Genomic DNA, 72,089 nt, shown 5'->3' with positions numbered 1-72,089 from the left:
TTTCGTTGGTCGTTTGTTGGAGGATATATATTCGACCTGAAAATTTTCGTTTATATTTAAATATCATCAGTAAATTGAGAGAAAATGCGCATACTTTAAAGAAATAGGCATATCGGCACCGTCGATTACCACGCATTGAACAGGATTATGACTCCAAGATGAGAGGTGGGCCACAGCACATTTTCAAACCATAAAATGGGCCACAGCCAAGAAAGGGCTGAGAACCCCTGATCTAGCCATTACGATTCGCAAATTTCTTCATCTTCAAGTCATATAAAATAAGCCGAGTCAATGACTTGGGTCGAGTCATGCGTAATGACTCGAGTACAAGTCGAGTCAATCCAAATATTGACTCGAGTCGAGTCGAGTCATTTTCCCATTTCAAGAAAATGACTCGAGTCAAGTCGAGTCATTAAAAAATCGTGACTCGAGTCTGACTCGAGTCGAGTCATGACTCGAGTCATTACAACCCTGCCGCTGATATAATATGATTAAAGGTCTTGTCAATGATCTGTAAATGATCCTCGCCTCTGACGTATCATGCACTCTGAATTTATTATGGTGTCATGCGCTCTTGGAAAGCTTTGCAATTTGCAAATTGTTGAGTACTGAGGTTAGTGTTTTTGATCTCTATTGGAAATCGTGGATAATCCATATTTCGTCGATATCCTATATAAATCGATTTGTCAAATATATTTTTTGAGGAATGATCACTAGAAACAGTAGTATTTCGTAAATTTTGTTTTTAACCTCTTCCTTTTTCATTATATCGGGTATCACTGGCGTAGCCAGAGAGGGGCGAATAAGGGGCGATCGCTCCCCCAAAACTTTTGGAAACTTTTCGTAAAATCAATAAATATAACACTATTTTTGGGCGGATGAATGCAACCTGAAAAATTTCTTCGCGCTTCGCGCGATTTAGTGTCCAAGTCCATACACGTCTTGTTTCTAATATCGGAATCCCGAAAAAAATTCTTCTGCAAATACCCATAATTGAATTTAGCTGCATTCTCATGAGAATACAACAGTATCAGTACATAAACGAAAGTAGCCCGAGCTCGCTGGGTTGATTGAGTCTAGGGGTGTCAGTACAGTAAGGGGTTGGTGACTGTGAGTTCCGGCAATTGCCGTACCGGGACACACGAAGACATTTAAGGTAGGCTGTCCGCAAAGTCCGCTCTCAAAATGATTGACAACTATAAAACCGACGCATGTATTCCGAAGCCTTCGATATAGATTTTCGGGTGCTTAAATGGCTGGCGCCTTCTGCCCCTCCAACATAAATACGACTGGCCTACCGTTAAAAAGTGCTAATTTGGAATCGCACGAATCTGATTAAAGGAGTTTCTTTAATTTGGTCTGGTATGTATCAGCAATTCCAATCTTTAAAGTATAGCGTCAATCTTTACCAGAGGTTGATAAATAACCGTGCTTGAACGAAGTAATTAATAAGACCGAAATCCACTTACTCACGCACCAATGTTATTGATCAAATTATTTCATTGATCCAAAAACATTTTACGATCCGCGCGACAGGTCCAAAATTCACACTGATTGTTCATCACCTAATGTCAGCGATTTGATATGAACGAGTGCCGAAAATCCATTTCCACAAAGATAGGTGGTGGCGAAGGTAACGCTTCCGACGACACCTTTGCGGCTATGATGGCAACATACATGGACCAATATAACTTCCAGCATAGTCATTTCTATCTAACAGCTCATCGAGAAGTTATTCTGGAATAGCGGTCGTGTATATCATAGGAGAAAATGGATCTCTGCACCAAAATCCCAACAAAACATCCCTGAACAGCAATATGTTAGTATGAGTAGGCTATTGGCAATATTACAATTAAAATGACTTGAACAGTGGAATATTTCATCTCAGACGACCATTCTATGTTTATGTGAGTCCTGAAGTTTTAGCAGTTATGAAGCGAAAGTGCTTCGTGATTTCTCTAATTTAAAACAAACTAAAAATTACGTTATGAATCATTTTGCAAATTTGAAGGTTTCGCGGACCTCTTGAAAATGATTTGCGGACTTCCGGATGAGAACCACTGCCCTGAATAGTCTTGCCGTATGGTATGAACATAGTTCAAGTGTGCCCCCTGAATGTTCGATTACACCACTTCTATCAGCTCTCCCGGTAAACGTATTTGCAATATGCAAGTAACGATATAATGAGCCCATTTCATTCATTAACTATGAAAAATTTTCGCGCATCGCGTGAAAGTATTCACCCCGAGTTTTCAACAATCATTATATTATCACGTCACTTTATGAATCAGTGGAATATTTTCCCTAGATGTTGTGTTAGTCATCCAATAAGGGCCCAAGACCATCGTTTTTAACCTATTTTTTACTTATCTTTAAGGGGGTTGGGCTCATTTACGTCATCGAATTTTTCGCCCCCCCTAAATATTTTTTCTGGCTACGCCCCTGTCGGGTATATCTATTTTATATACTGTATAAATGCATCTACAATACATTAAGATTAATAACACATTTTTTCTATCTTTCTTTCTATGCATTATGATTTTAAAGTCTTGTTACAGTATCGATCATAGCAGAAATAATGGTTAGGTGTGTTGAGCTTAAGATTACTGGTCACCGACCTCATAAACATCTAACGCACTGGATTTACCTTGCGTTCGTCGACCTCAAATAGCGACATGAATGTTATCAATATATGGAAATTATGAATGATGATCGGAAATGAGTTATAAGAATGACATCAGATCAGTAGGATAATCATTTTAAAGAGTCGCCTACAATAATGTAAAAGCGGTGTCTAGCCCCCATCATCAAGAATAGCGCATCGGGTCCATAGAGATAAAGAGGACGGGAATTTCACCTTCCAGGAAAACTAAAAGTGAGCCGGTATTGCTATGTACTAGAAGTATACATTCAAACAGGCTCGGCGCGGCGGAATAATTTATATATGGTTATCTGCATTTCGCGCGACGCAGGATTTCGCATTGCACTGCTTGACTACTTCGATCAAGATAAAAAAAAAACTTCCAAAAGACCTATATACGTTGCTTGGTCGACTGATATTGGCTAGTTCATAATTGCATAATTGGTATTACTGCCCACACAGTCGCCATAGGCCGTGAGTAGGTTTGGGTGGAGGTGCTGACATTTTATCAGTAATCAGCACGCCAAATTGAGAGTTGGGTCGTGGAACATTTGCAAATCGACTATAAAAAGACTGGGAAAAGCTGATGGAAAATTTCGCAAGTTTGCGGTAATATCATGTTGCGGTACTGCAACAGCATTGTAATCGGATTTTCCTGCATACCACGAGTAAACGATAACGTCTACGTTCAACTGGCTGTCGCATTTGTGAAAAGGCTTGGTACGCTAATCCACCCTGCCTCAACTAAACAAGGTCCTACACTCGTAGGTCGACGTGGGATGTAAATGATGGTCGGATTGCAAACATCAGAGAAATGAAACCCGCCTAGGCCTACTATTGCTCGGGACGAAGCGGAGAAATAAATGAATGCTTTACGAACCTTCCACCCATGAGATATTCTTGAACGCCGGCTTTGGATTTTCTATTGCGATAACCAAAGTACACTCCAATCGCAGCAGATATTAGAAGCATAATAATGAACACAGCATAATCCGCTGCTGCCAGCGTCGTTGGCTCCCGTATAGCCATGGTGGATATATCACAGTGAGCACAATCTACTCTGTCGTTTCAATGCAATTGGCCCGTCATCGTGGAAGTCAAACTTTGAATAATCTGCAACGTAAGCTAAGATCTACCAACATCCGGACGACTGAAATGGTAACAGAACTTGTGAAAAACACTTCCACGGATTTTAGAGTGTATAGTATAGAGAATGCGCCACCAACACTCCTTCGGTCTTGCACAACTTATCAAATCCGATAGAAACGTTGTAGTTTTATTGTTTCCGTCGTAGCAAAGGCTCGTCAATGATTAGCAGGAACGTATGGTATTATAGTCTCCAGAAAGAATTTCACCTCACTATTGTATGCAATTTGCATAGATCACGTGTTACTATTCCCAAGCCCACATACAAACACATCGCTTTGCAGTACCTACGGTGATACGCCTGAATAGACAATGATTTTACTTCAAAGCGAAAATACCAACTCGTATATACCAGAAATCCAGGTAATTATATTTGAGTGAAGAAGAGTACCCTGATATTTAAATGAGTAACACTTGGTTTCAGACTGCCGATTGATTAATAATCCGAGTCCCCGAGCAAAGTTGCAGCAAAAGCGACATTTAATATATGCGATGATAAATCATTTATATCCATTGATTGCCGAAATTACCGACAGTATATGTGTGGCACTCTGAAGCACTGCACCGTTATTGCAAATCGTTAAAATCTTCTTTGTTGTCAGTGGAACGTCGATAATTTTTTGTCCACATCTTAATGAAAGCAGTACGATTCGCTGTATTGTAATTTTAGTTGAGGCATTTACTGATATCAATGATGTTTTTTTGGTCGTGCTGACATACCGGGGCCGATACCAGTGCACCATTTCGGCTTACAGAGTTATAGAAACTTACATATCGGTATCCATATCGGTTTCACTTTTCAAACCTTTTGATTCCCTTTAGTGTGACACCCGAAACGTATTCGAGTGTAAATAAAGGTACACTTACATTCTATCATAATATTCAAATGACACAATAAAATAAATACATTGTTTGTTACGACTTTCATTAGAAGGCAAAGAAGCTGTGGAGTATTATTTGCACTTTCTATTGTCGATCTGAGCCCCATTATATACAGTTTCACGAACGGATATTAGTAAGAAAGGAACGAGTTAATATCCGTTGTGTATAGCCTACTAAATGTTATAACTAATGACATGGTACACCCACACTATACCACATGAAAATACTGAGGACTTTAATCTTGATCGAAGTGAGAGCAATATAAAATTGTCAACGATCCTCGATACTAGATATGTAAAATAATATCGAGACGAAATGAAATTTCGATGTTAAAAAAGGCTTACATGTAATCGCATCTACAGACCAAAACCCATATCTCAGATAATAATTTTAACCCGTTGTGGGTTTGGGAGAATATAATATCATGTTTTGGACATCTTGTGTTTATTTCAGACTAGAAGTGTCTCAAACCAAGTAGGTATACCTAAATTTAGGACTGGATGTGGTCGCGAATGCACTCAAATCAGGATATAAGTGAGCGGATTTGATTATGCTGAAATCATTTATATATAATAATTCCTGTCAAGCCAATGTTTCTAACCACTAGTCATCTGTATATCCGGCGCAAATTATTCCTGCTCTCATAACTCGAAATATTTAGGCTATTTGAGAATGAATGTGATGTGTTCGTCATTCCTATACTAGGGATGGTGTGACAGTGAACGTGAGGTTAACGTTCGCGTTCTGTGTGTGAACCTCACGAATTTAGAGGTTCGCGTGTTCACAAATTAACCTTGGTAGGCTCTGCACTGTGGAAATTTTTCATATATTACAATTTTCACGTCAATTTAACATTTTTAGTTGAAATTTATTGCATTTCAACTGCGGGCCACTCCATGCATGGCGTTGGCAGTTTAAAGAATCAACACTAAACGAGCATGCACCTTGACAATCTCAAAAGTTTCACTTGCTTTGTTACGAAAGTTTGCTCGAAATATCCCGCTTTCCGTTCATGAATATTTAGTGAATCTTTGCAGTGAGCTTGACCCGAAATCACACAAAAAATCAAGAGCGAAATATAGTAAACATGTAGGTAGTCAGCAAATGACGTTTATTCAACCAATCAATAGCATTCATATCGTTGTCTGATGTAAAATATCTAGCATCCGTACGGGGTCAATCTCGATTTCATATGTTTATTGTATCATAAAAACCAAATCTGAGCGATTGAGGTGTTGGTTACTGCTGTATAACTTGTTAATGGGGTAATATCGGTAGCAAGTATAAAAACCCGTTTACACTCAGCTCAATGTCAACGCAGTCTGGAACACCGTTAACGCGTACGCTTATATGCCCTAGCAAGTTCTGGTCGAAATTGTTGGCAAAGCGACGGAAGATATTTGATTTTATGGGATTATTATATCATTTGATTGCCCCAGTTGATGCATTTTGCGACATTTAAAAAGTCAGTATGTACTTCAGCATTGTGGCCATATGTGGCATGAGTCGTCGATAGGTATCGTGTACACTGCACATTAATATAGGCTATAACTTCCCTGAAGTGTAGGGTTGGAATTAGCAATACGACATCACCTGACGTCATGAGGTTACGTTCGCATTCACACAGAACCTTTCAAGAAGGTTCGCGTTCACGCGAACTTGAACCTTTTAGAGGTTCACACCATCCTACTATCATTCACCCAAAGAAGTCCTGGCGCAAAAATCGTGTGGACCAGCGTAATCCACAAGTTATAACCCTTGGGAATATTTCAAATGATATTAGTTCTCATAAACAAGAAAGTACTCCAACTATTAAATAGTATATTCATATTGAAATGAACCCGAATATTTTCGGCTGACACTCGTCAGGGGTAATCGTCAGCAACTAGTAGAGAATTGGAAAGAACATTGTATATCCAGGGCCGTAACAGCAATTCGTCAGGCCCCCCCCAAAACTTTGGTCTTGGGCCCCCCATAGGGTTATAGACCGAACTTCTGGGGGGCTTCGCCCCCCAGACCCCCCTCCGGCGATACACTGTTTACCACTATTCTTCTTAAACTTTGGGACTTTGTTTAGTGCATCAGTTTTTGTCGCCCAAGCGCGCGAAGCGCGGAAAATTTATGATTTCATCAGTCAGTATGATCGGGAATTGCGTATTTGTTATCAATTTTTATCTTCTCTCTGCTGACGTAATCAGATTTGCCGGTAGAGCTGAGTGAGGTGTGTTTGAAAAGGTAGGACCACTCAATAATAATCAAACAGCACCTCGTCAGGCACCCATCACGTTGTTCGCGTTTGTCACGAAATTATCTGTTCTGTATTGTGAGCCGAGCGATAGCGAGGCGCGAAAATTTTCGATAATTTATGATAAAATCGGTCAATCAGATCGGTGATTGCATATATATTATGCTATCAATTTATTGTCCTCTCTACTCACTTAATTAGATTTACCGGTTGAGCTGAGTGAAGTGTCTTGAAAACGGGAGGGCCCGTAAGTATTGATTAAACATCTTCGGGCGGGCGGACCCGTTGATATGACTTCGTTATGGTGTTATTTCGTGACTTCCAGTCTGCTATATCAAAAAATATAGAATTGCCCAAACGTAGGCTTCTAAACTAAGAGACGCACACGATTTCAAATTGGTATTTCTTCACTGGCATAAAATTTTCCCCAGCGGGATGGTAATTGTCTCGCGAGGTTCAGGTTGCAAAGACAGGAACATTCGGCGCCAGTCATTCAGGAGCCTATGGACAATTGAACCTATATGTATTTTGTATAGCCTGTATAACGAAGTTTTCGGTCTGCATAAGGGCATAGACCTTTTCGGCCAAGCTTTTCTCGCTACCGATCGTTCTGGCACACTTCTTGGAGTCGCATGTTATATGGCCTAAAACTTGATTGTATGTCTTGGTGGGCCGTGGCGCGGTAATGGCCCAATATCTAATAACATAGAAAAATGACTGCTTGAAATCGCGCGCAGCGCGAAAATATTTTGAAAAATTTGCATAAATTTTCAAAAAATACGCTATGATTTATGCTAATTCACGAAATAATTTTGGGCCCCCTTCGAGCTCGGGCCCCCCCAATTGGGGGGTTTGGGGTGCGGCAGTTACGGTGCTGTGTATATCAACAATCGTATCACAAAATATGACGTCACCAGCATGAAATTTCAAATGAGAGAGCGTTCAATGTACTATTTTTAGGTGGTACACGAACTCCTTTTGTTGTACCATGTGTACCACCTAAAAATAGTACATTGAACGCTCTCTCATTCGAAATTTCATGCTGGTGACGTCATATTTTGTGATACGATTGTTGATATACAATGTTCTTTCCAATTCTCTACTAGTTGCTGACGATTACCCCTGACGAGTGTCAGCCGAAAATATTCGGGTTCATTTCAATATGAATATACTATTTAATTGTATATTGAAGTTCTGTACCTCCAAGAAGTACTCCAACTATATTCCCTGATACTAGCATAGACGTTCTTCCTGCATTTCAACAAATTAATGTCATCTTTGAATTTAAGTACCACTGTGATTGTGGCTACGTGAGAAGAACGACACAGCATTTGCATGACGGTATAAAACAACATGCCCCTAGATTTATTATAACGTCTGCATCAAGCTCACTGAAAAGGCTGCCCCTAATTCATCCGCTGAAGCTTGAATAAGAACATGCAACGGCCATGAGCTCTGTTGTTGGTGAACATTTATTGAATGATAATTTTATATTTGTACGAAAGATTGGAACGACAGGTTTCGTGTCGTCGAGAGAGGTCGTTCGTCCTTTCATTTATGCACTTTGGAGCCGACTATTATCAAAATCCAGCATCCCAGCTTGTGCTACCAGGAGTTCGTGCATCACATAAAAAGAGTACATTGATCCTAAGCCATCTGTTCTGTATAGAAAGTTCATTCGAAATCCCTGCTAGCTGCTGACGATTACCCCAGACGAGTGGCAGTCGAAGATATCCGGGATTATTTCAACATGAATATATCATTCAATTGTAAATTTAAACAAGATAGTCTTCTTTGATTTTTTTCGAATAAGCGATTTTAGTCCTTACTGTAGGGCTATCATATATTGAGATTCGAAAGAGAGGACACTTTTCAAAATTTTTAAAAGCTATGATACCGAAGGAGAAAACAGGAGATTCTTGGAATTTTTTCAAGTGATAGCATTAGGTGTACTTGAAAAATAAATGAGCAAAGGACATTTTTCCGACTCGACTCCCGTAATACCCGTTTCATCCAATGTTACATGGATTGATTAAAGAAAAATCATTTGTTCGATCTCGCTCCCGAGATACCCGTATTTTTCGTTTCATTTTTTGCAAGTATTTTAACACTTTTTTTTTTACAAAAAGAAGACAAACTTCGAAAAAAGGACCTTTGGGCATCCACCGAAGAGACTTTCGATTTCTTCAAAAAACAGGACATCTGGTAACCCGACCGCACAGTCGAAATTCGGTCTGCATCCACTGAACCAATACACTATTGCGCAGTACACATCAAATAAATGCGGGTCTGTCACCATTGAACTTCGCGATTGTAACGCAACTTGTATCTGCGCATACTGAATTATATCGTATAAGTAAGTAGTCGTGTTAGCTTTTTCAACTATTTTCCATGCGAGAGTTTCCAAGAAAGTTTCTCACGCACCCAAATGGTAAATTGTTTTGCGTCTTGGGTAGTCATTTCGTGAACTGTGACAGGCGCTTTATTTATTTATTTGTTATATTTATTTGTACCATAATGTTTAATGCAACTACTGAAATTCTTCATAGGTCCAGATTTCGGTAAAATAAAGTTTTTTCATGCAAATATATGTCATTTCTCAAGTCACAAAGTTTTTTCAGGCCAGGCTACTTTGTAAGGGCGGACAGTTTCAACCAGAAATGAAGAAAAGTAGCACAGTTCTATCATTAATTGCGAAAACGCCCAATTTACATACTTGAGGGCTAAACTTTGTCAAAATTAGGTTTTAACGTCAAAAAATGTCAACATTTTCATTTTTTTAGGTCACAATCTTCCGTTTTTTTAAGTAAAAATAAGTCGCCCATCTTATGAGGATGAGTTCTCATTTGATATAAACCTTGCTTCATTCAATGTCCAAGTTTTCGCCAGTTCAGTAATTCTAATCTAATTCGAAAAAAATAAGGTGTAGCTAATTTGGAAAAACTGTGTATCTATAATTCCAACTCTAATCTAATCTAATTTGTTCAAATCTGCTTCTCTGACACTTTTCTTTGTGTATTTCAGAGCTTCGAATCGTACCATACTGGATTTGTCAACCCGGAAGAGAAAACAAAGCCGACACCTTTTCGTGGGTTTTCAGCATATTCGTAACGTTTGTTTGCGTCATCTTCCCGCTAATCTTGTTCTCGAGCGACGTGGCTTTCTACATAACGTGCACCGACCATTACAACCACACGGCGGAGATTTTGGAAAAAGTTCGCGCTGAGGGCGCGGAACAAGGCAGTATCGCGCAGCGCAATTATAAGCGAGGAGAAAAATGGATATTATCGAGAAATCCGACAATGCAGAATAAAGAAAATCGTAATCTGGCGACGGACAATGGTGTTCACAATGCGCGGAAATACCGTGATGGAGTTTTGAAAGGTGACAGCCAGCTTTGGACAACTATAGATAAGTCTACTTGTCTATAGAGACCAGGGGTGGGCAAACTACGGCCCGCGGGCCACATGCGGCCCGCAAGACCGTTCTGTGCGGCCCGCGAGAGTCTAAAGAAACTTTTTAAAAATATTGATAAAAATGGGTACTAAAAATCGAAATAATGCAGGGGCCTGATTAAACTATTTCTTAGTATATTTCACCGTGATAATTCTAAGACAGTGGTTCTCAAACTGAGGGACGTGAAAGCATCAGCAGTGGGGCGCGAAGCTGAGCTCGACAAAAAAAATGTTCGCGCTCCGCGCGATTTACCAACAGTTTCATAGCTGTTTCTCTGTGTTTAGTTTGAATTTCACATTTGAAAATCTCTCATCCGTAGTCGTAACCTTCCATGCCATCAAACTATCAGTTAGGTTTGCTAGCAACCTGGTTGCGTTTTGTGACATGACGATAAGGGGGCGCGAAATCTTTCACCATCATAAGGGGGGGGGCGAGTTTTCAAAAGTTTGAGAACCACTGTTCTAAGGTAAATACTTCCAATATTATTTTTGATGTTTAATTTCTGGCGCGACAGCCCGATCTCAAGGCCCACAAAGTTTGAAAGGTTTCAACTGCTAAACATCACAGAAATCCTAAACGAGATTGACATAATTCGGATCACGAGTGGGATTTCAGATTGGCCACTCCAGTTTTAACTATTTCAGTAAAGTGCTTATAAAATCCGATTCGCACGTGTCTTAGGTAGATTCGTTCTATGTATGCGTAGAATTGGGGCATTTATATTTTATCCACACATAGTAGAAGCGTGTTTGGAGCTAACATGGTTATGATTCTGTGAGCATTATGTGTCCTAGAACTGAGCCAAAAGTGAAAATGGTAAATCTATGAACAGATCGCTGCTCACAGATTTTATATTTCAATCCAGTTCTAAGAATCGGGACAACCGACTTTCATCTCTATAGTTTTGACAAATTGGTTATTGAGGTCGACCAGCCTATGAAATCTAGCCACTATCTTTCTGACGCGTGTACGATATCATCAAAGCAATGTTTGGTTTGTTTGAAATATCATCTCCATGTCCTCACTATAAAATCAAATACCTTTATTGCGTTTTGGTTTATAATCCCATTTTATATAGTGCGGCCCGCGAATGGATTCAGATGTTGAATGCGGCCCGCGAGCTCAAAAGTTTGCCCACCCCTGATATAGACTAATTAGCGCGAAACGCTGTAAATCTAACTCTAATAGAAAACGTGAAATGTTTCTTTGCTCTAATTCTTCTTCTAATTATCTTATCTAATTTGTGAAATGTCTCTATCCTCACATTTTAATTCTATTCTAAAATCCGCTTTTCCCTAAAACGGATCAAAGTGATATTTGAACTGATATAAGTGTATTATATATCTAAAGGCGGCACGGACCAGGCCTAGTATAGGCCATGCACGAACACAATAGTTATTGCCATGCGTCTCATAATGAATCCAAGTTTTCCATCCTGATAAATATGGCCATAAAACTACATTCGTTGGCGATCAATATTTTCGACTTTGAATAGTACCAACACATAGCTGCGTTCCAATCTAACTGATGTTCACGTGCAGTCTTTACTGACATGCAGCCAGAGTTCAAAGAACTTGTTGACAACTTTAATCGATCACAGATGTCTCATTGACTTCAACAGCTAATGAATTAGGCTAGCGAGCCTATTACACGTTAATAAATTCATTCAATATTGTTCTTGGTTTCTATGGTTGAAGTTAAATTAAATCCGTTTATTCCTCGTATAGGTTGATAAATAAGCGATTCATGTATCGATTCACGAATCCGGCCCACCAAGTAGGGGAGATGTGGTACCGACGGATCAAAAATTGCAAAATGATCTCTGGCCCTCAAATCTTCAGCCGAGAATAGCAGATCTGTTGCTGCCTCGACACTTCGATACAAGCTCTACCTATCTATCGGGTACAGTTACATGAATATGGCATGGCATTCCGAAAACTGCCAAAGGCGATAGACCAACGGCAGTCTGCGACGTCTCTTCTGAATATCTATCCTTCAAACTGTTCACTTTCGTTTTTCACTTCTACTTGAAGCAGTTAAGTAATGTTTTTTGCTGTTATTTGATTAGAAATCTACGGCATCAATTCTACTTCTACTCCATGACGACTATGGCGACATCTCACTTCATCAAAGTGGTTATTCAGTTCGTCTATTTGCTTAACTATAGATAGATGACATCGATAAGACGATATGTAAATTTCCAGATGGTTCCACGAATCTCTCGATGGACGGATAGCATCCTATCCGGAAAAACTTCGGATTTCCGATCTGACATCTTCAGACGAAGGCCGATACACATGCACCACGATGTACGATAATAACCGTATGAAAAAGGAATCCACCTTAATCGTTACAGGTATGTAGAATTTGTATATCCGGAGTTCTGTGCGAGATGTGTGGCAATCATAGAACGTCGTCGTAATTACTTCGTGGTTGTAAGAGGATTGCGTGTGCGGTGAATGTCGTAGTATTAGGACATTTTTTCCCGGAAAGGACGATAAGGACATCTACGTTTTAATGCTTACAGGGCTACAGCGTAGTCCAGTGGTTCGCAACATTTTTTCGCCTCGCGACACCCTGTCAAAGGGAAAGCTTGTTCGCCGATTTTACCACCGATTCTAACTCCGATTCAAGACATTGTTAATATACCCACTCTAACTCCAGAGTCTTTAAGCGCACCGACTTCGACTATTTTCCTCACAGAACTTCAACTCCGACAGTAATACAAATTTACTTCGAAAATTCTGTATCACCGTGTTCAGTGATGGATTAATATCATTAATACCATTTAACCTATGGAAACATTCACGATGGCATGCAAAATTGTTTCATTGTGGCATAACTCTAAATACTCACTCTACAATTAAAATGCAAGCTTTATTCCCGAAATATCCTTCATTTTGTCATGTGCTATAAGTTTTTATAACATAGACGAGCCACGTATATTTTCTAATATGTATGCATAATTTAAATATGATATATATACAATATACATATCTGGTGTAATATGACCATAGTAGTGAAAAAACCATTAACATTAAAAATACGAGTACTGAGTACCAGATGACGACTAAAAAATGACATGGAAAAATATCGTGAACCTATACGTCATGTCAGGTTCCCAGATTCTGAGTGGCGTGACTAGAAAAAAGTCAATAAATTTACCAACCCATCACGGTCTAATTGTCCGAGTGATGACATTTTGTTTAGTGATCTCCTTACCATATGCTATGTCATGTGGGTGAGTTGGTATCCCATCGCCACTGACGGTGGGGCGGTGGTGATTCTTGTTAGTAGAGCATAGAACCATAGATTATGCCGAACGCAATATTTGGAATCCTGAATTTTTGTTATACATCGGCGGTCGGTCCTATTTATCACATTTTCAGGCTGTACCCTTGAGCAATCCAATCGGCATGTTGATAACCGCCCGAATGTAGTCTCTCGTCTTAGTTTGCAGCTATGGCTCGAGAATCGTAGCCCTATCCTGTACTCCAGTGGTTCTCAACCCGTGGTACGCGTACCCCTAGTGGTACACTGTAAAAAAAAAAACTCGATTTACCGCGAAATGTTTGGAAGCACGGTAGCCAGACATTTCGTGGTAAAATAACATTACCGTTAGTCAATGTAAATTTAACTTACACTCGTCCGGTAATCTCACTTTACACGCCAGACTGTAATGTTACAGTCACCTCCGGTATATCCAATCTACATTTTATCCTGTATATTTGCCACTCAGACTGTAATTTTACCGCATACCTACATACATGCTGTCTGTGTAAATCAGGATTACATACCAGCTTGTAAATTCACGTACATCCCATACCTATCGCAAAAGCTTCTTCACACCACCAAAACGACATTGGAACAAACTATATAGTGTATATTCATTCATGATTCACGATGAGAAGATTATCGATGGAAAAGTATTGCTGCTGAAGGTCTAATTCTTCTTTAGGAGACATGCAGTAACACGAGTGGTCTCCCACCATCGGCCAAACTTCCAATTGTTTCTTTTTCTCGTCCTCATTCCTTCTGTGTAGCTAGTATCTTGCAGTTCCACTAAAAAGAATTCATGCGTAAGTCTCTATATGAAGCAAAGTTCCTAACGTAGACATGACATTATAAAGATTACTAAGACAAATAGGGTAACAAAAATATAACAATTTTTGAAGTACCGGTACTGGTACATTGTGTGGAGACGGCTCGACTTTTACATGATATAGCAGAGATTCATGAGTTACTTTATCAAATGCAGCGGGCAAGTTATAAATGATGATGCATCTTCGTGAGGGCCAATTATTATTAGTCATGCACTTTATTGCATGCTGTTATTTCTTGACCCCCGCGATCAGGATTGTCCATCATATTGGTAGTGGAAACATATTGAAATCGCCCAAATGTACCATAAAAAAATTTCTTTCGTGAGGAGCACACGATTCTGATTCCTGCTCAGATTTACAAGGGCGCTACTATATTAGAATCGAAAAATTAAGTTATGATGAATTGCGTGGAGCGCGAAGAAAATTTCAAGAATAATTAAAATCTCTAAAAAAATTGGGACTGAATTAGTAATTTCAATTTGCATGTCGACGGATGCTAACACATACTAATTGAATTAGGTGTTGACGGCCGCACAAATTCGCATCGACGGCAGCAGGTTGCCCGTCCCTGATCTAATAGTATATGGTATGTCTTACGCCAAGTTTGAATCCGTATTCCAGTCTTTAACATTTTTGCAAAATTTCCCCAAACTCGTTTGAAAATAGCAAAAAAACATTGGACAGGACATCAATTTGTTTCAAGGTAGGTTGCACTGAGACTAATCCTAATGCTGGTAGTGACCACAGAGAACAAGGCGTCGTTCTGTACTACCATGCTCAATTTGATCAGTTTTGGAATTGAATTGGATTAAATTGTGTTGATATAGGGTAGCTTAATTGAGGGCGAAACCGAGCAACCTATATTGCATCTAAGTCTGTCTTAAGCAGTGCAGTTCGCCAGCTATTAACAACAGCTACCATCGCAACGAGCTTTAGGCTACTACAAAGCTATGAAGTAATAAATGACTTACACGTGGGAATTCCTCTAAATCTTCAAAGAATATCAAAAATTTGCTTAAATGAAGTTGAGCGCGACTGCTGAGTTTGAATTTGGCGAGCTTTCTTGAATACGAAATAAGTTTCATCTTCAACAATCGTCTTCTGAAAATAGTTGCAAAACACATGTTTAGTCAGATTCATACAGACTTGGTCAATTTCTCGCGTTCCCCAGGTTGAGAACCACTGATGTTATGCATTGAAGCAAAAGGTTCCTCATTTGAGGTGGCATGTGTGCCAAACAAATCCAGCAGTGGATGGAAACATCTCTATGCTATGGCCCAAAAATGACATAAACATGCCAACAGTTTCAACTACTCCGCGGCAGAGTATGTGGTGCAACAGGCCAGTAGTATATAGGTCGGCTAATATCCCAAAATAGAACAGAGAATGCGGCGAATGAAATATTTCAATCATGAAATCAAAGTCATCCCGGTGGTGTGCACAGTCGTAGATATTCACGGTAACGAATACTATGTAGTACTGTACCTTTTACGATGCGTATCCCAATCAGCATTCCTAGGAATCTTCAACGATCGTGTCCACTTTCTTCAAGCACAAGCTTCGCTCCACCCTTTGCTCAAATCTCAATAATGGCCAGACGACGATACGACACCCTAACGATTTCGAAAAAAGTGGTATTCATCCGCTGACATGCCACCAATAATATTTACTGGCCACTGCGTTATATTGTTTGATTTAGGTCGTTTTTTTCATACAGAAACATTTATCATTACATCTAGTACCTTCCTTTTCCATCTAATTGCGTATAAATTGATATTTGTTCCAAGTGTTGTCACTACTTACCGTATTTACTTAACCAGACGCTGCTTGTGATGTCACAGTTGTGCGTTGGTTGTTTACTACGAATCTCAGAAAAAGCAGTAACGCGTAACGGTAACCTAATGTAGCCTATTACAGGTCGCCTAACTCGCCTTGTTCGCCATTAACAAATGGTCAACTTAGCATGCGGTGCTGATATTTCTAGTTTCCCGAACAATATTAAGCATCCTAAACTGATATTCTAACTCATCAGTCCTATCCGTGACAACGAATGTAACCAGCGAGACCGGCCGTATACCCATAGCCTTATAATATAATATAGTGGCTATCTACGATTGCCAGTTGTTTCTTTCACCCTACTATGTACTATACTGAAATTGGTACTAGGGCCAACAATTTCCGTATGACAGACCGCAGTCTCGCGAACGAGGTTGAATCAGGTCAAATCACCACGAGAATGATATCAGTAACATTCAGTTCCACGTATACATTGACTGCAGAGATTTTCAAGCTAATCAATTTTGCCAATAGCCTGGTAAACTTCAGTAACGAGTAAATGTCAGTAATTTTTCGAAGAAATTCTGGTAACTTGACTTTAGAGCGAAATTGAGGTAATGTTACATATCAAAATGTAAAATCACAAGCTACGCACAGTTATTGGCAGCTACCGGTAGTTAGTTGCAAAATTTACAGAGATTTCCCAGTAAATCTACCAGATTTTTTACAGTGTACGCCAAGGTCTTCCAGGTGGTACGCGAGTAGATGCTGTTTTTTTCGACCGACGGGCGGTATTAGTTCAGGTGGGGTTGACTTTAAGTTTTTTGAAGCCGTCGTCGTCGTGGGTAGGGACAATCCCACCAATGACGGCCTACGACAGGGCTGGCCACTCTGCGGCCGCATGCGACCTAAAAAACGGAAGATTTTGACCTAAAAAATCAAAATGGTGACCTCACGTATGCAAATTAGGTGTTTTCGCGCATAATGTGAAAATTGTACTACTTATCTTCATTTAAATAGTATATTCATATTGAAATGAACCCGAATATTTTCGGCTGACACTCGTCAGGGGTAATCGTCAGCAACTAGTAGAGAATTGGAAAGAACATTGTATATCAAAAATCTTCATTTATGGTTGGAACTGTCTGTCCTTACGAAGTATTTTGGCCTGAAAACACTTTTTTGGCTTGAAAACTGCCAAATTTTTACATGAAAAAGCTAGAATTTCTACGAAATCGGGCCCTATGAAGAATTCCAGTAGTTACACCACGTATTATGGTGGAAATAATTAAAATCTGTTGTAGTACAACGAAAGATACTTTCCCACCTTCTCGGGTAGAAAGTGTAAGTCCTTACTAAGTAGCTTGCCAAGGATGGAGAAAGAACGTTCAACAGCAGCAGTTAGTTGTTTCCTTTTTGGCTGACAACACTGTAGTTGTGCGTACACTGCTGGTGACACACCGTGTTACTTCATTTTGAAAATGTTATCTACATCACAATTTTTCATCATTAGCTTCTTGATATAAGAATCGTGCAATGCCCACGCAGTCTTGCTTCAGTTAGGAGGCACATTGACCTAACACCAGAGTTGGGATCAAGTCACTACCTTCGAGTCACGAGTCATTTCGAGTCATTGCACATTTTGACTCGAGTCAAGTCAAGTCAATCGATTTTCGAAGGTGAATCGAGTCAAGTCGAGTCAAGTCAAGTCAAGTCAAGTCACGAGTCGAGTCACAATTCAAGTCAAGTTGTCTTTTCGAAGTCTGAGGCATATCTACGTCATTGGATTTTGCTAGCTGTCTGAAATACAGATTGAGTGGTCATTGACTCTGGACCTATAAACGAATATAGAGTTAAATATACACGCATGAAGGCGCTTTATCGCTCCCATATACGTAGAAATGCTAAATTACGTAAGTAATTGCATAGCCTTGGATTATAAAGTTACCAACCAATATAGAGAAACGAATTGATAAGATGCAATACATTACCCATTTACAAATTGATATGATATAATTCTAATGTGCGCCAATATATTCAATTTAAAAAACAAGAGGTTTGGTGAAGTTAAGAACATAGAACAGTAATAGACATTTTTCTATTAAACTATTATACTATACTAGTTTACGACAGCGTAAGCTGTAAGCTCCGATCATTTCGTTTACCGTCAATTTAATAATGAGAGAACAATTGAAGCTCAGCAAAACGCGCGACCATTGATTGATTGGCCGCTCTCAGGGGTTAAACCAGGGTTTCGCGTACAGTCCGAACATATGCAAGATGCAATGATTATCGACATCGATTACTTGATGACTTGAAATTGACTCGTGGATTTTTCTTCGAGTCACGAGTCAATCAGCATTTCTGATACGCCGAGTCAAGTCAAGTCATTTTAGCAAAGTGACTCGAGTCAAGTCAAGTCATACGAAAAAGGTGACTCGAGTCTGACTCGAGTCAAGTCATGACTCGAGTCATCCCAACACTGCCTAACACCACGTCAGCATATTTGTTTCATTTGAATGTTTATGATTCACAATGAGCAGACAATAGGCCGTCTACAACGGTAGGCCTATAAAGTAGGCTACAAGCTGTAAAATGTAAAATAGTAAGTTCAGACAGTGCCAAATCTACGATACAAACGAAATGCATGTTGCAAAGAGGTTTCAACTTTTTAAACAATTTTTACATTTTCTGACCTAACACTACAATTTTGACCTAATTTTGACTTTTTTGACATGTCGAAAGATATCACCCTAATCATCAGAGGTCACTCGCGATTTCGGTGCGTATAACAAGCCTATGATTAAGGAGAATAGTCCGGAATTCACCAGAAATGGACATAGTCACTCTAACGTAGGCATTGGGTGTCCGCCAATAGCTAATTACGACTACCGTATGCCCTGGAATACGGCCGTGGGCTACAAGAGTATAGTTGAAATGCGGCTGCGAATGGCAAAAAGGTTGGCCACCCCTGGCCTACGGGGAAGAGATCTAGTCGTAAAACATTTTGATTCTTACCTAACCAAATTCCGTTTTAATGTAATTGACCACAAAAATTCCAAATGGATCAACTACAGAAATCATATACTGCACCTTAAATGGGTAGTTAATTTTCTGTTTCGCTGCCTTCGGCAGCTCAAACCGGTTGAAACATTTTTGAACGCCTTCGGTGCGCGTAATTTCTGTAGGTGGTACGCGAGCACTACATAAAACCTCGAAATTGTACACGAAGGAAAAAGTTTTGAAACCACTACTGTACTCCAATCAAAGTCTTGACCAAACTTTATCCTGATTTAATCTAATTTGAATCAAGCTAACATGGCATTACCCCTTACCCATGTACCCTTTCCCAATCGAACTCCTCACCCAATTCCTAATCAACTTGACCCAACCTCTGATATAAGTTAACCTGACCCAAGTATAGCCGAATCTCTTCCATAACCCAAGCTTAACTCCAACATATTTTCAGTCAGCCCCTAACCTAATCTCATGCGAGTCGTACCTAAGCTAACCATTCGCCAATTTAAGTATGAGAAGTTCAATTTGAAACGGGAGATGTCCGAACTGTCTGATTACCTCCTGCGATTGTCAAGACCCGTTTACCTGTGAAGGTCTGGCCGAGAAATTGGTAAAACGTTCTCAGAATCACACTGTTCCATTCACTTTCCATTTTTGTTTCAGACCACCCTGAAATTAACATTAGCAATATCAGGCCGCCGAAAGTACTTAGCGATGTTGGAAAACCTGCGAGGTCGTGTTTGGCCACGTGTGTGTCTAAGGTCTACTCGTCGGAAAAGGCACGAGTATATTGGGGGATGGGCGATACGGTAGGTTTTCGCATATCTGGTCGCTGTCATTGCGTGAACGATTCTGATTACTATTCGGTGTAAGTTATAAAATAGCTTGTGTACTTTAAACTTCATGAAATCTGCCTCGAAAATTGTTTTATACTGCAAGAAAGTCAATATAGTGTTCGGAATTTTGTGCATTTCAGGCATGACAATTATGCATACTGGTCTGGTATATTGTGGGAGTTTGGCGGTAACGGCACGGGCGAAGAGAAATTATAGAAATCGTGTAACGATTCGGTGGTGAACAATATCTTGCCATCTTTTTCTTGAATTCAAAACATTCTGGTCACAACTCCCAACCACACCACGCAAGCGATTCGTAATTCCAATGAAATAGTATTACGGAATATACAGGATGTCAGAAAACTGATTAAGCCGTTTTTTGAGCCCGAATATCTGTATAATACTGATAAATCATAGACACGATTTTGACATTCACAACGAAATTCGAGCGGTTAATATCGATGGAGAGTGGCTAGTCTGTCTTATATTTCCATTACCGGATATCCTTTCTAACAAATTTATTTGACTGGGGCAGCTTCTTGCAACGAAACTGCATAGTATATAACAGGGACTGGCAACATACGGCATTCAGCCCGCAACGTGATTTTGAGCGGCCCGCAGACAGTTTTTGGTCTTGAATAATAATATGACCGGCGGTCACAATCTTCCGCAATTTTCCACTATACTTGCTTACGACGCTAAATTATAGTGACTGTAGGTTATTCTTTCTTTTTTTCGGACGCAAATAAGAGTTATTTTTCTTCTTCGTGTCCGACGTGCAGCCAGAGTTCAAAGAACCTGTGCACACAACTATGATCTACCAGAGATGTCTCATTGACTTCGCCAGGTATTGAAGTACATTACGGTAGTAAATTCATTTAATACCGCTTTGGTCTCCATGCTTCAAACTCAAAGTTTATATTAGATGCGAATTATTCTTGTGTAGGTGGATAAATAAGCATTTAATGTATCGATACAGGGATTCGGCCCACCAAGTACATCATTTTCCCATATCCGGCCTGCCGACTGGAGAAGTTGCCCTCTCCCGGTGCATAAGGATAGAAAAAGAGTAGACTACATGTTTCTGTTAGCGATTTTATTGTTGGCTAGGGATTGAGAACCCTGTATATGGTATGTGATCACATCCTGCTCGCTTGCAAAAGCTTACTGATCTGTGATCTCTCATTATAGGCCTACGTCACAACAAATTTGAAAATCCAATACCGTACAGGAGTTGCCCTTGATACACCGCTAGTTATTCCGACTTTCTTACAACAGTATGAAATAAAAGAAAACTTCCCCGACAAAATAAGTTACCGGTATGGAATATTATTTCATAAAAGGTTTACATGCTATGTACATTAATTTTGCTTTCAACCTACAAAGAGCCCCAGCAGATGCATGAAAATCCGCAGGTTGCCGACGCCTGATCTACATTCTAGTCCAATAAACGTTTATTAGTCATAATCACACACGAAAACAGCATATATTTTTAATTCATTTTAATATTGGTATGAAAACAAGGAGATTTCAAAAGGGAGTAAACAAATCAGAATTAGACCGATACATCATCCTGTCCACTTTCCCACTGTCAAAATAATATCGATGGGTAATTCTGAAAATACCAGCCAAGTGCCATGACAGAGATCCTGTCTGGAGCCCCCATTCCGCCCTTTACTATAGAGTGGAAATTCCGTCTCTATAGCGACTTTGATCGCAAGTGAAACAATGGCGACATTTCTCGCTACTTGCTATCCTCTGGGTAATGTTACTGCCGATCAGTTTTACGCTATGCCAATTCAAGAAATGGGTCAGCGTGCTTGATCGAAACCCACAATTACAACGTCTCCTTCTAACCTACAATGGTTCAAAAATCAATGAATGTAGGATCTTCCTGGAGACATGTTGGTCGTGGACATCAGGGGTACTGGCTGGTATGCAATAAAAGTGGATCTGGTTGTACCTCAACATTTGATGACATCACATCCGGATTCGTTACGACTGGAAGTCACCTGTGTCGTGGAAATGGAGGACAAGACATTTGAATCGCTACCCTTCATGTCCAGGAAGCCGCGTAAGTAAATCTTCTGGTAACGGTTTGATTTCCCGACATGATTATTGGATTTTAAAGGGACACTATTCTCAAACGAAAGGCAGAGTCGGGAAAGTTTAATACATAAATTTCTATGGCTGCGCGGCTGAGCGTGTCCGCTGCTTAACCCGTTACGAAATTGTTGGCACGATTTCTTGCACTTGCTCGACCCCGCTTCTTGACGCTACCTCCATGTTTCACTCCCATCATTTCTCCAGCTACGCAGTGCGCGGAAACCAAATGCTACGTCACTTACTTTGCTGACAATGCTAAAGCACGGGCCCTCATCGTAGCTTGCAATATATACAAATTGTGCACACATGCGTACATAGTGCAGTCGCCACGGTGGTCGAGGTTCCGTTGTACGCTATCGGTACTGTCCTTCTGATATGACGAGAAATCAATGTAAAATTACATGTCACACGCATCGTATGGCGGTTCACTCACTTTGTTGATGATGCAGCAGCACGGGCACTAATCACAACTCCTACTATATAATCAGCGACAGGACAGGTAACACAGGACAGGTAACACTGTAAAGTTGTTCTGTAAAAGGTTCAAACAAATATATATCAGCTAACACACGCTTGGCCTTTGTCAAAACTACTCACAGATCAGCTGTACAGTGTACAATTAGGATTCTGAGGAAAAGTTATTCGATTCGGATTCTGGGCGGCATTATTCGGATTCGAATGGATTTTTGGTTGACATTGTTCGAATTCGGACGGAGAGTTCTTACGAGACTCGAGCTGTCGGACGGATTCGGATTCTCAGAAATCAGTATCCGCTCATCACTGGTAAGAGTTGTGTGTGTATTCTGAGCTCCCGACCTCTAGCGAGCCCCCGAGACCGGCTCGCAGAACCTGTATAGGTGTTCCGTGGAACTCCGGTCAAGAACCAATGACGTAGCATCTTTCAAACAGGTTCGCGTTCACGAACCAGAACCTTTCAGGGGTTTCCGTCATTCCTACCAAATAACATATGCAATATACTTATGTATATTCGATTTCTTATCATAAGTTGGTCTTGTCTCATCCTACATTTTGCATATCAATATGGTGTATGTACGTGCAGTCGTGCACGTCGGTCAGTTACTCCGTGATCTGTACATATGGTTAATAAGTGATGCATTTAACATGCCATTGAAGCTTTTGACATGTTTTGTTGCCTTTAAATTTTCGCTCTGGTTCGTCGCTGCGTCCAATGCATTTTGTCTGTTCTCTGTACTTCTGGTAATACTACCGATCCTTCCGGTACCACTGCCGTATATCATATTACAATGTCATATTATAAGGAACTAATGTGCATGTAATATTATCGCGCAGTGATAGCGCTGTGTCCCCTGTTCGATTTCGTTATTTGAGTGTTTAGTGAAGATCATATAGCCTCCAATACTGTTCTTTTTTCTTGTCGCGCTGGACAAAGAACTTCTGGCAATGGTTAGTTATGGTTACTTCCAATCTTCAGTTATTCAATTCGATCACAGATTGCATATGCAATCAGCCGCCACCAAAGGTTGAGAACCACAGCAGTATCAGTATCTCAAATCATCATATTTCAAGGATAGGTTAGATTACAATCTATAACTGACGTGGAATTTCTGCGGAAGGAAATTTACAATACTGCGATCACCAAACTATCGATAACATTGGTCAATGGACAGAGTATAGCACTTGGTTATTATTGACTTTCTAAATGCGATGGTCTGAAATCTGAATATCCCGTACAACTGTTTCTACAGTACGCCTTCTTCATTTCGAGAAATCTTTTTTGTAATTTTCTGATTCAACTGAGCCGGGATGTTTAAACTTGGACTCATCTTGCAACTACAGTTATTCATTTTAGAGGTGTATTCATGCTAATTTAGAATAATACCTACCGATACTTTGACAGCCAATATTCATTAGACAAGTGGATATTAACCTCTAATGACCCGGAAATCTTCACGGTAATATGTAGGCCTTCAGGGAACCACTAATTTTTGCAGAATCACAAGAACAAAAATCTATCACATTACACATCTAACTACACATCCAATACATTACTGCAGAAAACTGCATAACGAATATTTGTAGCATCTATTCAAGTTTTGGTTCAGTTCTCGTGTGAAAAAGTAAGTAGTTTTGCTTCAAAAACCGTTAAGGTGGTATATAGTAGTCTAGAATTCGATTATTTGAAGAGCTTCTTGGAGGTACAGAACTTCAATATACAATTAAATAGTATATTCATATTGAAATGAACCCGAATATTTTCGGCTGACACTCGTCAGGGGTAATCGTCAGCAACTAGTAGAGAATTGGAAAGAGCATTGTATATCAACAATCGTATCACAAAATATGACGTTCGATTATTATGCGCGAAACATAACAATCTTGAAAATGATAAGGAATTTGTACTAAAAGGGCTTTTCTGAAAATATCAAGTCACGAGCTAGTAGCGGGCTGCCATGAAACGAAGACATTCGGGCATCACTCATCACTAGGCTACTTGACGTATCATACGATAAAAACACAATGAAAATCCAACGAAGGGTTATTATCGACTCTTTTTTTAAACTTGACCTAGATACGCTGATACAGTATCTTATCCTTTATTAATCTGGCGAACTGTCATGGCAATCAGCAAGCCTTTCGGCGAACCTCGAAAATCTATCGCGTTACAAATCTGATAAATTATTATAGTGTGCATTATTATGTGCATTATTATGTGCATCAACAACAGTGTTAAAAGAACATAACGAAACATGATTTTCACACAAAACAAAAATATTATGATGGATATTTACTGAAAATCAGTGCAACCTCTGCTGTATGAGTCGGGTGTGTGTCTTCACCTTCCACGGACCCCTGGAGTTAGCGTTAACCCCGGTTAGAAACAATTGATCTAATACAAGCAATGTATGGATGGATGAGCAGCCCAAGAAAAGAACAATACAAATGGATAGTTTCCAGGAATTCAAAATGCAGCATATGCAGGTGATTGAAGTATCCTCTCATATCTTACTGCAAAATATACAAACAATTTTGCATTTGCATGAGGTTATATAGGTAGAGTGTTAACAATAACCAACAGCGCGCTAGCAATTTCAATGTGCAATGTACAATCCCAATTCGAGCATGATTTTGACCGTTGGATTGTACCTCGCTTCAAGAGTTGCGTAACTGGAAACAAATTTGAAAATGAAATTGTTGAGCTCTCGTGTGTTCATATATGACCTGTGAATGAAACTTGAATCATTGTCGGATTTAGACTTGATTGCTGGCATGCCACGACATGAATGCATGATTCGAATTACGATTTGATTTCGCAACTGAAATTTGGATCAGGATTCGGATTTGAAAACGGTAAATTCGCTTATTTCTAGTACGAACCACCGATGAAGAATAAAAAGCACTTATACCCACCTGGCTTAAATTTAGCATCGACCTAGGGTTGCATTTAAAACAAAAATGAATTTAAAACAAACAAGTTTAAAACAAGGTCGTTTTTTAAAACATGCTTCTTATTGTTTTTTGTTAGTCTTGACGTCACGAATATTTAATCGTGACGTCAAAGTGGATCGACATTGACGGTGGGAAATATAAGGTAATATGGCTCCTTTGACGAAAACGGCTTCCGACCCCTGTCTTAAACGGACCAAAACACATCTGCAGGACTGCATCGTTATGCATCATTTTTACGGTCGGTGGGCATCATCATCATCCAAACATCCATTCCGTACCAATGATCTTTATCTACGTGCTATAGGAATAACGTATTACTGTTCAACGACGATTTCGAGGGTTCCAACCATTCCATATCGTATTCATGTTTTAAACGGCGTTTTGAAAAAAATACCAATATTTTTTTCCCAGCCTACGAACGAGTTGTGGTTGGAACATTCGAATTCGTCATCGGTTCAACAGTTACAGCACGTACGTAGATATAGAATATAGGTCATTGGTACGGAATGTATACTTCGATGATGATGATGACCACCGACCGTAAAAATGAAGACCAGGTTAAAGATACTTTTTTGTCCGTTAAAGACGGGTCGGAAGCCTTCTTTGTCAAAGGAGCCTTATTTATTATTTACCCAATACTTTCAATTGCCAATGTAAATTCATATGAGACGCCACCATTAATGATTCGTGGGGTCATGGCTAACAAAAGCATTAAAATACGTGTTTTTGTTGATCATTACGCCATGTCTACTTATATATTTCGTTCGGTGGTTTATGATTCACAATGAGTAGACAATTGGCCATTTATAACAATAGGTCTCTAAAGTAGGGTACAAGGTGTAAAATGTCGAATAAGAAATTCACCGAAAGTGCAACTTCTATGACACCAACCAAATGCAGTTTTACTTTGTAAACAATTTTGACAATTTTCTTACGTAACGCTAGAATTTTGACTAATATTTGACTTATTTGACATCTTAAAAAATAATCGCACTGCTGTATAACTTGTTGTTAATGGGGTATTATCGGTAGAAAGTATGGAAACCCGTTTTACACTCTGCTCAACATCAACATAGCCATACTCAGACGTCGAATACATCGTCCGGTCTGGCCTAGACCGTTAAGGGGTAAGCTTATATTCCCTTGCAAGTCCTCGTCGAAATTGTTGGCAAAGCGACGGAAGATATTGATTTTATGGTATTATTATATCATTTGATTGCCTCAGTTGATACATTTCGCGATGTTTTAAACGTCAATATGTACTCCATCATTGTAGCAGTATGTGATTCGAGTTGGGTGGAATTAGCAGTATGACGTCACGTGACGTCATGAGGTTCATGTTCCCACAGAACCTTTCAAAAAAGTTCCCGTTCACACGAACCTGAACCTTTCAGAGGTTCACACCATCCCTTGATAATTAAAGTTCAGGAATGTCGTTTGCGCTTCAACACCTGATGAAGGAGCGGCGCCTCGAAAGCTCGTGTAACAAATGAAGTTATGTTAATTTACAAGTGGACGTCAAATAGGGTACCATGGTCTTACGTTTTCATTTCAGTAAGAATGCCGGTAATTTGACTATCATTGCAAAACCCGTCACCCGTCACTGTCATTTCAAATTCGTGAACCATATGGAAAATTTGAATATGGTTCTAATCCACAGTCGATATTGAATCAATATACTTCCAAAATCCGTACAGATACAAATCCTAAACCTGAGCAGGCCTGTGCTTTTCAACAAGTCCGAAACAGCACTTCGTCAGCCCCAAAAACGTAGGTCTTGGGCCCTCATAGGGTGATAAACCAGACCCCTGTCAGCATTTACTTAACATGAGATTTGTTGTTGTTGGGTCCAGGAAGTTACGGTCCTGCTTCTCAACACCATTCCAAATCCAAGCGAGCCATATACCCGCAGCAGTCGTACAGAAGTCCAAATTTCATGTTGGTTCATATCCTAACTCTAATAGGACCGGGTAGTGCAGAAAGAAAAACTGCAAGTGAATATATAGTTGCTTATTTCATTTCATCATTATAAAATTTTATTTGATTCTCCAGAATAATATTGCAAGTAAATTATAGCGTTTCGTTATGAAGAAAGGATATGACACACTCAATGTAACGTTGAATGCTTGATTTGAAAATTGAATCATGACTAAGCGGTATCTCTAGTTCAATATGTAAAATATATGTTGGATCGGGCATTCCTAAATGGCCTGTTCTCATCATAACCCATATTAGTGCCTTGTAAATTTTTTGTACTGGTAGGAAATTCGTACTTATGGTCTGTGTAATATAGTGTTACCATATTTGGGGAATCTGAAAAGAGGACACTTTTTCAAAACTTCCAGACTTACAGTACCGGAGACTAATCCGGAAAATTGTTAAATTACCTTCAAGCTTGTAGCAGGTTGACTACAAAAATAAAAAAAGGTCATCCTTTCCATTCGACTCCAAATTTATCCACTTATTACTTGAATTTAGGGGTGTTGACTAAAAATAACGGTCATATTTCCGACTCGACTCCTGAAATTCCCGCTTTCTTTGTGGTTTTCCGTTGGTTGACTAATAAAAAGTCGTCTTCCAGGCTCAACTCCCGAAAGACCCGCTGTACCGTTACTTGAGTACTGATTTCCTATATCTCAGTCCAATTTTCATATACGTTTAACCAAAATTTTCAAAAAAGATGACAAATTCTCAAAAGAGGACATCTGGGCGTCCTCCGAGGACACTTTCGAAAAAGTAAGAAAAGAGGACAAATCCTCTTAAAAGAGGACGTATGGTAACCCTAGTGTAATGTATATGCGTATGTGTGATAATTATGAACATATGGCTGCTTCTTATTCCAATTTTAAACAATAGCAAAACAATAGCAATCTACTCTGCACACATGCAGGCTTCGATACGTTGCAGAGAAAATACGCCCTGAAGTGGTTGCTGCCGTTCGTGGCATTCTCTACAATGGTCATTATTAACACCATGCCGATATTGTTTGTCACAAGTCCGTATCTGCTGACTTGCAGCACGGCCCACTTCTAGGGTTACGAAAATCTATTGGCGAGGAGGAGCCTTGATAAACCTCCAACACTTGGGACTGCGATCCTACCTACATCTCATGCTAACTATAAGATGTCGTGGAGCTGAGGAGCTTGAAATACTATTAGAATACAAATTACCAATGATCATTCTACGCTTTTGGAAAGTTCTGTACTGTATGAGTGTTGACTTTTCTCGGCGATGTTGCAAGCCAAGTTGCTTTTACGAGGTAATATCTGAGCGCATTGCATTACATTGCATCACGAGAGCACAGGTCGGGGTTTAGTCCGGTTGATACTAGTTTTCAAGGATCAGTAACATCGATAACAATTGTGACGCCGAGATTTCGAACTGCTCGCGCAATCTGTAACCATCAATATGCTCGCATTTGATGGATTCGTACAGAATTCGTAATCTCAGATGTGTAATTGATCTATTATTGCAGATAACTGCGACAGTATAAGAATCTAATACCCATTTCCTTATGTTTCCATTTGACTGATGGTTTCTGTGCAGAACGGTGGCTTGAGTTCATGCACGTGCCCGTGACACCGAGGCCTGAATGGCATAGTTGGAAAACTAAAAAAAATCAGCTTTTCCATATTATATTACAATTAGAATTATACGAACACAGCGTTTTTAAAATTTTTTATTTAGAATTAGAATCCCTGAATTCGAAAAAAAACTGGAACTTGAACTAATTTCCTGACAAGAACGATATACAACGAAAATCAAGTTTGCTTCAAATCAGTTCAGAGAGTGCATTGCCATAAGCATCAGAATGGGAAATATATGTGCAGTGTACACCATGCTCGTCTCGTTTCGCACTGTATAGTTCTCCCGTAGCATTTCAGCAAAACCAAAAATTAGATTCAAATAAAAAGTAGAAACATTTCACAAACTAGATCTCAATAAGATTACGGCATTTCGCTCTAATTAGATCAGTGGAATTGTCTCTTTGCCCAAGCCTGCCGAACGGTAGGCCTTGGTTATTTATTCTCTGCAACGTGAATTGGCTGATGCGTCACATGATCGCTATCGAAATTCCTCTGGATTAAATCAACATAGTAGAGTTTACAAAACGATCGCAGATGCTTTGCGTGAGTGTTTCTATATTGAGAGCAGCCTCTCCCGGTCGGAACCAATGGCACTTGATGATGCTTGGGTCGTTTGCAGCATGAAATGACTGAAACATAATATGTAGCTGCAACTACATGCACGGATAAGCTGCTCTCGTGCGAAATACGTAAATAGAAATTATCATTGCGGATTAAAAGACGCGATTGATGATGTGAAAGGATGTCACAATAGATCGCGCGCATTACACATATACAGATGCACAGGATTCTATTGTATCGACTTGTGGTTAGTTCAGGTTCAGTATGGAATTATCTGCAATTTCGAGCAATAGCTTCGAGTCTTTTCAGACTAATTTCACAATATCTTTTGCGCCGTGATGACAGTAACTATCATATTGTTAATGTCGATATGAATACGAACAATGGACATTTGAACAACTAACACACAGAGGAGCGCAACTTTTTCGTAAGCGCGTCAAGTGACAACTGGTTGAACCCATGGGCTACACATCGGCTTTCTAGTAGTTGCAAGACGTGTTCTTCTCGTTACGAATTGTTAACGATGGCGCAACTAAGCAATGCAATTTAATGTCCGACTACAAACGACGCGTATTAAAAAGTGTAGGTGGATCGTGCGAAACGATGAATATCTAGCTAGGGTATCGAATGGAATTTATATAAATTTTGAAAATACTCTTGCAGGTACGGATACTATTGTTGTTTTGTGCCTTCTCTTGGTCACAGCGATCAGTTCACACATTCCAGAAACACATTTCGCGGAAATACATAACTTACTTTAAAATGATTTGAGAAGATGTGGCTTACAATGAATTCCTCACGCCTGTCACCGTCAAAAGACCAGTAGATGCCCTGATCATGGATCTCCTGTTAATCGCGCGATATCAGACACCAATAAAATATAGTATAGGCCTAGTTATAAGCTGTATGTGACCGTATCCGTGTGGGTTCGTGCTTATCCGGGATAAAGATTATTATTGATTTGGAGTACGCTGACGAATATGTAATTACAGACGTCGATACTTTGGAACTCTCACAGAAGATATTGCCGCTTGCAATGTAATTGCTCTATCGAATGTATCGATACATTGCGCCAGTTGTTTCACAATCCATCCATAAATTCGTATCCGCCTCAAGGGCTTGATGTTGATGCTAGGATTCCATTTAAAACAAAAATCCTTTTAAAACAAACATGTATAAAGCAGAGCCCTTGTTTAAAACATGTTTTTTTTTCGTTATGGCGTCACGAATATTCGATTGTGACGTCATAGTGGATTGACATTGACAATTGAAAATAAAGGGTAAATATTATATAGCTCCTTTGACGAAATATCTACGAACTATACCTGTTGTACCGACTATTTTGAGAGTTTCAACCATCCCATATCCTATTCGTCGGCTATATCGGGTGGTTATCGCCCGTATAGGCTCATACCACATGTTTTGGGAAAGTATTTACACAATTATGTCATAAAAACACACAGTTTTTTTAAATGCCTTTGTTTAAAACACTGTTCACAACATGTTTTAAACGAAGTGTTTTAAACAACCATTTGTTTTAAATGCAATCCTAGTTGATGTGCACATCTGGGGTATTATTTAAGGTTACCATACTTACTACTTCAGGAGGATTTGTCCTCCTTTTTCAAGAAATCTAAAATGTCTCCCGAAAAAGCTTCCGAATATCCTCCTTTATTGCTTTGAGAGTTGGGCGACCGTATAATTAAAGATACCATATATAGACATGAAATCAGGATTTCGACGGCAAGGTAGACTAAAAATAGTACAATTGTAACCGATTACACGTGAACGGACGAGAATGCCTTTTTTTAGTCAACTCGTCGATATTAGCAGTAGAATTTCGAAATTCCCGTAATAATAAATGCTACTTCATCTTCGGTGACTCGTGAAAAGTGAACTCGTTTTTGGATCTTGAAATATGGTAACCTTAGTAATATTGAACATTTGAATAATTTTATTCTGACTATAGAACTATTCGGGGGAGTTAATAAAGGCGAATACTTTGTTGGCACTATTTCATCATCACGTTCCTAAATTCACACACATTTCGGCTTGACACAACTACTAGATATCCGGCCTTGTCAAGGCTTTCTTTCTGACTAGCACGCACAGGACCAATACGCTTATTTAAAGCTCACTTTTACGTCTATTGCTCTTATTAAGACGTACATATTTCATACACCTGCAATATCGCGTAGCCTATACACCGCAAGGTTACGTTGAACTGCTGCAAAACCAGTTGGAGGTTCGGGCCCGACCAAAGTCGACTTAGGAGCTTTATCTATAGGTTCCTCATAGCCATCCGAATCGCATAAGCAATGTCATACATAAGACTAAGCCTATATAAAATATATTTAAAATATAGATAAATACATATGTTGAAGTCTGCCTAAAGAAAGTGGACCTTGCTACAAGTCGGCAGCTCAGAAATCAATCAATCAGGTTTATTCATATTTTCATCGTTTCAAAACATCACAAGACTGCGATACAATGAAAAGATAGGAAGGTGTCGAAACAACTTGGAGTAGCCATTAAGATCAGACACCCACCTTAGCCTAGGCAAAGTAAATAAGAGGCATGCACACTGAATGAAAAGTAATGCAGAGAATATAAGACGCAAGCGACAAAATTGGTTGGCATTTGGCGGAGGGCGAGGTCGATGTTAGGTCGTGGTCCGGTAATCCTGAAGACTGGCTAGTATTGATCATAATGAGACTATCGTCGCATAATGGTATTTTGTCGAAAATGGCGATGCACCTTGAATATTAAAACGTCAACAACAGCAACAATATAAAGTGCCGATCATTTGTCGGTATTGTCGGTATTTTACCATCAGAGAGTTCTTGAGTGTGTCAAAAGTCAAAACGAAAGAAATGTACTTGTACAGTACGAGCAGAATGGTATTGAATAAATTTGAGCTCTGCATTATCTTAAATTACTGACCGAATTTCAATGTCGCGAGCTCGCGGAACGCATCGCCCTGTAATAACCTTTATTTTCGCTTGCTGGCCAATCGTGTGGGCTTAGTTCCGCCCATCTTTGCTCTTATAGGAATTACAAGCAACGTGGATGTTTTATTACATGTTACATCATATACATGACTTCAAATTTTATACAACCCCTATTTAATAAACGAATAAAACAATGAATGGATGAATGGACTGGACGCATACCACACACAGTGCTGCAATAATCCCTGCCTTTCGTCTTATTTAATAAACTCCGCCCTGAAGAGCTGTTAATTACTGTCATCCTAATAGCTTCGGTACCAGTCCATATTATATCCATATTAAAACGTGTATTATGTCAGTGCTGAGAAGTGTAAAAAACAACCTTGCAACGAACCAGATTCCTTACGTGATAAGTCGAAGGTTTATTTGCCATCGCTTATCCGAAATGTATATCTTCTGTTTATGTGACAGCTGAATAATATTGCCATGTTATGGGATTTCAACGATGCGTCGTATTTACGCAGTGACCCAGCGGAGTAGAGTCCTTACTGCAGGGATGTCATACTTACTGGCAGTAAAGCAATGTTGAATAATGCTCGAAAAGTCATTTATTTTCATTCATCCAAATCTCATTGAAGTCGTCAAAGCTCCAGCTAATCCCCACCGTATTTTTCTTTCATTGATTATATTAGAAATTTCTTTATCCGGACGCTACCACGGACCCATCTCAAGATGAAAACGCGTAAAAAAGCATCATTTTCCCTCCAGACTTGCCTGGAACACAATGTTTGGTAATGGCGAAGTGACGAAATGTGGTTGAAATCTGAAATTGTAATAACGTTCCTTGTACTGTTGCAATTTATCGAATTTTTGTGTGTCTAGTGTGTATTTTAGGCAATCCACTCCTCGTATGCCACATAATGACCGTCCGAGGGCAATGTTGCGTTACTACTCAAGTCGCCATTACTCTGTTACATCGACAAGACGGGAATCCGTTTCCATTATATGCAAATTGTACATTGTGCTCAAAGAACAGAATGCTGTGGTCGCTGTGCTATAAAAGGGTTGCCATACGTCCGGAATTTCCCGGACATGTCAGGAATTTCACTGTTCGAACTTGCGTCCGGGAGGAATTTCAAAAATATGCCTAAATGTCCGGGATTTTGAAGGCTTGACGTAGGCTCATAATTTTTTTCGTAAATCAACATACTAACATTATATTTTTTGGAATATTTATGCTACACGATATTTTTCTTTGCGCTGCGCGCGTTTTACTATCACGTTTATTGATTTTAATATGGGGAATAACACTCTCGCAAAAACTGCAATAAAATATAAATAAAAACAACCTTCGTTTACTGAAATAAGCCTAATTGTAATAGCAATTAAAGGATAACGGTATATTCCTAGAGATGGTTAAGGCCGTTTAAATGCTTTATTCAAATATAGTGGTTCCAAACGTGGGGGTCGTTGGCGTTTATTCTGGGGTTCGCGAAGATGTTGAACGTAATCAGCTTCCAAAATAGATCGTGAGTAAGTCTGGGCAAAGGTGCTGACTTCTTTTAGTAATCAGCTCGTCAAGGAACATTTTCAAATTGGAGATGGAGTTGCGACCATAAAAGGTTGGAAACCACTGGATGTGGGGTGTTTATAAAGCTCCGTGGTGCGCAACGGCGTAAGGCTGATAAACAATCTTATCGGTGTGACATGAACATTGAACATGACTTGATGTACAATTACGCTCCCTGTATTTTCATGTCATCATCCTCCACCAGCTCTACCGCTAACTCTGATCTTGTGGGCGGAGAGAGGATCAAACTATATAGTAATATATGGAAGAACCAATATTATTGACAGAATTTATTCAAAAAATTTAACGACCAGATGCATATAGAAGCCAGACGCATATAGCAAGACCACCAGAAGTTGCATCGATTACCCTATGGTTGGCTCAAAATCATTGATTATTTGGGCGGAAAGGGGCTGAAAAAAATGTGGTTTCGGTCCCGGATACTCAATACACAGCCACATGCTCCTGAATCGGATTGTGACCACTTCTGGTCTACATTCGGTCTCTATACTATCAATGAAATTTGCATTCTCAAAGTATGCTAGTTGCGGTAAAAAAAAACATTATACATATCTCTCACTTTCCTTGGTGTGGCGGTCCAATAACCTGGTAAATGTGGAAACACGAACGGCGATTTAAGAATAGTGCACCAAACCGTGAGATAAGGGTTTAAAATTGCTTTCAATACTTGATACTTCAGTATTATGCCAATTCCATTGTTTGCTAGAATAACTCAAAGCCCACATGACCGCACTATAGTCTTATAATTCAGCATCCCACTGACAAGCAAATATATGAATTTGGAGGTAACATTTTAACATCGTCGGACTTACCCGGCCAGCAGGCGACCTAAATTGAGTATGTCATCATTTTCCTGGACTGGACGGAGTGGCTCCAACTCAAAGGCGCACGATTAAATGACGAAGATTTATCGAAACGATGGTTACTCCAGTTGCACCTATAATGAAATTAGTAGTGGGGAAAGCTAAAAGAAACGATGCGGTTTTGTGTGTGACTCGAACGATTTTACATTGAATTGAATGTTATGCATGCACGCTGCAATCTTCATATTATTATGCGAAATTAGATGCAGGACTCAGTCTATATGTCACTTTGAATTTTCGCCACCCATGACCAAAAACAGCAATCGTGATAATCTTCAACAATGCTCAAAGCATCGTGGGATATGAATTCAGCTGTTGGTCGCATGTAATCGACGAATCGCACACCGGATAAAGCATCTATATTTTATTCACACGGTCATCTCTTTGAAATTTCCGTTGAGAGGATCATTCATTGACGTAAAGATACGCGTCGTGAATTGTAAATTGATCACCATAAACAACTCTAATCATGGGGACCATGATTAGTTAATGAATCTTAGCTTAGGTTCATTCTGCATTACCAATGCAATTTCCATCTGATTCATCGAGCAATTCTGCGAAATGTTTCGAAAGGGTTTTGCGGTTCGTTCCTACGAAATTGTCAAATAAGAACATGGAAAATTTCAGTGCCTGCTCGCTGCTCTAGGATTAGAAAAATGGGTTGTGAAATGCAGCTATTAGACAACTGACAGTGTAAAGGAAATTCGAATGATGTATATAAAATCTCTGGTATCACTCTTCATTCAATGCCTTCGTAACCCACGTATTTTGCAATTATTTGAAGTTTCCGTGTCATTTTTGCCATTTCACTGACATAGAATGTGGGCAACAGTAAAAAACTACACGGTTATACGGGATTATTTCTATTTCTGTATATTTAATATCATTACGTACACCCACGCTCCGTTTACATTTGACGGAGTGGTTACACAAATGACGGCTTTATGTTTTATTCAGAAATGGGCTCACGAATTAGCTAAATGTATCTTACCTGTCTCCCCGCAAACCGCTTTGCGGAAAGATTGTTTTAATGGTCAAAGCGGGGAAGTTTTGGAGAAGTGAAATATGATAGGAATTGAAAAAAACATGCCAGTGAATCGATACAAGTTCCAACGCCCCTGTATAATTTTCTCTATGCATTGACATAAAAATTTGCCAAAGCAGTTTCACGTAATGTTAAGTACATATTTTTGCTTTACCAATAACATAACATAACATAACATTGTTGGGTTATTATTTTTATCTGAACAAGTCACACACAATGTACAATGCGATAAGACACAATGCGATGTCATGAACAGATAGGAGGATGTCGAACGACACGCATCAGTAGCGATCCTTTACTCTAACATCCACCTCGGCCTAGAGTGCCCGATGTTACAGTTCTTTTCGATGTTGATCTTCTTTGAAGCCGGGTCCTTTTCTACTAGTTCTTTCCATTCCTTGTGAGTACTTTCTTTCGTCGGGTCTTTTACTGGGCTTTTTTGTCGCCGTAAGAACGGCAACGGCGGGGGAAGAGGAGCCCAGATAAGCCTCCGACGGGAATCGAACCCGGTTCTCCTGCGTGCTGGGCGCTTATCGTAACCACTACACTATCTCCCCCGCCAATGCGGTGCATTCATCGCCTATTACAATCATCTTCAATTCTAGTTTTGTAAATAGTAACATATTGTGTCAAATGAAATTATTCTTACTCTATTGTGTTACTTTCGTCATAATATAACTGACTGCAGTCATGCTTTCAAATGAAATAACTACAATTAACCCATAAATATTTCGTGTTCTCTTCGTATAGCGGTGCTGTTTGGTAAATTGGAAAATTCAAAGAAACTATGAAAATTGCGACGTTTTTTTGGTAACCTCTAGGAGTAGGTAATCGTCATTACCAGATTTGGACTAAAATATGCCTGTATGACCATATTCGCAAGGGGAATAATAATGAAGTGAGCATGGTAAATACAGAAATAATAATAATCTTCGTAGTCTTCGCTCTGAAATGACAGAATATCGATCATGTTTGGCAGCCCGCTATTATTCTCCTAAGGTTAAAAGAGCGTTTCTCGAAAAGATAGGAATTAAAAATTATGATGTTTATGCAAATCGTAGCAAAATAACCTCCAGCACGGATACTTAAACGACTGGATGTTTAGACGCCGAACGTTGTGCATTTACAAACAAACGACACTATGAATTTCTAGGACAGTATGAGGGAATGGGCACTTGGGCAGTGACAGAGCTTATATACCATGATGAGGAGTCGAAGATGATTCGATTCATTTTGAAACATTGGGTGACCATCTGTATATACAATACATAACATCCCCGGCCTTGCAGCAGATAATGTGCGAATACCGTGTAAGGCGCATTACTCTCTGTATATATATTATATGTGCATATGGTATTACAATTTCGCGCTGAATATAGATGTAATTTTTGAAGGAATACCAAGAATAAACAACAAAGTTATTTTATTGTTTTTAGCAATTACGGTTACACCAAATATCCTCGCGTGTTGAGCCGCTGATATAATATGATTAAAGGTCTTGTCAATGATCTGTAAATGATCCTCGCCTCTGACGTATCATGCACTCTGAATTTATTATGGTGTCATGCGCTCTTGGAAAGCTTTGCAATTTGCAAATTGTTGAGTACTGAGGTTAGTGTTTTTGATCTCTATTGGAAATCGTGGATAATCCATATTTCGTCGATATCCTATATAAATCGATTTGTCAAATATATTTTTTGAGGAATGATCACTAGAAACAGTAGTATTTCGTAAATTTTGTTTTTAACCTCTTCCTTTTTCATTATATCGGGTATCACTGGCGTAGCCAGAGAGGGGCGAATAAGGGGCGATCGCTCCCCCAAAACTTTTGGAAACTTTCCGTAAAATCAATAAATATAACACTATTTTTGGGCGGATGAATGCAACCTGAAAAATTTCTTCGCGCTTCGCGCGATTTAGTGTCCAAGTCCATACACGTCTTGTTTCTAATATCGGAATCCCGAAAAAAATTCTTCTGCAAATACCCATAATTGAATTTAGCTGCATTCTCATGAGAATACAACAGTATCAGTACATAAACGAAAGTAGCCCGAGCTCGCTGGGTTGATTGAGTCTAGGGGTGTCAGTACAGTAAGGGGTTGGTGACTGTGAGTTCCGGCAATTGCCGTACCGGGACACACGAAGACATTTAAGGTAGGCTGTCCGCAAAGTCCGCTCTCAAAATGATTGACAACTATAAAACCGACGCATGTATTCCGAAGCCTTCGATATAGATTTTCGGGTGCTTAAATGGCTGGCGCCTTCTGCCCCTCCAACATAAATACGACTGGCCTACCGTTAAAAAGTGCTAATTTGGAATCGCACGAATCTGATTAAAGGAGTTTCTTTAATTTGGTCTGGTATGTATCAGCAATTCCAATCTTTAAAGTATAGCGTCAATCTTTACCAGAGGTTGATAAATAACCGTGCTTGAACGAAGTAATTAATAAGACCGAAATCCACTTACTCACGCACCAATGTTATTGATCAAATTATTTCATTGATCCAAAAACATTTTACGATCCGCGCGACAGGTCCAAAATTCACACTGATTGTTCATCACCTAATGTCAGCGATTTGATATGAACGAGTGCCGAAAATCCATTTCCACAAAGATAGGTGGTGGCGAAGGTAACGCTTCCGACGACACCTTTGCGGCTATGATGGCAACATACATGGACCAATATAACTTCCAGCATAGTCATTTCTATCTAACAGCTCATCGAGAAGTTATTCTGGAATAGCGGTCGTGTATATCATAGGAGAAAATGGATCTCTGCACCAAAATCCCAACAAAACATCCCTGAACAGCAATATGTTAGTATGAGTAGGCTATTGGCAATATTACAATTAAAATGACTTGAACAGTGGAATATTTCATCTCAGACGACCATTCTATGTTTATGTGAGTCCTGAAGTTTTAGCAGTTATGAAGCGAAAGTGCTTCGTGATTTCTCTAATTTAAAACAAACTAAAAATTACGTTATGAATCATTTTGCAAATTTGAAGGTTTCGCGGACCTCTTGAAAATGATTTGCGGACTTCCGGATGAGAACCACTGCCCTGAATAGTCTTGCCGTATGGTATGAACATAGTTCAAGTGTGCCCCCTGAATGTTCGATTACACCACTTCTATCAGCTCTCCCGGTAAACGTATTTGCAATATGCAAGTAACGATATAATGAGCCCATTTCATTCATTAACTATGAAAAATTTTCGCGCATCGCGTGAAAGTATTCACCCCGAGTTTTCAACAATCATTATATTATCACGTCACTTTATGAATCAGTGGAATATTTTCCCTAGATGTTGTGTTAGTCATCCAATAAGGGCCCAAGACCATCGTTTTTAACCTATTTTTTACTTATCTTTAAGGGGGTTGGGCTCATTTACGTCATCGAATTTTTCGCCCCCCCTAAATATTTTTTCTGGCTACGCCCCTGTCGGGTATATCTATTTTATATACTGTATAAATGCATCTACAATACATTAAGATTAATAACACATTTTTTCTATCTTTCTTTCTATGCATTATGATTTTAAAGTCTTGTTACAGTATCGATCATAGCAGAAATAATGGTTAGGTGTGTTGAGCTTAAGATTACTGGTCACCGACCTCATAAACATCTAACGCACTGGATTTACCTTGCGTTCGTCGACCTCAAATAGCGACATGAATGTTATCAATATATGGAAATTATGAATGATGATCGGAAATGAGTTATAAGAATGACATCAGATCAGTAGGATAATCATTTTAAAGAGTCGCCTACAATAATGTAAAAGCGGTGTCTAGCCCCCATCATCAAGAATAGCGCATCGGGTCCATAGAGATAAAGAGGACGGGAATTTCACCTTCCAGGAAAACTAAAAGTGAGCCGGTATTGCTATGTACTAGAAGTATACATTCAAACAGGCTCGGCGCGGCGGAATAATTTATATATGGTTATCTGCATTTCGCGCGACGCAGGATTTCGCATTGCACTGCTTGACTACTTCGATCAAGATAAAAAAAAAACTTCCAAAAGACCTATATACGTTGCTTGGTCGACTGATATTGGCTAGTTCATAATTGCATAATTGGTATTACTGCCCACACAGTCGCCATAGGCCGTGAGTAGGTTTGGGTGGAGGTGCTGACATTTTATCAGTAATCAGCACGCCAAATTGAGAGTTGGGTCGTGGAACATTTGCAAATCGACTATAAAAAGACTGGGAAAAGCTGATGGAAAATTTCGCAAGTTTGCGGTAATATCATGTTGCGGTACTGCAACAGCATTGTAATCGGATTTTCCTGCATACCACGAGTAAACGATAACGTCTACGTTCAACTGGCTGTCGCATTTGTGAAAAGGCTTGGTACGCTAATCCACCCTGCCTCAACTAAACAAGGTCCTACACTCGTAGGTCGACGTGGGATGTAAATGATGGTCGGATTGCAAACATCAGAGAAATGAAACCCGCCTAGGCCTACTATTGCTCGGGACGAAGCGGAGAAATAAATGAATGCTTTACGAACCTTCCACCCATGAGATATTCTTGAACGCCGGCTTTGGATTTTCTATTGCGATAACCAAAGTACACTCCAATCGCAGCAGATATTAGAAGCATAATAATGAACACAGCATAATCCGCTGCTGCCAGCGTCGTTGGCTCCCGTATAGCCATGGTGGATATATCACAGTGAGCACAATCTACTCTGTCGTTTCAATGCAATTGGCCCGTCATCGTGGAAGTCAAACTTTGAATAATCTGCAACGTAAGCTAAGATCTACCAACATCCGGAGGACTGAAATGGTAACAGAACTTGTGAAAAACACTTCCACGGATTTTAGAGTGTATAGTATAGAGAATGCGCCACCAACACTCCTTCGGTCTTGCACAACTTATCAAATCCGATAGAAACGTTGTAGTTTTATTGTTTCCGTCGTAGCAAAGGCTCGTCAATGATTAGCAGGAACGTATGGTATTATAGTCTCCAGAAAGAATTTCACCTCACTATTGTATGCAATTTGCATAGATCACGTGTTACTATTCCCAAGCCCACATACAAACACATCGCTTTGCAGTACCTACGGTGATACGCCTGAATAGACAATGATTTTACTTCAAAGCGAAAATACCAACTCGTATATACCAGAAATCCAGGTAATTATATTTGAGTGAAGAAGAATACCCTGATATTTAAATGAGTAACACTTGGTTTCAGACTGCCGATTGATTAATAATCCGAGTCCCCGAGCAAAGTTGCAGCAAAAGCGACATTTAATATATGCGATGATAAATCATTTATATCCATTGATTGCCGAAATTACCGACAGTATATGTGTGGCACTCTGAAGCACTGCACCGTTATTGCAAATCGTTAAAATCTTCTTTGTTGTCAGTGGAACGTCGATAATTTTTTGTCCACATCTTAATGAAAGCAGTACGATTCGCTGTATTGTAATTTTAGTTGAGGCATTTACTGATATCAATGATGTTTTTTTGGTCGTGCTGACATACCGGGGCCGATACCAGTGCACCATTTCGGCTTACAGAGTTATAGAAACTTACATATCGGTATCCATATCGGTTTCACTTTTCAAACCTTTTGATTCCCTTTAGTGTGACACCCGAAACGTATTCGAGTGTAAATAAAGGTACACTTACATTCTATCATAATATTCAAATGACACAATAAAATAAATACATTGTTTGTTACGACTTTCATTAGAAGGCAAAGAAGCTGTGGAGTATTATTTGCACTTTCTATTGTCGATCTGAGCCCCATTATATACAGTTTCACGAACGGATATTAGTAAGAAAGGAACGAGTTAATATCCGTTGTGTATAGCCTACTAAATGTTATAACTAATGACATGGTACACCCACACTATACCACATGAAAATACTGAGGACTTTAATCTTGATCGAAGTGAGAGCAATATAAAATTGTCAACGATCCTCGATACTAGATATGTAAAATAATATCGAGACGAAATGAAATTTCGATGTTAAAAAAGGCTTACATGTAATCGCATCTACAGACCAAAACCCATATCTCAGATAATAATTTTAACCCGTTGTGGGTTTGGGAGAATATAATATCATGTTTTGGACATCTTGTGTTTATTTCAGACTAGAAGTGTCTCAAACCAAGTAGGTATACCTAAATTTAGGACTGGATGTGGTCGCGAATGCACTCAAATCAGGATATAAGTGAGCGGATTTGATTATGCTGAAATCATTTATATATAATAATTCCTGTCAAGCCAATGTTTCTAACCACTAGTCATCTGTATATCCGGCGCAAATTATTCCTGCTCTCATAACTCGAAATATTTAGGCTATTTGAGAATGAATGTGATGTGTTCGTCATTCCTATACTAGGGATGGTGTGACAGTGAACGTGAGGTTAACGTTCGCGTTCTGTGTGTGAACCTCACGAATTTAGAGGTTCGCGTGTTCACAAATTAACCTTGGTAGGCTCTGCACTGTGGAAATTTTTCATATATTACAATTTTCACGTCAATTTAACATTTTTAGTTGAAATTTATTGCATTTCAACTGCGGGCCACTCCATGCATGGCGTTGGCAGTTTAAAGAATCAACACTAAACGAGCATGCACCTTGACAATCTCAAAAGTTTCACTTGCTTTGTTACGAAAGTTTGCTCGAAATATCCCGCTTTCCGTTCATGAATATTTAGTGAATCTTTGCAGTGAGCTTGACCCGAAATCACACAAAAAATCAAGAGCGAAATATAGTAAACATGTAGGTAGTCAGCAAATGACGTTTATTCAACCAATCAATAGCATTCATATCGTTGTCTGATGTAAAATATCTAGCATCCGTACGGGGTCAATCTCGATTTCATATGTTTATTGTATCATAAAAACCAAATCTGAGCGATTGAGGTGTTGGTTACTGCTGTATAACTTGTTAATGGGGTAATATCGGTAGCAAGTATAAAAACCCGTTTACACTCAGCTCAATGTCAACGCAGTCTGGAACACCGTTAACGCGTACGCTTATATGCCCTAGCAAGTTCTGGTCGAAATTGTTGGCAAAGCGACGGAAGATATTTGATTTTATGGGATTATTATATCATTTGATTGCCCCAGTTGATGCATTTTGCGACATTTAAAAAGTCAGTATGTACTTCAGCATTGTGGCCATATGTGGCATGAGTCGTCGATAGGTATCGTGTACACTGCACATTAATATAGGCTATAACTTCCCTGAAGTGTAGGGTTGGAATTAGCAATACGACATCACCTGACGTCATGAGGTTACGTTCGCATTCACACAGAACCTTTCAAGAAGGTTCGCGTTCACGCGAACTTGAACCTTTTAGAGGTTCACACCATCCTACTATCATTCACCCAAAGAAGTCCTGGCGCAAAAATCGTGTGGACCAGCGTAATCCACAAGTTATAACCCTTGGGAATATTTCAAATGATATTAGTTCTCATAAACAAGAAAGTACTCCAACTATTAAATAGTATATTCATATTGAAATGAACCCGAATATTTTCGGCTGACACTCGTCAGGGGTAATCGTCAGCAACTAGTAGAGAATTGGAAAGAACATTGTATATCCAGGGCCGTAACAGCAATTCGTCAGGCCCCCCCCAAAACTTTGGTCTTGGGCCCCCCATAGGGTTATAGACCGAACTTCTGGGGGGCTTCGCCCCCCAGACCCCCCTCCGGCGATACACTGTTTACCACTATTCTTCTTAAACTTTGGGACTTTGTTTAGTGCATCAGTTTTTGTCGCCCAAGCGCGCGAAGCGCGGAAAATTTATGATTTCATCAGTCAGTATGATCGGGAATTGCGTATTTGTTATCAATTTTTATCTTCTCTCTGCTGACGTAATCAGATTTGCCGGTAGAGCTGAGTGAGGTGTGTTTGAAAAGGTAGGACCACTCAATAATAATCAAACAGCACCTCGTCAGGCACCCATCACGTTGTTCGCGTTTGTCACGAAATTATCTGTTCTGTATTGTGAGCCGAGCGATAGCGAGGCGCGAAAATTTTCGATAATTTATGATAAAATCGGTCAATCAGATCGGTGATTGCATATATATTATGCTATCAATTTATTGTCCTCTCTACTCACTTAATTAGATTTACCGGTTGAGCTGAGTGAAGTGTCTTGAAAACGGGAGGGCCCGTAAGTATTGATTAAACATCTTCGGGCGGGCGGACCCGTTGATATGACTTCGTTATGGTGTTATTTCGTGACTTCCAGTCTGCTATATCAAAAAATATAGAATTGCCCAAACGTAGGCTTCTAAACTAAGAGACGCACACGATTTCAAATTGGTATTTCTTCACTGGCATAAAATTTTCCCCAGCGGGATGGTAATTGTCTCGCGAGGTTCAGGTTGCAAAGACAGGAACATTCGGCGCCAGTCATTCAGGAGCCTATGGACAATTGAACCTATATGTATTTTGTATAGCCTGTATAACGAAGTTTTCGGTCTGCATAAGGGCATAGACCTTTTCGGCCAAGCTTTTCTCGCTACCGATCGTTCTGGCACACTTCTTGGAGTCGCATGTTATATGGCCTAAAACTTGATTGTATGTCTTGGTGGGCCGTGGCGCGGTAATGGCCCAATATCTAATAACATAGAAAAATGACTGCTTGAAATCGCGCGCAGCGCGAAAATATTTTGAAAAATTTGCATAAATTTTCAAAAAATACGCTATGATTTATGCTAATTCACGAAATAATTTTGGGCCCCCTTCGAGCTCGGGCCCCCCCAATTGGGGGGTTTGGGGTGCGGCAGTTACGGTGCTGTGTATATCAACAATCGTATCACAAAATATGACGTCACCAGCATGAAATTTCAAATGAGAGAGCGTTCAATGTACTATTTTTAGGTGGTACACGAACTCCTTTTGTTGTACCATGTGTACCACCTAAAAATAGTACATTGAACGCTCTCTCATTCGAAATTTCATGCTGGTGACGTCATATTTTGTGATACGATTGTTGATATACAATGTTCTTTCCAATTCTCTACTAGTTGCTGACGATTACCCCTGACGAGTGTCAGCCGAAAATATTCGGGTTCATTTCAATATGAATATACTATTTAATTGTATATTGAAGTTCTGTACCTCCAAGAAGTACTCCAACTATATTCCCTGATACTAGCATAGACGTTCTTCCTGCATTTCAACAAATTAATGTCATCTTTGAATTTAAGTACCACTGTGATTGTGGCTACGTGAGAAGAACGACACAGCATTTGCATGACGGTATAAAACAACATGCCCCTAGATTTATTATAACGTCTGCATCAAGCTCACTGAAAAGGCTGCCCCTAATTCATCCGCTGAAGCTTGAATAAGAACATGCAACGGCCATGAGCTCTGTTGTTGGTGAACATTTATTGAATGATAATTTTATATTTGTACGAAAGATTGGAACGACAGGTTTCGTGTCGTCGAGAGAGGTCGTTCGTCCTTTCATTTATGCACTTTGGAGCCGACTATTATCAAAATCCAGCATCCCAGCTTGTGCTACCAGGAGTTCGTGCATCACATAAAAAGAGTACATTGATCCTAAGCCATCTGTTCTGTATAGAAAGTTCATTCGAAATCCCTGCTAGCTGCTGACGATTACCCCAGACGAGTGGCAGTCGAAGATATCCGGGATTATTTCAACATGAATATATCATTCAATTGTAAATTTAAACAAGATAGTCTTCTTTGATTTTTTTCGAATAAGCGATTTTAGTCCTTACTGTAGGGCTATCATATATTGAGATTCGAAAGAGAGGACACTTTTCAAAATTTTTAAAAGCTATGATACCGAAGGAGAAAACAGGAGATTCTTGGAATTTTTTCAAGTGATAGCATTAGGTGTACTTGAAAAATAAATGAGCAAAGGACATTTTTCCGACTCGACTCCCGTAATACCCGTTTCATCCAATGTTACATGGATTGATTAAAGAAAAATCATTTGTTCGATCTCGCTCCCGAGATACCCGTATTTTTCGTTTCATTTTTTGCAAGTATTTTAACACTTTTTTTTTTACAAAAAGAAGACAAACTTCGAAAAAAGGACCTTTGGGCATCCACCGAAGAGACTTTCGATTTCTTCAAAAAACAGGACATCTGGTAACCCGACCGCACAGTCGAAATTCGGTCTGCATCCACTGAACCAATACACTATTGCGCAGTACACATCAAATAAATGCGGGTCTGTCACCATTGAACTTCGCGATTGTAACGCAACTTGTATCTGCGCATACTGAATTATATCGTATAAGTAAGTAGTCGTGTTAGCTTTTTCAACTATTTTCCATGCGAGAGTTTCCAAGAAAGTTTCTCACGCACCCAAATGGTAAATTGTTTTGCGTCTTGGGTAGTCATTTCGTGAACTGTGACAGGCGCTTTATTTATTTATTTGTTATATTTATTTGTACCATAATGTTTAATGCAACTACTGAAATTCTTCATAGGTCCAGATTTCGGTAAAATAAAGTTTTTTCATGCAAATATATGTCATTTCTCAAGTCACAAAGTTTTTTCAGGCCAGGCTACTTTGTAAGGGCGGACAGTTTCAACCAGAAATGAAGAAAAGTAGCACAGTTCTATCATTAATTGCGAAAACGCCCAATTTACATACTTGAGGGCTAAACTTTGTCAAAATTAGGTTTTAACGTCAAAAAATGTCAACATTTTCATTTTTTTAGGTCACAATCTTCCGTTTTTTTAAGTAAAAATAAGTCGCCCATCTTATGAGGATGAGTTCTCATTTGATATAAACCTTGCTTCATTCAATGTCCAAGTTTTCGCCAGTTCAGTAATTCTAATCTAATTCGAAAAAAATAAGGTGTAGCTAATTTGGAAAAACTGTGTATCTATAATTCCAACTCTAATCTAATCTAATTTGTTCAAATCTGCTTCTCTGACACTTTTCTTTGTGTATTTCAGAGCTTCGAATCGTACCATACTGGATTTGTCAACCCGGAAGAGAAAACAAAGCCGACACCTTTTCGTGGGTTTTCAGCATATTCGTAACGTTTGTTTGCGTCATCTTCCCGCTAATCTTGTTCTCGAGCGACGTGGCTTTCTACATAACGTGCACCGACCATTACAACCACACGGCGGAGATTTTGGAAAAAGTTCGCGCTGAGGGCGCGGAACAAGGCAGTATCGCGCAGCGCAATTATAAGCGAGGAGAAAAATGGATATTATCGAGAAATCCGACAATGCAGAATAAAGAAAATCGTAATCTGGCGACGGACAATGGTGTTCACAATGCGCGGAAATACCGTGATGGAGTTTTGAAAGGTGACAGCCAGCTTTGGACAACTATAGATAAGTCTACTTGTCTATAGAGACCAGGGGTGGGCAAACTACGGCCCGCGGGCCACATGCGGCCCGCAAGACCGTTCTGTGCGGCCCGCGAGAGTCTAAAGAAACTTTTTAAAAATATTGATAAAAATGGGTACTAAAAATCGAAATAATGCAGGGGCCTGATTAAACTATTTCTTAGTATATTTCACCGTGATAATTCTAAGACAGTGGTTCTCAAACTGAGGGACGTGAAAGCATCAGCAGTGGGGCGCGAAGCTGAGCTCGACAAAAAAAATGTTCGCGCTCCGCGCGATTTACCAACAGTTTCATAGCTGTTTCTCTGTGTTTAGTTTGAATTTCACATTTGAAAATCTCTCATCCGTAGTCGTAACCTTCCATGCCATCAAACTATCAGTTAGGTTTGCTAGCAACCTGGTTGCGTTTTGTGACATGACGATAAGGGGGCGCGAAATCTTTCACCATCATAAGGGGGGGGCGAGTTTTCAAAAGTTTGAGAACCACTGTTCTAAGGTAAATACTTCCAATATTATTTTTGATGTTTAATTTCTGGCGCGACAGCCCGATCTCAAGGCCCACAAAGTTTGAAAGGTTTCAACTGCTAAACATCACAGAAATCCTAAACGAGATTGACATAATTCGGATCACGAGTGGGATTTCAGATTGGCCACTCCAGTTTTAACTATTTCAGTAAAGTGCTTATAAAATCCGATTCGCACGTGTCTTAGGTAGATTCGTTCTATGTATGCGTAGAATTGGGGCATTTATATTTTATCCACACATAGTAGAAGCGTGTTTGGAGCTAACATGGTTATGATTCTGTGAGCATTATGTGTCCTAGAACTGAGCCAAAAGTGAAAATGGTAAATCTATGAACAGATCGCTGCTCACAGATTTTATATTTCAATCCAGTTCTAAGAATCGGGACAACCGACTTTCATCTCTATAGTTTTGACAAATTGGTTATTGAGGTCGACCAGCCTATGAAATCTAGCCACTATCTTTCTGACGCGTGTACGATATCATCAAAGCAATGTTTGGTTTGTTTGAAATATCATCTCCATGTCCTCACTATAAAATCAAATACCTTTATTGCGTTTTGGTTTATAATCCCATTTTATATAGTGCGGCCCGCGAATGGATTCAGATGTTGAATGCGGCCCGCGAGCTCAAAAGTTTGCCCACCCCTGATATAGACTAATTAGCGCGAAACGCTGTAAATCTAACTCTAATAGAAAACGTGAAATGTTTCTTTGCTCTAATTCTTCTTCTAATTATCTTATCTAATTTGTGAAATGTCTCTATCCTCACATTTTAATTCTATTCTAAAATCCGCTTTTCCCTAAAACGGATCAAAGTGATATTTGAACTGATATAAGTGTATTATATATCTAAAGGCGGCACGGACCAGGCCTAGTATAGGCCATGCACGAACACAATAGTTATTGCCATGCGTCTCATAATGAATCCAAGTTTTCCATCCTGATAAATATGGCCATAAAACTACATTCGTTGGCGATCAATATTTTCGACTTTGAATAGTACCAAGACATAGCTGCGTTCCAATCTAACTGATGTTCACGTGCAGTCTTTACTGACATGCAGCCAGAGTTCAAAGAACTTGTTGACAACTTTAATCGATCACAGATGTCTCATTGACTTCAACAGCTAATGAATTAGGCTAGCGAGCCTATTACACGTTAATAAATTCATTCAATATTGTTCTTGGTTTCTATGGTTGAAGTTAAATTAAATCCGTTTATTCCTCGTATAGGTTGATAAATAAGCGATTCATGTATCGATTCACGAATCCGGCCCACCAAGTAGGGGAGATGTGGTACCGACGGATCAAAAATTGCAAAATGATCTCTGGCCCTCAAATCTTCAGCCGAGAATAGCAGATCTGTTGCTGCCTCGACACTTCGATACAAGCTCTACCTATCTATCGGGTACAGTTACATGAATATCCGCCTTTTTCAAAAAATATTTATAAACGTATCATCTGTCCCCACCCGCCCAGCAAACACTAGATGTCTTTTGAACCTGTCAGGATATCTTTTTCTTGTCCAGCCAGGTTCAAATGATATCTTGTGCATGCTTTGTGCTTTAGCACGACTTAAATATATCTTTTTCATCTCCAGTCATGTTCAAATCATATCTTTGTGCAAACCTTGTGCTGAAGCACGACTTAAATATATCTTGTTCTTGTCCAGTCAAGTCCAAATCGTATCTTGTCCATACCTTGTGCTGAAGCACGAATTAACTATATCTTTTTCTGGTCCAGTCAAGTCCAAATCATATCTTGTCCATACCTTGTGTGCTGAAACACGACATCAATATATCTTGTTCTTGTCCAGTCAAGTCCAAATCATATCTTGTCCATACCTTGTGCTGAAGCACGGCTTAAATATATCTTGTTCTTGTCCAGTCAAGTCCAAATCATATCTTGTCCATACCTTGTGCTGAAGCACGACTTAAATATATCTTGTTCTTGTCCAGTCAAGTCCAAATCATATCCTGTGCATACCATAGCAATTTGTAACGTAGCTACGTTGTAAATTGCTATGTGCATACCTTGTGCTGAACCACAACTTTTTTTGGCCAAATTTTGTCGAATACTGAAAATATATTTGTTAGGAATATCAAATTCGATTATTGCTTCCTACTATGGTAGAGTGGTGTTTATAAATGTACAGTAGATTATATTGAACTTTTACTCTCATGGGGCGATTAATCACCTGTGTCACTACCGTATGTTCCACCTAGTGTCACGCTCTTTCTTGCAATTTTGCAGACTAAAATTAAATATCATATTAGCCCGCATCCTCGCGCTCCGCCACCTCCGCTGCTTTCGGTGGTTGGGTTGTATTTGATTGGAATTGGTCGGTTCCCAAATTTTGGAAGGAAATTTGAAAGTCCGCAGAATCCGACTGGAGAATTTCCGGTTCTGCGTCCAAAAAAATTCTGCCAAAATCATGATGTCGTATTTAAGATTATAATTAAGAATGTTGCCAAAATCCGACTGTCGAAATAAATTCAGAATCCGCATCCAGTCCGGCTGAAATCCTGCTACGACTCCGGCTTCTGATCCGGAGTGTAAACGAGAGGCCATTTCTCCCTTGCGAGTTCACATAAGTTTCGGCGCGAAATACTGTCAGACAAAGCGCTCTCGTAATGGAGGCTTACAGCTACGCAGTCGTATGTTAGGTTTAGTTGCGTTCTGGAATTAATCGTGGTAAATTAAGGCTCAACCAACCATATTCCTTCAGAGGATTACTGAAAACTGAACTGTAGATGGTAATTTATATATGCTTGATACGAAACATAGGTATATAGTGAATGGTATAATGTCACAAAGTATAGAACTTGGTTTGCACTTTTGCGAATATCGTATAAGTTATTGTCAGTTGTGACAGTGCTGGATTATATAATATCATCAGATGGTGGTCGCTAAAATCATTCATTGTGATCGAATGTTCTTGTACTTTTGTCTATAATAGTGTAGTGGGAGCTCAGCTACAACGTGGTAATGCCCAGATATAAAATAAGACGGGGGAAGCACAGACGTATAGGCAATACCAGAAAGAGTGGCTACGGTTCAAGCGAGCTAGAACCGCCGATTTGACGGGACGGATCGTTTCATCATCGTCAAGTGAAATATGACATGGCCAATTGGACTCTGTACAAAATACGTATCAAATGCTCATCCGGTAAGTCAACTCATAATTTGTGAAGGTTTACCGTTACTCAGTACCAGTGTTGGGATGACTTGAATCATGACAAAAATGAGACTGTAGCATGTAGCTATACCAGTGATTCCCAACCGCGGCCTCGAGCTAGCCGTCTTGCGTCCCCCACAAAAATTTAAAGAAATCGATTTATGATATAAAATTTATATTTATAAAATTCTCTTGCTTAGCTTGGAGTCTGGAGTTGTGAATTAGGATTGCAGAAAAGTTCTGAGTAGAGTGCTAACGTTATGTCACTACTGTATATAGGTATTGATAACTAATCTACGAATAGATGTACAACACGTGACTCACGGTTGAATACGCTGAGGCAAAACCCAGCAGCAGTTCTCCTCGATTTTACTCTATTTTGTGAACTTTTTATTGATCTAAAGCAGTCACGAATTCGTGCGGCCCCAACTATATACTCTGAAATTCTAAATTTGGCCCTGACACCGAAAAAGGTTGGGAACCACTAAGCTATATATACAGTTACTTGCGTACAGTATTTCATTAGCCGTTCTATGTTTGCGTGTGCGATACAATATCGTTTTTTCAAGTTTGTGCGAGTTTTCAAATTTGAGTAATTCTAGATCTAGTTGCGCTGTTTACAAATCCAGTAGTTTGATAAATCTGGAAACTTACCATCTATATTATCCATCTGTTTTAGATTTATGGGTCAAGGCCTTTCGTGATGTGAGGGCAGTTGCAGACAATAGTAGCTTGCCCTCCGCTTCATAAGGACCTACAACGGCCTAACCGAAAACGTCAGCCGCCAAAAGATTTTTTGACAAGTCCATGTCATCTGATAATCAAGGTATAGCCTACACTGTTATTCTGCCTAATATGTTATACGCAGAAGTGACATATGTATAACTTTCATACTTTGTAGATGATGCTGTTCCTTCAAAGAAAATACGTAACCCAAGTATTCAGACACAAGGCATGCCTATACCAACTCCAAGAGTGCGGTCACCTCCTGATTCTGGCGATGAAAGTGTGACAAGCAAAAGTGCTCTTGTTAATGATGCTTCAAATGCAAGTTTGCCATCATCAAGTGAGGAGAGTGTTCAACAGCATGATCCCAACATTGAATGTAGCGGCCAGTTGCAGGGAATCAACCAATGCACTAAGCTCCTAACATTTTGATTCATTCTCGAATTTAAGCAATAGAGTCGCTCTATTTTCCAGACGATCCTTCATTTGTAAGCAATGTTGAACTGCAAAATTCTGACTGTCAACAACAAGGCATATCACAAAGTAATGGTAAGTTTATCGCATATGATCAATCCAGTTTTTTTGAATTTAAATAATTTTTTAGCTCCTCCATGTTCTTCATCAACTCCAACATCTGCACACAGTGACCACTCTATATATTTCTCTGATGCGTAAAGACATCAAAGACATCAAGTTGCAGATGAACCAGATGATGGACCTCTGCTCCAAGCAGATGAACCAGATGATGGATCTAAGTAAAGGTCACATCATCGACGACTCAAAAAATAAACACAGTACAACAGCCCCAATCTTGCTTGAAGATCTTATTGAAAACCCCTGTCAAACCGTATCTCAGCTGGAACAACTGGAAAAGAACTTGACTGACGGCGATTGCAAGAAATCTGAACTGGTATGATTTTGTCGATTAGAGCAAACTTAGCCGGAGTATCTAACCCAGGGGCAGGCAGCATACGGCCCGTGAAGTGATTTTGTCCGGCCCGCCGACAGTTTTCTGTCCTACATGACATGATAATGCCCCGCCCCAGTTTGCCGAGATTCCCCACTAATTCCTTACTACGACTATGTTATTATATTATACGTGTATGCGCAGCGTTGCGAGAGTGGAGCTTACGCGTAAGTTCGTTGAAGCGAGAAGACTTGCATTATCGGCATTGACGATGCAATCAAACCTAATGTGGTCTGTGGTAATCATGATTTTTGTCGACTTCAATGGTCAGCAGGCTGATATTTCCTATTTTTGATTCCGTAACCGCCGACTTGTAGCACGGCACACTTCTAGGTTATTGTAAGGCACCGCTTATGCCAGGGGCGCCAACTCAAAATGGGTTGTAGGCCACTTTTTGAATTTGGTAGAGGACGCAGGCCGCATGAATTCAGTATCGAGATTGCCTACATGACAATGTTATTCTCAAATCCACATTGTATTCTCCATTATCGGCGAGAAATGGCTTTGAAGTGACATTGCTGTCGTTAAAATACATTCATTAGATACGATATATTCCTTGTGGATAAATGGACGAATAATGCATCGATTCAGCAATCCGGTGCCCAAGTACTTAATTTTCCTATATCCGGCCTGCCGACTGGAGAAGTTGCCCACCCTGATCTAACCTCTCGTCAAGATCAACGTTCCATCAAGTTATTTGATGTTTATGCAGGCGCGTAGCCAGAGGGGGGTTTGGGGGTATAATCGTCATTTATGCATGTACTTTGCCATGATGAATTGATGCTATATTAGTGAATTCGAAAAATATCGAAACCCTACTTATTTTTTGGGCTGATCTAGTTATTTTTCATTCTGGTTCACACCACTATCGTAAGGCAGAGCCATTTGTATTTTGTACTACAGGTATCTGCTTTGAAAGGACTTCACGGTGAACAATTGGCTTCAACGGTCAGAAATATCATGACAAGCATAGCTGTAAAAGATGTGTGGCAATTGTTCAGCCTAAAAGGTCAAAGAAGCAAAAATGGACAAAAAAGAAGTTTTCAAAATTTTACTCTTTACAAGACTATTACACGTAAGTTGTTACTGATATTACAATCGAGATTACAAAACCCTCGATAACAATGCCTTCGAGAGCATTTATACAGAGTTAAGGTATTTTGCTTTCCCTTCTTGTGAAAGATCATCGCAGCTAAATTGCAAATCGTTGCTGACCACACAGCCTTATAAGCCCTCGTTTGAAGTCATCTTCCACTGACATTGCCGACATGGCAAAATCACAAACAAGTGCGTTGATTGCGCAACTCGGTGTTGAGTCTGGAATGTTTTGAAATACCAATTTTGACACTATGGGGTGATCACATTCGAGAGAGATTGTTACCGCTGGCGGAGATTCCGATTTGCCGCATTGTTTTGTAATGCAGCCCCTGATCTACTTATATTATCTTTGAAGGAGCATGTAAAGTGGCTCATCCTAAGGCCGAGAGTACAACAATTACAACCAAAGTGGGACGATTTCTAACTGTTATTGGAGCTTGCAAGGTAATTTTGTTTATGAATCTGACGTCTGTGTGACAGCTGCGTTCTTTATCATATCATTTGACAGTAACTGAATCGTTGCTACCTCCAGGGCCGCTTCCATTCATCTTCAGAACACTATACCAGTGGTTCCCAAACTTTGACGTGATGTCATTTAAAAAAAATTTATAGTCATTTAATTTTGTCAAAATTGTTGGTCTTGCTTGCATAAATTTTTGATCATCTCGTTACACTTGCTCAGATTTAGCGGTGGAACCACGAACCAATGTCTCCAAAACTTTTTTGCCAATAATCCGTCACTCATTTCAAACTCCTTTCAATTCACATTTCTACACGGGAAGCAAGTTCATCCTCAACTGGTCGCATTTGTACCGCGTGGGGGGCTCAGATTGCTATTGCCTGACCCATGTTCCCTCTAAGCTGCACTGCGCACGTGCGCAATTGCACAGTGCTTAGTTGGTCTCTGCGCACAGAAAAAATCTGAAGTGATGTCATTTTTTTTAGTCGTTATGCACTACTGTGAGTTGGTGAGTGTGTGCAGACTCGTCAAAAATTAGAGGGAGCATTGGGTCGGCTATTTCGGTGGCGAACAAGATGCATGGCAAATATGGCTCAATTCCAACGTGTAGAAGTCAAATCATTGAGATACAAAATTAGGGATTTGAAACTTCGCTGGTATATATATTAGGTACATTTTACAGCTAGCTATAGTATCCCGTTCACCAAAGAAATGTTTGAAGCTGGCCCAGAACGATAACGATGAGTTATACGATCTTCCAGGGCCGTCACACTCCAAACACCCAATTAGGGGAGCTCGACTGAACCCAAAATTACTTTGTTGGTCGTTTGTTGAAGTAGATTTTTGTCGTGCTTTGCGCGATTTTTTGTCCCTGTAGGTCTACATTTAAATATGATTAGTAAGATAAAAAGGTGCTTATAATAGAGAAATATGCAAATTGGTGGTGGCGATTACCACACATTGAAAAGGACTACGACGCTACTCTGTGGTAAGAGATGGGTCTCAAGAACATTTTCAAACCCGAAAATGGGCCACGCCCAAAAGATGGCTGAGAACCCCTGGTTTATTGGCTTCTATATGTTGGAATTAAGCCAAATTTGGCGCGCAGAGTTAAATCGACAATGTCGTCGAAGTAGACGGTAAAGTTTGACTTGGCTGTCACACTCCACCAAGTTCGTCGTGACTTCCTAAAGACGGTTCGGAATCCTTGGATGAATGTGACTTGACATGACCGTCCCGCATTACTCACAAACAAACACATATAATGACTATTGCTCTACTGCTAATCAATCAAAGTAATCAATTCATTTATGTTATAGGACGACGATAAAGGAGAAAACATGAGCAAGACTGTTATCGAGGAGGCAGAAGTATTGGCTGAAGTGATTGCACAGTTCTGTATCAAGGCCTAATTCTTGCTAACGTATTTTCTTCATCCATGTTTTTTTCGTGTTTTTTACTGATTTCATTCAGAACAGAAAGCCATATATACATTGGGGTTGTTCAAAAAAAACTTTTTTTTCCAAATCTCACTCGCCTAATGACTAAATCGTCAGGTTGTCCAAGAAAACGATGCACACCAAATTTGACTCAATTCCAACCAGTAACGGCCGTGCAATCTTGAATTGAAATTTTGTGGAATTATCAACGAAAAACTCAAATAGTTCCGCTTCTACTAGCCGAAATTGACTCAAATTTGTTTTGCATCGTCTTTGAAGACAGCTCAACAATTTCATGGGGTTGACAGAAAAATTTGAGAATTTTTATATTTTTATTTTTAATAATAATTTTAAAATTTCAATTCAAGATTGCACGGCCGTTACTGGTTGGAATTGAGTCAAATTTGGTGTGCATCGTTTTCTTGGACAACCTGACGATTTAGTCACTAGGCGAGTGCGATTTGGAAAAAAAAGTTTTTTTTTGAACAACCCTAATATACATGCTGATTTTTAAAATTGGCAATTAGTTTTCCTTCTGAACAAAAAGGCCTACTTCTTGCTAACGTATGTTATGTCAGGGACTATTATTTTACCTTCATTCTTCATCCATTTTTATTCCAATTTTTCGTCGAGGTCTAGTCAAATGCATTTTTTTGTATTTTGAACTGGTGCAATACAGAACAAAAAGCCATACATGATTTGTAAAACTGAGGATTCGTATTCGTTCATGTGTGAAGTGCAGCATATAGCAGGTTTAGCCAACCAGGGTTCAGGGTCACACAGGGTCGAATTGTACAAAAAATATCTTATAGGATATCGTTGAGGATGTTTATCAGGATATCTTTGAGGATCTCCATCAGGATATCTTTGAGGATGTTTATCAGGATGTCTTTGAGGATGTCTATCAGGATATCTTTGAGGATGTCCTACAGGACATCTTATATATATCCATTTCTGTCGACAAATGTATATATTTTGCACTTCATTGAAGGACATCTTTTGAACTCATGGAAGATGTTTAAAAAATATCTTTAATAAGTTTTGTGTTTGCTGGGCGGTGGGTCCAAAGGCACACGACCATGGGACCTATGAGATATACGCTCAAAAACTCAAATTTATCAACTCGTCTTGTTGCGTACTATAATATAAGCTACAGCAAGTCAATGTACAATGTTTCGTCGCCACCTTCAAAAATAAAATAGATATCATCAACTAAATTGTTGATAATAAAATCACGTTTTGATTTACGCCCAAACTTACAAAAATTAATGCCACATACATACTATACCCGCAAATCGACATTTTGACTTTCAAATACCTCGTAATAGCGATACAATACCACAAGTAACTGTGATTTACAGCCTCTATATATGTAGGTGTGTTTCTGTTGCTGCTGTCCATCTATTTTGCTTGATTTGGCTATGGTACCATATAGGTCCCACACCCTATAAATATTGTACTTAAATTGAAAATAGTCCACTCAAGGATGGTATTGATTCAAAAAATATGTGTCATTATATATCCTGATATAAGCCCTATACTTCACATCAAAAATTATGGCTGGTTTGTTAGTCAGGGAGGTGATATAGAAAAATGTATATGTCGATCCAAATTTACTTTACACCCCCTAAAACGTAAATCATTTGTCACAGACCCCATAACACACGCAGGTCGAAGTTTTTTGCATGTGAGGAAAGATTCTGCCGGCATACCATTGTCGAGAAATTCGCGTACTGTAATTATGTAATTATCACCGAGAATTTTTCAAGTATTTCCGGTCCCAGTGTCTCATCGTTACCACATCTCCCCTACTACATTTTTCCATATCAGGCTCGCCGACTGGAGAAGTTTCCCGCTCCTGGTATAGTGCGAAGCGAACCAAGCTTGATGTACAGATATTTGCCAATAAAATTCTGATGAGTATGAGCTCTGATTTGTTATGAACCGGGGCCCCCGATATCGTAGGCAAGTATGAACTAAACTTGATTCGATTAACGAGCTTTCGCGAATTCGGTAATTCCAATTCTATAATATGATTTGAACCAAATTGTGAAGATATAATGCTAATTCTAATCTAATGTGGAAAAATTGTGTAGCCTTAATTCTAATGCTATAGTCTAATTGCACATAACCTGTGTAGCTGTAGTTCTAATTCTAATGTAATTTGGAAAGTTCGAAAATTTACTATTTGTCCAAGTCTGATAGAACAGCGTCCCTGCTATAGATAAACCTCAAGCAAGAGATTCTGGTGTCTGGAGTTGTTATGGTTCATATATTGACTTGCTATGGACCTATACATATGGATTTCTACTTGGATGACCGCATTCCGACACCTTCGAAAGACTAATCCGAACGCACTTTACACTCAACAGGAACAGCCGAGAATCAGAACGAATCATCGTGCGCAGATGTCGATGTAGTACTTAGTTTCATGAGGACCGACGAGGCCCCAAACGAATTAGAAGCCCATCGGCACGTTACGGTTGATATTTTCGAACCGGTGTTCATTCTAGGATCTTTTCCCTCGCTCGTTTTATGCATATTGACCAGGTGAACATTGAGGACTTGTTCTTTTGGAGTACGTAACGCGGGTATTGAACGGCGTCCTTCTAATGCTGCTCATAGCGTATGTGAGTAGCGGTGCCATGTATTATTAATGCTCATGGAAATATGTTTCCGGATATGTATTCTACAATCTGATTCGTAGCAGTAAATACAGCTGATAGCCTTCTTTATTTTTAATCACCTTTATTCAGAGTGTGAAACGAATGTGCTGCGAAATGACGGGACGACTATTTAAATACGCGTTTAGGTATAGGCCTTGATTGCATTTAAAATAAAAACCAATTTCAAACAAACATGTCCAAAACATAGTCCTGGTTCGAAACGTGTTTTTTATTGTTTTTTCTTTTGTTTTTTGTTTTGGCATTGACGTGGTGAATCTCCAACTGTGACGTCCTAGTGAATTGACATTGACACTTGAAAATATAGGGGAAACACGCCGGGTTGTAATGACTCTACTCACGATTTTTTGATGGCTCGACTCGACTCGAGTCAATTTGTGCATTGACTCGAGTCATTGCGCATGACTCGAGACTCGGACGGCCAAGACGGACCTTTCATTATAATTTCGAAAAATAGTAAAGTAGCCACGCTAATGGGATTTCGTGTATTGGTACTGGGACTTGAAAATGCATCCAGAAACTGCTAAAAGTGAGGAAAATTAGTATATTATGAATGCGACCTATTCGATATCACCAAACAGAGTTATAAAAAATAGGTTTAACAAGACTTAAACAGGAAACTGAGCAGGCAACACAATGACTCGGACTCGGACTCGAGTCATAATACCATGACTCGGAATCGACCCTTTGCTCGCTGACTTGGAGTCGGACTTGACTCGAGTCAAAACTATAAAATGGAGATTCACTTGTGACTCGGAGCCTTGTGACTTGATCATAACCTTGTAAATACTGCTTTTTTGACGAAAAAGGCTTCCTACTAAGGATGGTGTGAACGTGAGGTTCACGTTCGCGTTCTGTGGGTGAACCTCAGTAACTTCAAGGTTCACGTTCACAAATGAACCTTGGTAGGTTCTGCACTGTGAACTTTTTCATATATTACATTTTCTACTTCATCTTTGGTTGAAATTTGTTGCATTTCAACTGCAGGCCACTCTATCAATGGCGTTGGCAGCATAAAAAATCCACACTAAACGAGCATGCACCTTGACAATCTGAAACATTTTACTCGCTTTGTTACAAAAGTTTGCTCGAAATGTCCAGCTTTCCATTTGTGAATATTTAGTGACTCACTGCTGTGAGCTTGACCCGCAATCGCACAACATCAAGAGCGAAATACACTGCGTGTAAGTCCGCGAATGATACTAATTCAACCAATCAATGAAATTGATATCGTTGTTTGATGTAAAAAATCTAGCAGGCGTATGGGGTCCATCTTGATTTCATATGTATATTGTATCATAAAAACCAAAGCCGTGCGATTGGGGTGTTGGCTATAACTGCTGTATAACTTGGCAATGGGGTAATATCGGTAGCAAGTATAGAAACTCGTTTTACACTCTGCTCAATTCTACACTCAACTCTGTTCACACAGAACCTTTTAAAAAGGTTCGCGTTCACACGAACCTGAACCTTTCAGGGGTTCACACCATCCCTACCTCCTACCCCTGTCATCAACAGACCAAAAATATATATAACCAGAACTACATCGTCATGCAGCAATTTTACGGTCAACGGTCATCATCATGCAGTCAATAAGAACATCGATTCTGTACCAATGATCTATAACTACGTGCTATAGCGGCTGAACCGACCACGATTTCGACGGTTTCATCCATTCCATATCGCATATGTCGACTATCTATAGGGCGGAAATCGTCCGTAGGCTCATACCACGTGTTTATGGAAAGTATTTACACAATTATAGCATGATTATACAAATTTCGAAAACCAAACACATTTTTTCTAAAAGAGCATTGTTTTAAAACACTATTTGTTTAAGTGCAGCCCTAGATCGGCCTATCTACGTACATCCATGTCTCCCACCAGAAACCACGTATGGGTTGCCTACCTGTCCTATGCTGCGCGTTTTCCACAAATTATTATTAATTAATTCAAGGCATTTCAGTGGCGCTTATAGCCTTTTTAGGCCTTGTGCACCACGGCATGGATATTGTACAGTTCAATGACATTGTCTTTTCAGTATCTTTAACTTTTTCTTTTTGCATCGTTCTTCAATTGCTTCGTAATCGCTTACTTTTCATTTCACTCTTCACACTTCATCGCAATCTCCCATGTATTCAACTTCGGGTCTCGGATGCCGACTTTTTGCAGCGTGGCTTGCTGTGTTTCTGGGCTTTTCAAGACACTGTTAGTACAGCGGGATCAGCGATGAGGAGCCCAGATAAACCTCCGACACATAGAAACTAGGCCGAGCAAGGGTTCGAACCATTTTCCTCAAATTGACACACAATTAGGATGGAAGCACCCTAACCTGCCCTGCACCTTCGTAATTTACTGCATTCGGCACCATCGGGTTGTGATATAACGAATAAATTTTGCACGTGGCAGTCTTTATTTTGCTCACTTCCAAGACAGTGCACTAATTTATAGAGATAGCTCCGCACAAAGCTCTAATATGCCACATAACCAGATTATCCCTTATTGCAGGCTATGGTGATATTGGTAACAGGACACAGTAATATTCTTTCTGCGTTTGTCATGAACTTGGCCTGCATGCCACTACAGCTAATCACCGGCGCGTTGAGTGTCCACTCGGCTTCCTATCATCTCGGAAAGACGGGATTCGAGTCAGTGGCGATTTCATTTTGACAGCTCAACAAAAAGAACTTTTGGTGTGTTTAATGAATTCATATACAGGTGTTGGCATTGCGCTGAAGACGGGGATTGTTCGGGTATGCAACCTCTGTGGTGGCTGTACGACGGATTGACTAAAGTATTGTTGATTTCCGTACTGACGAAGATTCTCGATGGAGTCGCTGGTGGCATCGTATTATGTGTGGTGAGAATACTTTCGAACAGCAGCCGTTTCATCTAGTTGCACAAAAATTACGCGATACACGAACATTATGATATTCTAAATCTATCACTTCGATAAGCGGACTTAAAGTTTCCGACGATTCAATATAAGCGCACTTCAATCGGCTAGGTACGTCCACAGATATAAACCTATATCCGGGTTTGTTCTGGCCAGCACATTGGGTATTATAGCTATAGGTATGAAATGACTATTGAAGATTTATGACCCGAGCTGACAACAGACATGGAAAAATATATAACTTTGGTTGTCTGAGAGTAATTCGAGCGAAATGGCGGTAATATAATTCTAATCTAATTTGTGAAATATTTCTATTCTCTAATTGTAGTTCGAATCTAAATTCTGGTTTTCCTGAAAATGCTATAGGAGAACTGTGGGTCAAACATAAGCCAATCATGGTGCAAAGACATTTTCCATTACCACGCTAATTAGAATGGACTCTGATTTGGTATGATCTGAAGTTGAATTTAGTTTTATTCGTGTCTAATTCAGAATTTGATTCAATTTCAAAGATATTGCGAATTTAGTAATTCTAGTTCGAACATAATTTGGAAAACACTCTGTAGCTGCAATTCTAATTTTAATCTGAATTTGACTATGAAAAGCTGAAAATTTTCTAGTTGACAATATTGAATTGTTTATCCATGGCCTAATCTTATACATGATGGCTTGCTGGTGAAAAGCTCTACCATCACTAAAGTTATCGTCGATTTTGTATAAGCAAATTGTGTAAAATTTCCAAATATATCCTGCTAACTATCTTACGTGCCTACTATCGGAAGGGGCATAGGTATTATATGGAATATCTAACCAAACGGGTGTTGATTTTCTCATCGACGGATAATTTTAGACCTTGATATTTAGGATATGGTATTACCACGGAAGCGAATTATATTGTATGCCCACCCACAGTTAAAAATATTTCATAAACTGATCTTTCCATAATACAGGTGATTTCGCGCAAATTTCGGAAACACGCGATCAGAACATTTTGGCACAACGTCTTCCGCTACGTATTTTTCTTTCTCTCTGTTATTGTCTGCTGTACCGTCTCGCCAATTATGGTTATCACACCAGCAATGATGGTAATGAGGTAAGGATATTTGTGAACCGAGAGTTCCTGTTAGAATGCCAACGCGATGCCTGTTTATTCAGGCTTGGATTTATGGAGCTGGCGACGCCTTTTCCGGGACGTGACGGAATACAGCTAGCATTGACTGTTCTGATGACCCAAGGGGTCATAATGTGGAGTCTATCGTTTGCGTCATTGGCCATATTCACGGCGTATAATATGTACGTCTATTTCAGGAAAATGGGACGCGATTAGTTTGATTACATGACATTTAACGGATCACTGTGAATTGAATATAAGTGTTAAAATACCATTTTGCGCATTCTTATTTACCCGTTTTACAGTGGTAGAAAATCGAACGCTTTTTCTGCTGGTGTAGCTATGCATGATGTATCTGATATCACATATGTATAATTACGCATTGCAGTATTGCAACGCATATGATCGAAGCACATGATTAAATAGTGACTCTTCCTTGATATAACATGAAGTCTGAAGCCATGAAGCCAGCAGGTGAGCTATATACTATAGGCTTTGTCAAAGCCCGGCGACAATTATCCCCACGTCTTAAATTTACAACAATCGAAGATGTATACATGTATCACAAAGGTATTGGGTTACACGGCTTTGTAAAAGCTACACCGCAGAATGTTCAATACATACACTAGCGTTCATCGATAGGGTCTTGTAGGACTTCGGCGCCGTAATTACGTTTTCGCAGACATTGCACATGACAGCCTATTAGAAAGTCATGAATCAGGAGTCTGATATACGCATCTCGCTGTCAAGCATTATGGGTCACATCAGCAGGCAGAGAGTAAGATACATTCAGATGGAGCTGCGTAGATGTGCCACGGACGCGAGGATTGAAAACGAAGGCAAATTTTGGAAGCTTCTGGAAAGTAATGGATTGAGGTCTGCGGCGATGGCGACTTTGCAACGATAGGTTTGGTTGGTAACCTTCGCTATTATTCGTAGATTGCCGGACAGGACGGCTGAAAGCCAGGGTTGTAACCAAGTCACAAGGCTCCGAGTCACAAGTCAATCTCACTTTTATATTTTTGACTCGAGTCAAGTCGAGTCATTTTCAATTCCCACCGAGTCAAGTCCGAGTCCAAGTCAGCGAACAGTGGATCGAGTCCGAGTCATGGTATTATGACTCGAGTCCGAGTCCAAGTCATTGTGTTGACTGCTCAGTTTCCAGTTAAAGTCTTCCTAAACCCACTTTTTTAACCCTGTTTGGTGATATTGAATGGTTCGCATTTATAATATATCAATTTTCCTCACTTTTAGCAGTTTCTGGTCGCATTTTCAAGCACCAGTACCAACAAACGAAATCCCAATAGTGTGTTGGCTTCGAAATTACAATGAAATGTCGGTCTTCGCCGTCTGAATCTCGAGTCAATGACTTGCTTCGAGTCATGTGCAATGACTCGAGTCCAAGTCGAGTCAATACACAGATTGACTCGAGTCGAGTCGAGTCATTTCCGTATTTTGAGAAAATGACTCGAGTCGAGTCGAGTCATCCGAAAATCGCGACTCGAGTCTGACTCGAGTCGAGTCATGACTCGAGTCATTACAACCCTGCTGAAAGCTTCCTTGCTTTAATCAAAGATCAACGAGGGATAAATGTGTAAACTGCTTCCAGATGTTTGAAAGAGTCTCAGAGATTGACACGTAAGTAATACATTCAACTCGGTGTTTGCAACATTCATTATCTTTTCAATTCCGATGGCAGGACTATTCATTATGCTATGTTTTAGTTGTATAAATTGATACAAACTCCCATTAATACACTTCAATACGGATGGGTAGCTCTATATATATTTCATGCTCCGCTCTAAAGATCGCATTATAGTGTGGTTGAATCCATTTACCAATTGAGGATGAATAATTCAAACTGGAGAGAGCTGTAGAAATTATCCTGGTGTAGAACCCTAAACCATTCGTGAGGAGTAGGGCTGTTCAAAAAAAAAACTTATGTAAAAAACTTGCGGTTATTTGATAAAATTGTTAGGTTGGCTACAAAAAAACGTTGCACAGCAAATTTGGCTCAATACCAACAACTAGATGTGAAGCTATTACAGAAGTTCGAAAGTTTTGAATTTATTATAGAGACAAAAAAATTTTCTCAAATTTTACTGTTAACCGCATGAAATTGTTGATTTGTCTAAATTAACGATGCATAGCGATTTTTGCTCATTCCAACTGGTAGAAGCGATGTTATTACAGTTGAAAATTTCGGATTTGTGAAAAAAAGCTTTACTTTCGCTTTACTGGTTGGAATCGCGTCAAATTTGTTTTGTATCGTTTTCGTATAGACAACTCAACAATGTCATGGGGTAGGCCTATACGGTAAAATTTGAAGAATTTTCTTTTATATTAAATTCGAAATTTTCAAACTCCTATAGCAGGGGTGGCCAACCTGCGGCCGTAGAAGCGAATTTGTGCGGCCGTGGACACGTGATTCAATTAGTATGTGTTGGCGGCCGTCGACATGCAATTTGAATTTACGAATTGACTCTCGATGTCTTGAGAGATTTTAGCTGATCTTGAAATTTTGTTCGCGCTGCGCGCGATTCAATGATGCTTCATTTTTGGATTTTAACATATCGTAGCGCCCTTTCCAATCAATGCGCGACTATGAGCATTCCCGAAACTTGATCACGCAGTCATCAATCGTGTATACTAAGCCAGTAAGTAAGTTATGATGTAATAGCTTACTCCGGAGTTCACCGGGAATGGCCACCGACACTTTAACATGGGTATTTGGCGTCCAGCTAGTTTATTAGGACTATGCCCCGGAATGCGGCCGTAGGCTACATTAAGTCGAAATGCGGCCGTGAATGGCAAAAAGCTTGGCTACCCCTGTCCTATATAGCTTCACATGTACTATGAGACAAATTTGGTGTGCAAAGTATTTTTAGGCGACTTAACAATTTTATAAAATATCCGCAAAATTCGGAAAAAAGTCATTTGAAGAGCTTCTTGGAGGTACAGAACTTCAATATACAATTAAATAGTATATTCATATTGAAATGAACCCGAATATTTTCGGCTGACACTCGTCAGGGGTAATCGTCAGCAACTAGTAGAGAATTGGAAAGAACATTGTATATCAACAATCGTATCACAAAATATGACGTCACCAGCATGAAATTTCGAATGAGAGAACGTTCAATGTACTATTTTTAGGTGATACACGAAATCCTTTTGTTGACAGAGTTTTGGTTGGTGTATTTTGATAAAAGTTGATTCCAAGGCACACAAATGGAATTGTGAACGACCTCGACCTACGATTCGAAATCGGTCGTCTCGATAATTATTCGCACAAATCGGATTATCCAACAGATGTTTGCCGATGGCAGAATTAATGGCCTTTGATCGATCAGATTGACGTTACGTAGGGTTACAATATTTTTGAGAATCAAAAAAGAGGACACTTCTCAAAAATTCTGAAAGCTCTGCTACCGGAAAAGAAAACTGGTGATTTTGAAGTTTTTGTGACCAATAATACCGTGTTGACTGAAAAAATGCTCATCTTTCACATCTCTACTTAATTTCGAATTAGCCTCCGCATCTTTTCTAACGTGATTTGCATCTATAGTGACAGTCGACCGCAAAGCTTGAGTAGGATAATTTTGGAAAAATGAAGAATGAAGACATATTTCATGGTATAATATGACGAGGTAAAATCGCTTTGCACGGACTATAATGTTTTATCAATAGCCCGATGGTCCGCTTCGAAATGCCCCTGTGGCCCACCGGTAAAGAATTATTATTGTAAGCCCTCTTTTGTTTTTGGTGTTACACGATGCATGCATTACGTGATACATGCTACATCAACAGTTGTAAAGGATATTCACCAGGGAATAGTATGCATAATAATGAATAAATCATCACAATTTAAATGGACCTTCCGCAAATAAACTGTACCGAGTTCTTACGCCGTCGATCAGCGTTGTTCAACTGTACAGACTTGGACATCTATATGGATGATCCTAGTTGTCTAATTAAACTAATTAGCGTGAAATGCTGGTAATCTGATTCTAGTTTAATTTGTACAATATTTATATGCTTTAATTCTAATTCCAATCTAATTTCTGGTTTCCTGAAAATGCTACAGAAGAACTGTATAGTGCGAAATAATACAAGCCTGGTGTACAAACATTTGCTATTCTCATGCTTATGAGGATGAATTGAACTTGCTTCAATTACCAAGTTTTCGTGAATGCAGTAATTCTAATTCTAATCTATTTTGGAAAATATTGTAGTGATAATTCTAATTCTTATTATAATTTAGAAAAGCTGCAAAATTTAGCTGCGCAATACCGCCACAATGACCATGACTGCAATTTCAGAATTACTTGCTCACGATCGAGGATGACGTAGAATCCTCGTTAGCTTTGTGGGATGCTGGTTGCAAAATTCAGAGCCTTCGCCTCGTACCAAACACCGATGAAGATTCGAACAAAAACAAGAATAAAAGCGCCGGTATGTAACCGATTCGTTGTTTGTAACTTGATTCTTAGCGTTACATAATCTAACCCCTAATTCAATTGGAGTATCTTCAGAATATAGCGTAACGCCTGTAATGAATCGAAGTAAGTTATTTTCACACGTGTAAACTTTGTTGTTGGATGGCGCTTTACAATGACAATTATGTTCACACAACGTGTTAACCAACCTACAAACAAATGTTCTGTTACCAATTCCCAATTATACAATAAGTTATAATGGATTATGTTTCTGCGTTGGACTAAGGTTGATACAACATGAATATTTCACCCCAGTGTGTTCTGCCCAGATGTGGTCAAAGTAGGCTGCGTTGCTACTCAACTAGAAGTAGAAGTAGCCCCATAAAACTCTACTCAATTACAAGTAGAAGTATCGATGCCCGAGATATGTCAAAATTACTTCAAGTGGGTGAGGTTTTAGTCAAGGGCTTTTATGGCAATTTCACTTATAAAAGTCATGCTAACTTGTAGGGATGGCGTGAACCTCTGAAAGGTTCAGGTTCGTGTGAACGCGAACGTGAACCTATGACGTCAAGTGACGTCGTATTGCTAATTCCAACCCTACATTTCAGCAAAGCTATATATTAATGTACATTTTACACGATACCTAGAGACGACTCGGTCCACATTATGCCACGATGCTGAAGTTCATGCTGACTTTTTAAACGTCACCAAATGTATCAACTAGAGCAATCAAATGATATAATAAAATCAATACCTTCCGTCGCTTCGTCAACAATTTCGACGAGTTGGCTGAATTAGTCGAATAAGCGTCATTCGCTGACTATACGCACATGTAGCTTATTTCTCTCTTGATATTGTGTGATTGCGGGTCAAGCTCACGGCAGAGAGTCACTAAATATTCACACACGGGAAGCTGGATATTTCGGACAAACATTTGTAACAAAGCAAGTAACTATTTTGAGATTGGCAAGGGGCATGTTCGTTTAGTGTTGATTTTTTATGCTGCTAGCGCCATGCGCAGAGTGGTCCGTAGTTGAAATGCAAAGAATTACATTCAAACATGTTATAACGACGTGTCCAACTGTAATATATGAAAAACGGTTCACAGTGCAGAACCTACCAAGGTTCGTTTGTGAACGTGAACCTCTAAATTTCTGACGTTCACACACAAAACGCGAACGTGAACCTCACGTTCACACCATCCCTACTAACCTGTCTCAAAACTTCATTCCACTTTACAAAATCAAAGGCGTGAAATTTAGTTGGGCCCAAAGACTGTAAAAGTTGTAGTGTAAGTGGTCTACAAACATAACCAACTAAACTAAGTATATAGTGCAAGTAGGAAAAACCTTCTTGAGTACATCGAATTGAGTACTTCCTTACCGGTCGCCTATTTAGAATTATGATGAAGTATGGACCACTTTTTCATGCTTTTTCAGTTGGAATCTGAATTATTTTCAGACAACTGTCCCCGTGCCATCGCCGCTACACTGTCCGAGTGTGCGGAATTCGCGATCGCAGGGAGAGAGAGTCTTGGTTTTCGGAGAATTACGGAAATGGAACAATCGTCGAAAAACGAGGACCTTGTTACAGTAACCGGTCCGGTGAGGTAATCACATCACTGAATTATCTTCCCCTAACGTTATTCATACCTAATTAATTGGAGCGAAATTCCAGTAGTCTAACTCTAATCTAATTTGTGAAATGTTTCTATGCTCTTACTTTAATTCTCCCCCAATTTCTGGTTTTCCTGAAAATCCTACAGGAGAACTGTATAGTGCGAAACGAGTCAAGCTTGGTGCTCAAGTACCTACCTTTCCATTCTCGTGCTTATGGGAATGAACTCTGAATTGGTATGGACTATGAACTTGATTTTGTTCTATTCCTTTCCAAGTTTTTTGACTTCAGCCATTCTAATTCTGGTCTATGTCGGTAAATAATAATGTGTAGCTAGACTTGTGATTAGAATATATTTTGGAAAACCTGAAAATTTCACGTAACTTCTTTCGCGACAGGGGCGATTTCTTGAAGCAGTTTCGTCCTCGGCACGTCACTTGCTGCGTCTCCATTCAACGACACGGAGTCAATTATTACGTCACCGGCGACACGAATGGCACTGTGATGGTATGGTCAGAAGCGCAAAGAGAGGCTGTCGCGGCCGCAAATCACGCTCACGAGTGTCCGATAAGCTGCGTCGTGGCGGCCAAAGGTTATTGGTTATTATTATAGGTCCTCTAGAAATGTTTGTTTTCAAGTTGTAAAATTATGCCATCATTGTGTAAATACCTACTTTCCAAAAACATGTCGTATGAGCCTACAGACAATTGCCACTCGATATAGCCGACGTATATCGATATTGGCTGGTTGAAACCCTCAAAATAGTCGGTTCAACATTATTAGTACAGATATTTCGTCAAAGGAGCTATATTTAGCCTATGTTCTCAATTGTCAATGTCAATCCAATATGACGTCACAATTCAATATTCATGACGTCATGGATTAAAAAATCACAATAAAAACATGTTTTAAATTAGTGCCTTGTATTAAACATGTTTGTTTTAAATTGATTTTTGTTGTAAATGCAACCCTTGCTATAGTAGAGACGAATGTCAGCCGACAGATTTATGGCAATATGAATATAGTATTCAATTTAGTTCCATTCTTTTCAGTGTATCGCAATTCTTGGGTTACTTTGAATCGGTGAAATTTGTACTAAAGACGATTCCGATTCTTAGAGTTTTTCTAAAACCTGAACAGGATAGATCCGTGGCAGAGAGAAGTTCTGAATGCCAGCTATAGCTGATTGTCTGTATACCGACATGGATAGTAGTGTAATTTATGGATTTGCTATGGCGATGTGATTTTTATTTCACAGGAAAACTTGAGTTACCCCACAAACCCACAAACCCACAAACGTGTGTAATCATGATCATATCACCCTAACATTGTGCCCTAAATTTGACCCTTACTATAGAAATTGCGGTATTAGTGGCCATGGCTGCCGTAATGATCTTTGTGGCGAACTAGTAGCGAATATCTGGTAAATAAATTTTTGGTACTGTATAAACTTTGACATTTCCGATCCGAAAATATTTCATTTTCCAGCGCACGTCTTCTCAAGCGGCGCCACGGACAGATCGGTATGTGCCTTTGCTTGGGGCAAAGAAGAAATGGACCGTGCGGGCAAGGTAACTCTTCCGAACAACGCGGGCAAAATATCATCCCTCTGTCAAGTAGGCGCAAACCTATTCGCGGCCACCACCCTTCACATGATCGCAACCGTCGGTTTGAACCACCCTGCCTACGTTCCACAAATCATGAGGCCCGTGGAGGAACCGCAGTCGCCAAAACGTGATAAAGATCAAGGTTTAGATGGTGTCGCAAAGGGAAGGAGTGTGTTCACGCAATGGGAAAAATACGAGGTGGCGAGAGGCGACCGGCAAAAAGTAAAATGCGTTTGCACGACTGGTCGCATCAAGAGAAGGCCGGGTGGGTTCCGCGACTGACTGGTTAGTTAGAATCCCTTCTTGGGGTATACAGAACTTCAATATACAATTGAATAGCATATTCATATTGAAATAAACCCGCAAATTTTCGTTTGACACTCGTCAGGGGTAATCGTAAGCAAGTAGTCGAGAGTTGGAAAGAACATTGTATATGATATTTGGTGATGCGATAGCTGATATACTATATACGGCCTTACTTATGCTTCTACGTGAGTGGCAATGGTGACGATTCTGAGCAAGTCCGGGTTTCATATAGTTTGTTTCACTCACTCCCTACTCAACAGAACTTTCGTCTTCGCGGCTATCATCTGCAAGCAGCAGAAGGAAATTGTCAAAGAGCGCTAGGCGGGTATTGGTTTTAAAAACTATCGTATAAGTTAGGGGTCCTTAACCTGTGGCTCTCGAAAGGCCAATGCTGAAGCTACAACTATAAAACTACACTGCATTTCCCTTGTAGATTTACATCCTCACAACAGGTCCAAAACGAAACCGATGATCTTTTTTAGAGTCATCGGCTACTTTTTAACAACTATGCCAGATGGCAATATGATGCCATGTCGCGGTGGAAGTGATGGCTATTTTTGTCATCAGCTTTCCGAAGTTGCGGTTACGGGGTTCACGCAACCACGCCAAAATAAATTAGGGGTTCGCGCGAGTAAAAACAGGTCAAGAAACCGTCGTTGTTGACGATAGTTCGCGGTCACTCATGGCGCCGCAGAGCGTTTTCCTGAGCACATCAGACGCATCTGTATAGCTGGAGGTCAAAAACCTTCGTAATTATTGAGGTTTTTCGGATTTCACATAGAATGATACCATGACGAGGGGTTAAGGTTCACCCAGAAAGAGTGACGTAGGCGACGAAAGGCACCTTTATAACCCCTTCAAAATTGAGGTTAGGCAGTATTATGTCACCTACGTTTAATTTATTACAGCATACACCTAACTTCACGTGGTTGTTAGAGAACAATCACCTCATCTCCAAATTTCGACCCTGACTAAGCCTACGAGAGTATCGTGAACTGTTCAAAATACAAATGCGCTATTATAGATAGACCAAATGTGTAGTAGTCTACCTATTAAATCCAAACAGTTCCGAAGGGTTTCCCTTTGACGCCTGCGAGAAGGATCCATTGGTTATTGAGATAATTTCCGTTGAATACCAGATTTGTTGATTTACTACATACTCTAACATTAAAGTCATAAAACGCCATAATGAATACATAAACATTGATGAGTTACGTTGTATGGACCTGTATTTATTGGTATGCTTTAAGAACGAGGAGACAGCAAGCATCCCATTCACTCCGTCGGCCCGCATTCTCCGCCCGTCCGCGCACAAGCAATACAAACAAACCCAGGTCAAGCGTAAACGGCAGAACTCAAACTAACAACGCCCCTCCGTCGATTACCAGCGCATTCGCGAGCCCGAAACTTCGAACCAGCGACCGGGTTTTGAAAAGGTACCGTACATGGTTGGAAAACTAT

At 39.7% G+C, this 72,089-nt stretch overlaps 3 protein-coding genes and 1 long non-coding RNA gene across 6 annotated transcripts; 3 read left to right on the top strand and 1 right to left on the bottom strand.

The window, feature by feature from the left end:
* Positions 1-14,247: 14,247 nt before the first annotated feature.
* LOC145459863 (uncharacterized) lies at positions 14,248-16,824 on the bottom strand. The gene is made up of 3 exons (XR_013921576.1): positions 15,959-16,824; positions 15,445-15,574; positions 14,248-14,432 (listed from the first exon to the last, which is right to left on the bottom strand). It is a non-coding gene; the product is annotated as an uncharacterized LOC145459863 (long non-coding RNA).
* Positions 16,825-50,165: 33,341 nt separating this feature from the next.
* Positions 50,166-56,658, top strand: LOC145459819 (uncharacterized). Of its 3 annotated transcripts, XM_080338345.1 has the most exons (8): positions 50,167-50,438; positions 50,610-51,266; positions 51,955-52,101; positions 52,177-52,550; positions 52,606-52,911; positions 53,872-54,043; positions 54,422-54,510; positions 55,846-56,658. In XM_080338345.1, exons 4-8 carry the CDS (start codon positions 52,497-52,499, stop codon positions 55,936-55,938), a joined length of 714 nt encoding a protein of 237 aa, XP_080194471.1. In that variant the 5' UTR covers positions 50,167-50,438; positions 50,610-51,266; positions 51,955-52,101; positions 52,177-52,496; the 3' UTR covers positions 55,939-56,658. The 3 variants fall into 3 exon arrangements, with proteins under 3 accessions (XP_080194470.1, XP_080194472.1, XP_080194471.1); XM_080338344.1 differs by having other exon boundaries at positions 50,166-51,266; XM_080338346.1 differs by lacking the exons at positions 54,422-54,510; positions 55,846-56,658 and adding an exon at positions 54,117-54,414 and having other exon boundaries at positions 50,166-51,266.
* Positions 56,659-61,169: 4,511 nt separating this feature from the next.
* LOC145459815 (uncharacterized) lies at positions 61,170-63,099 on the top strand. The gene is made up of 4 exons (XM_080338342.1): positions 61,170-61,297; positions 61,368-61,509; positions 62,496-62,638; positions 62,701-63,099. The coding sequence occupies exons 1-4, from the start codon at positions 61,209-61,211 to the stop codon at positions 62,870-62,872; spliced, it is 546 nt and encodes a 181-aa protein (XP_080194468.1). The 5' UTR covers positions 61,170-61,208; the 3' UTR covers positions 62,873-63,099.
* Positions 63,100-63,410: 311 nt separating this feature from the next.
* LOC145459845 (uncharacterized) lies at positions 63,411-71,085 on the top strand. The gene is made up of 6 exons (XM_080338365.1): positions 63,411-63,545; positions 66,979-67,111; positions 68,560-68,707; positions 69,114-69,307; positions 70,204-70,587; positions 70,889-71,085. Exons 1-6 carry the CDS (start codon positions 63,411-63,413, stop codon positions 70,978-70,980), a joined length of 1,086 nt encoding a protein of 361 aa, XP_080194491.1. The 3' UTR covers positions 70,981-71,085.
* The last annotated feature ends 1,004 nt before the right edge of the window (positions 71,086-72,089 follow it).

Source organism: Botryllus schlosseri, unplaced genomic scaffold (assembly GCF_051294905.1).
Source record: "Botryllus schlosseri isolate E-star unplaced genomic scaffold, Bs_hap1 Bs18a, whole genome shotgun sequence".
In the NCBI taxonomy this organism is placed as follows: Eukaryota; Metazoa; Chordata; class Ascidiacea; order Stolidobranchia; family Styelidae; genus Botryllus; species Botryllus schlosseri.
The sequence above is the reverse complement of the archived record's forward strand: the minus strand, read 5'-3'. Positions and strand labels throughout refer to the sequence as shown.

Bases quoted from the DNA above. Each gene is read 5' to 3' on its own strand.
- LOC145459819 (XM_080338344.1), top strand. From the start codon at position 52,497: ATGTTGAACTGCAAAATTCTGACTGTCAACAACAAGGCATATCACAAA. The intron at 52,912-53,871 runs GTATGATTTTGT...TTTGTACTACAG, and splicing joins ATTGCAAGAAATCTGAACTG to GTATCTGCTTTGAAAGGACT. The intron at 54,044-54,421 runs GTAAGTTGTTAC...TTATCTTTGAAG, and splicing joins TCTTTACAAGACTATTACAC to GAGCATGTAAAGTGGCTCAT.
- LOC145459815 (XM_080338342.1), top strand. From the start codon at position 61,209: ATGAACTTGGCCTGCATGCCACTACAGCTAATCACCGGCGCGTTGAGT. The intron at 61,298-61,367 runs GTCAGTGGCGAT...ATTCATATACAG, and splicing joins CTCGGAAAGACGGGATTCGA to GTGTTGGCATTGCGCTGAAG. The intron at 62,639-62,700 runs GTAAGGATATTT...CTGTTTATTCAG, and splicing joins CCAGCAATGATGGTAATGAG to GCTTGGATTTATGGAGCTGG.
- LOC145459845 (XM_080338365.1), top strand. From the start codon at position 63,411: ATGGGTCACATCAGCAGGCAGAGAGTAAGATACATTCAGATGGAGCTG. The intron at 68,708-69,113 runs GTAATCACATCA...CTTTCGCGACAG, and splicing joins ACAGTAACCGGTCCGGTGAG to GGGCGATTTCTTGAAGCAGT. The intron at 69,308-70,203 runs GTTATTGGTTAT...TTCATTTTCCAG, and splicing joins CTGCGTCGTGGCGGCCAAAG to CGCACGTCTTCTCAAGCGGC.